This window comes from Callithrix jacchus, chromosome 4 (assembly GCF_049354715.1).
Source record: "Callithrix jacchus isolate 240 chromosome 4, calJac240_pri, whole genome shotgun sequence".
Lineage (NCBI taxonomy): Eukaryota > Metazoa > Chordata > Mammalia > Primates > Cebidae > Callithrix > Callithrix jacchus.
Window position 1 is genome coordinate 141,159,863 of NC_133505.1, and position 72,089 is coordinate 141,231,951.

Consider the following 72,089-nt stretch of genomic DNA (forward strand, 5'->3'; position numbering starts at 1 on the left):
CACGAATCTTGTTTTAGGAAAGTGCTCCACAGAAAGAAAGTTGGGGAAAGTACCAGAGTCATTTCTATATATTTTGGGATCTGGGATAATTTGCTAAAAATAAAAAAAGAAAATTAAAAGAGAGAGAGAGAGAGAGAGAGAGATCTGTTCAGATCCATTTCAATAACCAGTTGTTTCTATGGGATACAGAACTTTTTGTTAGCCAAGAGAAGGAGGGGTCACACTTACACCATATGACTTCCTGGTGGAATGTGAAAACCCAACATTCAGATGATCATTTGAAACATCATCTTTCCCTTGTTCAGATTTTAAAAGATACAAAAAATACACGCATGACCCAGCTATTCCACTTTTTGGTATATATCCAAGAAAATTGAAAACATATGTCCACACAAATACCCATATGAAATATAAATAGCAACATGATTCACGAAAAAGTGGAAACAACCCACACATCTGTCAGTTGATGAATGGATTAACAAATGCGATCCACGATCCGCTCATACAATGGAATATTATGCAGCGTAATAAGGAGTGAAGAAAGATTCATGCTACAAACATGAACGAACCCGGGAACCCTTATTCTAAGTGAAAGAAGTCAGACACAAAAGGCCACATATTGTGTGATTCCTTTTGTATGACGTGTCCAGGTCAGGTCCATAGCAATGGAAAGTAGATTACTGGTTCCCAGTGGCTGGGAGGAGAGGGAGAATGGAGAGTGAGGGCTCGTGGATAATGAAACTTTTAGGATGATGATAAACATTTTAAGAATTAGATGTGTGGAAAGTTGCAGAACTTTATGACTGTACTAAAAACGACTAAATTATACACTTTAAAGGGGTAAATGTTATGGTATATGAATTATAGCTCAACAAAGAAATTATTTAAAAAATACTCCTGGTACCAACTGACTGTTAATGTAAAAGTGACGTTATCACGTAGATGAGTCTGAGATATGGCTCCCAAACTCTGCACACGTTTTTAAAAGGAAAGAAACTGAAAAGGAGTCTATTTCAATATGGTGAAAATTTTAATGAACTGAAAAATGTTTGTTTGTTGTTCCTTCCATATAGACAGGCTCATTTCTCAGCCAATTAAAGCAAATAAACTATACAGACTCACAGGATCTGCCATGGGCAAGTCTATGGATGGAGCCTGGTTGTCTCTGCCCCTCCTGTCTCATTTCCGGGATTTTCCTTTAGTTCTGTTTGAGTGTCCTTCAGGTATTGAGTGCTTTTACGAAGTTGTGCACTCTTCCTTCTCCATGCCTGTGTCTGCCTCCACACTGCCTCCCAGAAGCATGTCTCTGCTCTCAGCTTAACCAAAGCTGGAAATCTGGGGTCCCATGATTCTAGTGCTATCAGTTCAGCCCAAAGAATGACAGGTGAAACTTCAGGCAAGCAGAGAGATATCCTTGTGCTTATCAAGAAAAGCACTGAGGAGGCAGCTGATAGCGGACCCATTCTCAGTCCTTAGCATGGCAACTGCCCTCTCTGGAAGCATCGGTTGGCCATACCATAGGTTTAAATGGCTGGATATTTAATATCTCACAAGGAGCAGTCTCCAGAAGATTGAATTATATTAAAAGTCCAGGGGACTTTGGGTAGTTTAGTGAACATTTCTTTTCTTTTTTGAGATGGACTCTCACTCTGTTACCCAGGCTTGAGTGCAGTGGTGCAATCCCAGCTCACTATAACTTCCACCTCCTGAGTTGCTGGGATTACAGGCACGTGCCACCACACCCAGCTAATTTTTGTATGTTTTGGTAGAGACAGGGTTTCACCATGTTGGCCAGGCTGGTCCTGAACTCCTGACCTCAAGTGATCCACCCACCTGAGCCTCCCAAAGTTCTGGGATTACAGATGTGAGCCACCATGCCCAGCCTAGTGAACATTTCTTATGTTAAACCAAATGCTATTTAATAAGTTTAAGCTTCAAGTGGGCTGAGTTTCACATCATTATGAAGGATAAATTTAAGTTTATCTTTGCTGTTCTCACAATCATCCTTTACTCCCTCTTCCTTTAAGATGTTTTCTGCCTAGGAGGTTACTCAGGCCCTTGCACATGTGGTCTCCTGGCAGCAGATCCATCTCTGATATTTGCATACGGTGCAAGAGCACAGATGAAGGCCCCCACCCTTCCAACTCACAGTTTGCCTCTTTTATGTTCTTAGCTGCTGCTCAGTCTTGCAACTTGACCCCCATGCACACTCATGTGTATGCAAACATTGCAGCTCAAACCCAGGAGCCTGCAAAGAGTTGCCTTTTGGCCTTTTTCAGGTTAGGAATGCAGTTAACAGCTCTAATGTTGTGGCTTGAAGAGTAGCCCACACAGGCTGTGGAAGCAGGTGAGGGTATTTGGGAGAAAAAGTTCAAACTTCAAATACCTAAAGTATGGACAAGAAGGAAGTGCCTTTGTTCCAGGTAGGCATGTCCCCTTGGCTTCATGGGTCTCTCTCCTCTCTTAAAACTAAAGCAGGCACCTCAGGCTGGGGTACCATTTGCCTGGGTCCCAGGGGAGAACTGTCTGGAAGTCTCATTCCACCACTCTGTCAGCCAGACCCAGCCATGGAGCTGTGTCTTAACCCCTAGAGGAAGCAGAGCTGTGCCTTCAGCCAGCTCCTAAATCTACATTGTTTTCTCTGCAACATTGGACACATTTTATTAATATACGTATCTATACTGCATGCAAATAGGTAAGAGGACCCTGACTAATTATCTTGTTAGAGGAAGACAAGAAGTCCATGAGATTTGGGGAAACCAGGACAAAGTTTGGGTCCTAAAGAGGCCTCCTTCGAACACATACACACCCCTTCTTCCACATGTGGGTAGTTACTAAGCTCTCATTGGCTCTCACCAGGACAACCAGCAGGACTCAGGAGTTTAATGCATTTTCCTCACTTCAATGGAGCAGTAAAATTGAGTTTTTATTTATTAGAAACCTAAAATGTTTTTGAATTATTTGGGGGTAATTTAGAAATTGGCGTGAGGGGTAATTGATTTGTATAAACATGCATGTCATAGATTTCTCATTAAGAAGCATTTGCACTGTGATTTGTTTGTGCATGTGCCCTGGACTTTCTGGATGCTAATGAACAAAGTGCCAGAGTGTGCTGTCTACAAAGCAAAATTCATTATTTTCATTTTTGTTCTTAGCTCTTTTCTCAAAGTGAGAACAAGGAAAGCTGCTGGAAAGATAATTTCTAGAAAGAAAGGTGAACTCAGCTCTTTTGGATGATTATGTTTTTCCTCCCAATCTTGTTTAGCAAAAGCTGAAGAACTTGTCTGTTACACTCCCAGTACTTTCTCTAATTGGTCCTGGCTTCATATATATGTGTATCTATACACATATGAAATACTCTTTATGTATATGTGAAAAGAGTATTTAGAATAATTACTTGGATGGCATATAATTAAGTAGGGCTGTGTCCTGGTCTATAATCACTAGAGACTCCCTTCTGAGAAAATACTCCTGACTTAACCACACAATTTATTCTACATTGTTGTGCCTTCAGGGATACACCCTTCTGGACTACATTAGTTTTCTCAGACAGACCAGAAATTATTACCAAGGGAGGAACCTCTTCCATCCCAGCCCTCCCTTTTCATGTCTTCGACATGTGTGCCTCAATTGAAAGACTCCTGTAAGTCCTCATCTGGACTACTACATTCATTTTCAGAGCCCAGGTAAAAACACACACAAAAAAGCCCTCCAAGTCCCTTCAAAAAGCAAGGTGGTGTGTTGGGAGCGGGGGGAGATTTCCTTTCTTTCTCTCTCTCGGCCTGTCATGGGGTCTCTTACTTGCTATTTAATTTCATGCTCTCTCTGATACAGCAGTATTCACAGGGTGAGTGCAGATGATCCTAGGTAGCTGAGGCCTGCCCAACCACTTGGTGCATGGGGTGTGTGCACCCAGCTTCCACCGGCCCTGCACTGATGCCCAGGCCCCTGCCTGCCTAAATGGCTGTAGTCACTGGAAGGGGGTTGGAGAGCAGAGAATGGAGGGGTGGGAGATAATGAGAGTGAGTGGGCAAGCTTCTCATCCCCTGTTCCCTTGTCCTTTCGGACTTCACTTACAAAATGCAAACTCAGAGATAGAATTGTTATGCATTTTTTTCTTTTTTTGAGATGAAGTTTTGCTGTTGTTGCCCAGGCTGGAGTGCAGTGGTGCTGTCTCGGCTCACTGCAACCTTCACCTCCGGGGTTCAAGTGATGCTCCTGCCTCAGCCTCCCAAGTAGCTGGGATTACAGGCACCCACCACCACATCCAGCTAATTTTTGTATTTTTAGTAGAGATGGAGTTTCACCATGTTGGCCAGGTTTGTCTTGAACTCCTGACCTCAGGTGATCCGCCTGCCTCGGCTTCCCAAAGTGCAGGGATTACAGGCATGAACCATTGTGCCAGGCCAAAATTGTTATGCATTTTAAGGGGCAGCTGCAGAGCATTGAGCCCCAAGTGTGAGGGCCACTTTTTGAGTCTGGGCTGCCCTGGTCCTCACTCTTTTCCTCTTTCATGTCTTCTATAGTGCCTAGCTTGGAGGTGGGCCCAGCATGGATTATTAATACACACGTGCTGAAAGCAGCTCTTTAAACGCAAGTTGCTTTGGACTCAAACTTGGTGCTACAATCAGTTGCATTCAGGGGACATTTTCTCTGAGATTATCTCCTGTCACATACCTGCCAGTAACCACCATAGAAAAATGAAGGGTTTGGCCATGATATTCATCTGTAATTCACATCATTGCTCTGACTTCAGGAAGCACCACACCTACATCACCCCTGAAATATGAGCAACTCTCTTGTTATAAAGAATTCCACAGAAGGCTCCATAACTTCTGTGCCAGGCTAATAGTGCTCTCATTTCCTTTTTTTCTGCCTGCAGTGATTACCCAGGGACTATAGATGGGGTCAGGAGCAGGCCCAGTCACCTGCATTGCCTAATGAATGAATGACTGCCTCAGCATCTCCTGAGCAGAGGTGAGAAGGAACTGTTCATAGCCTGACATGGTTAGTCTTTGTGTCCCCATCCAAATCTCATCTTGAACTGTAATCCCCAAGTGTTGAGGGAAGGAAGTAATTGGATTATAGGGACGGTATCCCCCATTCGGTTCCTGTGATAGTGAGTGAATTCTCATGAGATCTGATGATTTTATGAACAGTGGTTTTTCCTGCACTCTCACATGTTCTCTGTTGCCTGCCACAATGTAAGACATGCTTGTTTCCCCTTCTGCCATGATTGTAAGTTTCCTTAGGCCGCTCAAGCCATGCAGAACTGTGGTTCCATTAAACTTCTTTACTTTACAAGTTCCTCAGTCTCTGGCAGTTCTATTTTTTTTTTTTTTATACCTCAGGTTCTGGGGTACATGTGCAGAACGTGCAGGTTTGTTACATAGGTATACACGTGCCATGGTGGTTTGCTGCATCCATCCCCTCATCATCTACTTTAGGTATTTCTCCTAATGTTATCCCTTCCCAATCCCCCCACCCACTGCTATCCCTCCCCGAGCCTCCCCACCCCCTGTTAGGCCCCAGTGTGCGTGATGTTCCCCTCCCTGTGTCTGTGTGTTCTCGTTGTTCAATACCCACTTATGAGTGAGAACATGCAGTGTTTGGTTTTCTGTTCTTGTGTCAGTTTGCTGACAATGCTGGTTTCCAGCTTCATTTTTGTCCCTGCAAAGAACAAGAACTCATCCTTTTTTATGGCTGCATAGTATTCCATGGTATATATGTGCCACATTTTCTTCATCCAGTCTATCATTGATGAGCATTTGGGTTGGTTCCAAGTCTTTGCTATTGTAAACAGTGCTGCAATAAACATACGTGCGCATGTGTCTTTATAATAGAATGATTTATAATTCTTTGGGTATATACCCAGTAGTGGGATTGCTGGGTCAAATGGTATTTCTATTTCTAGATCCTTGAGGAATCGCCACACTGTCTTCCACAATGGTTGAACTAATTTACCGTACCACCAACAGTGTAAAAGTGTTCCTATTTCTCCACATCCTCTCCAGCATCTGTTGTCTCCTGATTTTTTAATGATCACCATTCTAACTGGTGTGAGATGGTATCTCAATTCTGGCAGTTCTTTTTTTTTTTTTTTTCCTGAGACAGAGTTTCACTCTTGTTGCCCAAGCTGGAGTGCAATGATGTGATCTCGGCTTACCACAACCTCTGCCTCCTGGGTTCAAGTGATTCTCCTGCCTCAGCATCCTGAGTAGCTGAGATTACAGGCACCTGCCACCACGCCTGGCTAATTTTGTGTTTTTACTAGAGACAGGGTTTCATCATGTTGGTCAGGCTGGTCTCGAACTCCCAACATCCAGTGATCCACCCACCTCGGCCTCCCAAAGTGCTGGAATTACAGGTGTGAACCATCGCACCTGGCTCTGGCAGTTATTTATAGCAGTGTGAAAACAATAATACACGGCTTAATTCTGGATTTATCTTGGCCTTCATTCCTCAAGCAGTTCAAGCATGGGGACTCACACCTGTAATCCCAGCACTTTGGGATTGATCTCGTGAAGCCAGAAAGTTTAAGAACAACTTAGTGAGACTTTGTCCCTATTTAAAAATAATAATAATAAAATATAAAATTCCCGCTTCATAGTTTAATGACACATGTACAATTATGTGGTTTTTAAAATAACATTACTTTTCTCATGGAAAAGCTATATGTTACAGAAAATGTGAAACATCTAGAACATGAGAAAAAAAAATCACCAGAATTGCCATCTTACTGTCCAGAAATAGTTATTTAGCATTTTAGCATATGTATTTTGGTGTTTTTACATATGTGGCTATGGTGCATATGTTATTGAGATATTGTAAACGTTGCTTTAAAACACACTTCCATTCACTCAGTAATACGCCATGAATATCTTCCTTGTATTATTATTCATCTAAAACATTATTTGAAAACTTTTGGGTGCATGCCACTCACCTGGGAGCATGTGGAAAATCGAAATTCTAAAGTCTCTCACAGAGATTCTCTTTAATAAACTCAGATGGGGACACATAAATCTGATATCTGCCTTTTGAAGAGGCACCCCAGAAGATTCTGATGGAGGTGATTCCCAGAGCTTGCTCTGACAAACACTGCTCTATGACTTTAAAATGCTGCACTGTGTTCCATCACATAGGTGTGCCATAATTAATTAAACCCGCTTCATATTGTTCATTTGACTTTAGTTTCTAAATTTTCACTTGCATGATTAATTCTTCAAACAAATATTTCTGAATATCTTGAGCTATTTCCTTAGGAAAATTCTGCCAAGTGGAATTACTGGGACAAAGGGAATGCAAACCTGAGCAAAGTAGATAGCAGTGTGAATGAAAAAGCAAACCAGTAAGCTGTGAACTACGCCGCTAATAGATAGAACAGCTGCAATTTGTTGAGGGAGTTTCGTATACCCGGCCAGTTCTTAAATTTTCTTGTGCATCAGAATCACCTGGATGGCTTGTTAAATCCAGGTTGCTGCTACCTTCTCTCTGTCCTCATTTAATTCATTAGGTCTGTGATGGGACTGGGAATTTGCAATTCTAACAAGTTCCCAGGTGATGCAGATACTGGTTCTAGGCCGGGCCACACTCTGGGCACCACTAGACACTATTCTAGGTGTCTTATTAAACTTCACAGCAGTCGTTTACAGTCGATGAATGAGAAGCAGAGAGGGTCTGAGGTTGTGATGCTAATGATGGCAGAGCTGGGATTTGATTCAAAATCCGATGATTCAAAAGCTGATGGTTTTCCCACAAGGCAACCTGGTTTCTTACTTCATTTTACTGCCCACGAATAAAATATTTTAGATGTCTTCCTAACAAGCACGGAAGGTTTCAAGGTCGGCCCCACCCCTCCCCCACTCCAGTCTATTAGGGATATGTAGGGGAAGAGAGAGGTTAGGAGGTGTTTGGCTGAGAAATTCCTCAGGGGAAACTGGTTGGATGAGTTACACTCCACCGTTCACATCAGTATGAAGGGTTACCTCCCTCCCTGCTGTGGCTTCAATGACATGTGGACATCAAGAGAATAATTTCTCATCAATTACTGTAACCACATAATAATCCTTTCTTGGAAGAGAGCTCTGTCTTCTCCAAAAACCACCACACAATGGCCTAAATAACCTGTTTGTTTAGGCAACTCAGAAAACAAATTGCATCAGTGCAGAAAATAAAGCACTCTTATCAAACTGGTTGGTTAATGATACCCAGCAGTGCAAACACTCAGTGGACTGTGAGCCAGGTTGGCTTCTAAGAGACCTAGCGTAAGACACCAAGAATCACCAAGTGAATCACACATATTTCATAACTAAAGACACTCGAATACATAGTTGTGCAAATCTTGCCTGTTTGTTATCTTGGGCTCTGGCCCATCCTGCTGTCTTTCTGTGTGTTGACGGTTGTGTGTATAGATTATTTGTGTGTCATTTAGTCTCCATTTATTCATCCTATAAGCTGAGGACTCTGCTAAGAACCCTACAAGGAGAAAACGAATATTGTCTGTTTAAAACGTGTTTGGTATGGCTTCTTGGATAGTGTCACTGGATGTGGGTACCTGAGAGTAATCCATCCTTACTATTCCATTTCCCAACGGAAAATGCACTACCTCTAGCCATGTGAAATATAAATTTAGTCCGGAATGCTTTATCATGTAAGACAAGGAAGGCTATGCATTCCAAGAGATATTTTGTCTAAAGATGATAAGGCGCCTTGCACAGTCTTTATTATTTTCGACAACCCCCAACTGGATAAGGAAAGGTTTTAGGTCAACAAGACTTGGGAAGGCTGTTTGCAGAGGAACTACCATTCATAATCTGAGTTGCTCCAGCTGCCAGAACTAGTGTCTAATTGATTGTTTTGTGGCTGAAGGACTATAGATATACTTATCTGACATAAGAAGAAATATTCAATGACATAAGGCATTTCCTATAATGAAAAGAATTAACATTCCAACTGCATTGTTGTCTGTCAGGAAAGACATTTCTGTATTAGGTGAGAAATTTGATTAAGGGCCTCTCTCTCTCTCTCATATAAATGGTATTTTTTTTTTTTTTTTTGAGACATTGCTCTCTCACTCAGGCTGCACTGCAGTAGCACGATCTCAGCTCACTGCAACCTCCACCTCCTGGGTTCAAAGGATTCTTGTGCCTCAGCCTCCCAAGTAGCTGGGATTACAGGTGCACACCACCACACCCAGTTAATTTTTGTATTTTTAGCAGAGACTGTGTTTTGCCATGTTGGCCAGGCTGCTCTCGAACTCCTGATCTCATGATCTACCAACCTTGACCTTCCTAAGTGCTGGGATTACAGGTGTCAGCCAGTGTGCCTGGCCATAAATGGCCTTAAAGGAGGAGTTAAAGGGGGTGGGTGAGAACAAGAATCATAACTCCAAGGGAGTTTCTGGGTAGGACATGGGAGAGGGCTTTGGGTGTGTCAGGAATATATAATCTGTAAAACCACAGCATCCTCCTTTTTACAACCAATGCTTCCAGTTTTTGCACTGCATTTAGTGTCTTTCTTTGCAGAGATTTTCCCCAAACCCAGCAATTCACAAAGTTACACATTTGTGGAATTGTTGAAATATTAGTATGTAGTTGAATCTTAGCAAACTGAAATCCAATTAGCTAGAATCATTGTAAAAATTCTATTTTTAAAGAAAATATAAGGAAATTACCTAAAACAAACACATATTACTGATTTAGTATAAAAAAGAACATTTTTTCATGATATCGCACAGTTTCAATAGAAATTCAGCTTAATATAATTTTAGACAATGATCATTGATAGCTATAACGATTCATAAGAAATTCTTTCATCAAAAGAAATCTCATTGCTATTCTACTAAGAAAATGAGTACTAATAGATTTCAGAAATATTCCTAGTAATAAAGATGAAAACAAAGGGAGCTTTCTATTTACCACTGATACAGCCAGCAAGTATAATTAGCCAGTGTACTCCAGTTACCTAGGGTATATGAAAAATTCAACCTATTGATCAGTAATCATATCATGAATATCAAGTACTGTTGACAAAATTAACATTATATAGATCAGAAAATATAGCCCTAACATGCCCAGATACGAGTGTTAAATAATCATTAGTGTTTTTAAGATTTGCATTGCACTATATGTATAAGGAGATGTGAGTCAAATTTCTTCAGGAATGTCACAGAAGTATTTCCAGAGTCAAACTTATTGAAATAGAGAGGCAGTGAGGAGTAAAGTTTTTTGTTGTTGTTTTGTTTTTGTTTTTGAGACAGTTTCACTCTTTTTTCCCAGCCTGGAGTGCAATGGCATGATTCCGGCTCACCACAACCTCTGCCTCCTGGGTTCAATGATTCCACTGCTTTAGCATCCCAAGTAGCAGGCATTACAGGCATGTGCCACCACACCCAGCTAATTTTTTTGTATTTTTAGTAGAGACAGGGTGTTCTCCATGTTGGTCAGGCTGGTCTTGAACTCCCGACCTCAGGTGATCTGCCTGCCTCGGCCTCTAAAAGTGCTGAGATTATAGGCATGAGCCACCATGCTCCACCGAGGAGTAAAATGTTTACTATCTGGGCTCCTATGTCTGGGTTCAGAGTCTCTGAGCCCCTCCATGCTCATGGCTCCCCAGATGCATGCCTTGGGTAAATCATTTCTCTCTGTTCTCTGCAAAGTGGGCAGGGCAAACACCAAGGTTGTAGAGGTGAAGATTTAGGGAGATAACGTGAATGAGATGCTTTTCATAGAGCCTGGCACTGAGGAGGGACAAAATTAAGTCTTAGCTATAGTTACTAATTTCCATTTGATTATTCATGCTACGAATGTATAGATCTGTGTGTGTATTTTTTAATTTAAAGGGAAACTATGACCATTGGTAGCACATGTCTGCATAGTAACATGTCGTTTAGCCATAAATACTTAAGGATCAGGCTAATAAAAATATTTGGTATTAACACAAAGTTTTATACAGCTATTTATTTACTTAAGTATTTATGAGGCAGGATCTTGCTCTGTGGCTCTGACTGGAGTAGCTGAAACTATAAGCAAGTACCAATACATCCAGCTGATTTTAAAAAGATTTTTATTTATTTATTTATTTTGCAGAGACAGGGTCTCACTCAGTTGCCTAGGCTGGTCTTGAACTCATGGTCTCAAGCAATCCTTCTGTCTTGGGCTTCCAAAGTCCTGGGATTACAGACATGAGCTACCACACCCAGGCAACTTGATAATTTTAAAATGAAGTAGTATATAAAGACCTAAACTAATCTTTTTTTTCAAAAGACTCAACAATCTTTCAAAAATACAGAGTTGATTGAAAATACTCATTTTAAATAAGAATAAATAGTTCTCTATCTATATAAAGGTAGAAAACTGAAACCATACTAACAGATACTAACTGAGCAGTAAAGGTCTTCCTCGACCTTTTTAAACCTTTCCCTCCTCCCACAAGAATTTGTGTAAATTTCTAGAATTTTTTTAATGCATCTACAAGCATAAAAATTTGTGTGTATTTATTTACAAATGGAATCACTGTACCCACTATTTTTTATCTGAATATTTTTAACTTGAAAGTGTATCATAAAGATATTATCATTCTTTTAAAAGATGCATGGTATTCTATTATACAGATATTTCATAATTCATGAAACTTGACAAAAGTTCCTAAATGATGATGTTAGAGTTCCAGTTTTTAATTCTTATAGAGAAAACTGAAAAATGTACCTTTGTACATATGGGTGTATTTTTATAGATAAATAAGGATAAATTCCCAGCAGTGGAGATCTAGCAGACCCTGTTAATGACACTTAAAAAGCAAAGTTAAAATCCACATTTAATGAGATTACTTAGGGCAGATTGTTAAGTATCTGGATCACCCAGGTCCTCTCCTTTCCTCCTTACTATCTTGCTAGAGATTAACTTGGGGCATACAATTTTGAAGCCAAGAGTTTAGGACATTAGACTCCCACCATTTACTAGTGAGACAAGGTAGTTACATTCTTAAGCCTAGTCCTGCCTGGTGGGGTTATTTTAAGAACCAAATGAGATATTGAAAATCAGCATTGAGCACAGCATTATTTAGCACTGGTGTTTTAGTCCATTCTGCTACAACAAAATACTAAAACTCCGTGGCTTGTAGACAACAGAGATTTATTTCTCACAGTTCTGGAGACTAAGAAGTTCAAGATCAAGGTGATGGCAGATTCAGTGTCTGATGAGGGCTCACTTCCTCTCAGATAGCACCTTCTTATTGGCAGGAGGTGCCAGGGGTTTCTCTAGGCCCTTTTTACAAGGGCACTAGTCCCATTCATGTGGGCTCTGCCCTGGAGGCCTAATCCCCTCCCAAATGCCCTGTTTCCTAATCACCTTTGTGGTAACAATTTCAATGTATAAATTTTGGAGGGACAGAAACCTTCAGTTCATTACAACTGCTAACCCCTCAATAAATGATAGCAATAAATACTTTCTAATTAATCTAGTGATAATGATTATTCTTAAGGAACACTACACCAGGATTTTCCAAATGTCCAATTTTCTCATATCAACCAGGGCAGTGTTAGTCATCCATTTATCATTTACTTGGTGTATATTCTCTCCTATGCTTCAAGACTATCATTAATTTTCTCCTGAATTTATCTAGAGATTTCAAATATCTTCACATTTTCTCCCAGAACTATTTCTCAAACAGGGAAGTCAGTTTTATTACTCTGCTTCCGGCCTTTACCCAGTCTGGAGAAAGGCTGGACACCCATTCCACAAGAAACCTGGCCTAGAGCTGGACATAGAGGGCAAAAAAATCAAATTCTTCTTTCTTTTTCTAATCGAATTGTTCACTGAGTATTTAGTAACAGGCAAAAACCATGATTGCAAGAATATTTGTGAAGGTTACCATGTCTGTTTGGAGCTCTGCTTTCAAACCCTGGCACTGGAAAGCGGAGGCCTGGTGATCCTGGCTCCTCGGCAGGCCCATGACAGGCTCTGCCCATCCGGTACCCCACATCGAAGAGGGAACTGAAAAGTAGGAGCCACATGGAGTCTTTTATTTATAGTTTTTTTTCTTGGCAGATGACAGTGACAACTGGAGCTTCTGGCAGCAGGGGTGGACGTTCCAGTGTTTGTTGTCCAGTGTCAGCCTGGATGTGGGCTGCCTCTGCCCAGTGGCAGTGTGGTGTCAGGGGAAGCGGCCACGGAGATCCTCTGGACCGTGCTGCTGGGTCCACAGCCTCCAAGCCTGGCTCTCTTGCTTTCTTGCAACAGTTCTGAATGCTGCTCCATTCCTTTGCTGCTTAACAAGTTTGAATGAACTCGGCCTTTTATAACTGTGTCCCAAATCCCAATTTCCCCAACCCCCACACTCCTCCCATTTCCTCATTTCAGTACATGGTAACTTTGTCCTAAGCCAGTTGCTTGGATCCATCCATGACTTCACGCTTTCTCTCCATTTGTCTCAACGGCAGCATTAATTATTTTTAGAGACAGGGTCTTGCTCTGTCGCCCAGGCTGTAGTGCAAAGCCAAGGTCACAGCTCATTGCAGCCTCGACCTCCTGGGCTCAGGGAACCCTCCTCCTCAGCCTCCCAAGTAGCTACAGATGCCTGTCACCACACCTCGCTCATTTTTAGTAGAGTTGGGGATCTCATTACGTTGCCCAGGCTAGTCTTGAACTCTTGGCTTCAATTGATTCCCCTGCCTCAGCCTCCCGATGTGTTGGAATTACAGGCATACGCCACTGTGCCCAGCCTTGTCTTTCTACATAGGCCCTCAGCCCCCATAGCCTATTGTAACCGAGGTACTAGAGTGATCTTTCAAAAAGTACATCAGATTATACTGTTTCTTTTCTTAGAAGCTTCCTCACTCTGATTAAAGAATCCTACTGTGGCCTACAAGAGCCTAACTTTTCTTCCTTCTTCACTCACTGCCCTGCACATACACTGGCCCCAGGTCTACAACTTTCTCCCAGGCAGCTCCCACACACTGGCTAGTCTCAGAATACCCCGAGCACATCACCCCGCAGGGCCTTCTTGTTGGATCTCCTGTGCCTGGAGCTTCCTTTCTCCCAGATATAGACTCCCCACCATTTCTGCAGTACCTAACTGCTTTATTTCTTCAAATGCCCTTCCCTAAGTCTCCCCAGGTCACCACACCCAGCTCTCTTATTCTGCTCTGTTTTTTCCCACAGCATTTCTTTATTTAAATGTTTTTTTCCTTTTTTTTCAGTTCCCAATGTGACAGTATCCATAGCATTTCTTATCCTTCAAAATATCTATCAATTTGCTTATTTGCCTATTGTCTGTCTCTCTCCCTGTTAGACTATAAGCTTCATGAAGACAGGGACTGATTGATTCCTGCTATACCCTTAGGGTCTAGAATGTTGCCTAGGTCATAGCAACTACTAAAAAAAATTTGTTGCATAATTAAATGAATGAATAAATGGAAATGGATGCATACGGCATTCTCGATTGTCTGAGAGTTTATAAGGAAGTCATTACCAGTCACTCACAGAAATGTTGTAAAGGCAGCAACCTTAATGGAAATCAGTCAGAAGCCTTGAAGGAAATGACTGATTTTACTGATGTTCTTCATTTGAATGAAAAAGAAAAGCTTACGCTAAGATTTACTAAGATCTGACTGAAGGCTTTCTTAAGCTTAGTTGGAGATGTCGGTGGTACAATTTAAGGGGCACATTATGGAACCGACTGCCTAAACCAACTATTTCTCTGGTTTAGCATAATGTCTAAACTCAGTATTTATTATTTTATCTATTTTACAAGTATCCCAGGTCCTATTCTGAGGAACTGGGATATAGCAATGAATGAGTCAACACCCTGTCCTCATGGAGCTCACATTTCAGTTGGGAACAGACAACAAAGGAAGAAACACGTGTAGTAAGCAGCAGGTGGTGATAAGCCAGGAGAAAAATGACAACAGGTGAGGGAGGTGGAGGTAGAGATGAGGGGCTGTGTGGCTTTTCAGACCACAGTGAGGGAAGCCAGTGTTAAGGAGGCCCGGATGAGGCATGGGAGGAAGCTATGCAGACATGTTCCAGGAGCATGGAGGGGAGTGAAGGTGACCTCTGACTGTCTAGGAGATGTAGCCTAGGCATCCACCATACTCTTGGAGTTTGTGTATTTTTGTTTGTTTTTGAAACAAGACCCCACTCTGTCACCCAGGCTGGAGTGCAGTGGTGTAAACACGGCTCACTGCAACCTCAACTTCCAGGCTCAAGAGATCCTCCTACCTCAGCCCCCCAAGTAGGTGGGACTACAGGCACGCGCCATCATGCCCAGCTAATTTTTGTATTTTTTGTACAGACAGGGGTTCTGCCATGTTGCTGGTCTTGAACTCCTGAGCTTAAGCGATCCACCTGCCTCAGCCAGCCCAATTTTGTGTTTTTAGCCTGAATTCTGTGTACGGCGTTTTACTCTACATTATGGAGCACATTTCACTTGCAAAGTAATGTGCTATAGTCGTATACAGGCTATGTGAACTTGAGGTCCTTTCTACATATATCTCAAAATCAGGAAGATGCATGCTGCCATGCCGATCATTGGTCAGGTGCCAATCACCAATGGTAAGGAGCCAGGAATTGCACCATAGTCAATAGTCAGAGGCTACACAGCTTTTTGTTATTTGTTAAAATAAAAATGAAAATGAAAGCAAGGTGAGTGAGCATGTAGCTAGAATTTTTCTTTCTTTCTACCTCCAGTTTTTCAAGACTTTAGGTTGTAACATTCCAGTTTATTGGAAACAACCTTAGATTCAATTACATTTACTCAAAGCCAAATTTAAGTCAGTTTTCAGGATGTTTGATTTTTCTCCTGCCAACATTTGGCTGATTATGTTGAACTTTATGTTTTCTGCATAGCTGTTTTGTGCCAAAAAAAATGGTGTAGGTATAACTATCAAAGTTTTGTAATTTTTTCATCCACAAGCCCTATGACCACACTGTTTCACTTACACAGCCTGTGAAATGAGGACAATATCTGACGTGTATAATACTTTATGCTCATAGAGGGAAAATGACACATTGCATTTAAAGCCTTATGAATCTTCTCACCTGAGGATAATTTTTACGTCTCCATATGCTTTGGTAGGTAGCCTAAGATTAAGGGAAAATAGTAAATGTTGAATTATTTTGTGGGCAATTTCTAGGAAGTGCTTTTTTTTTTTTGAGACAGAGTCTCACTCTGTCACCCAGGCTGGAGTGCAGTGGTAAAATCTTGGCTCACTGCAATCTCTGCCTCCTGGGTTCAAGTGATTCTCCTGCCTCAGCCTCCTGAGTAGCTGGGACTATAGGCACGCCTGGCTAATTTTTGTATTTTTAGTAGAGATGGGGTTTCACCTCATTGGGCAGGCTGTTCTCGAACTCCTCACCTCAAGAGATCCACCTGCTTTGGCTTAGGAGGTGCGTTCTTCTCTTGATCTTTCTCCTTGTAGACCATTTCACTGGGGCTACCTGGTACCATAAGGTGACATACAGATGAAGACAGTGGCCTGACTGAAGATTTCTCGGGATCAGATGAGTAGGAATCTGCCTGCTTTTCCTGGACTGCTTTCTTCAGGTCATTTTTCATGTGAGAGAAAAGTAGATTTCTTTTATTTTATTTTCCTTTGAGACAGAATTTCTTTTATTTTCTTTTCCTTTGAGGGTGACTCCTCTGTCACCCAGACTGGAGTGCAGTGGCATGATCTCAGCTCACTGCCACCCCCACCTCCTGGGGTTCAAGTTATTCTCCTGCCTCAGCCTCCTGAGTAGCTGGGATTACAGATGTGCATCAACACATGCAGCAATTTTTTTTGTATTTTTAGAAGAGACGGGGTTTCACCACGTTGGCCAGGCTAATCTCGAACTCCTGGCCTCAAGTGATCTGCCCTCCTTGGCCTCCCAATGTGCTGGGATTATAGGATTGAGCCACCACATCCAGCTTGAGAGAGAAGTAGATCTTTTTTTTCTGTGTAAGCTGAAGTCATTTTGGATTTTCTATTATAGGTAGCCAAACCTAACCTTCGCTAATACATACTTGTGATTGGAAAGCGTTTGTGTGCTTTTAAAAGAAACTATATATGTTTTCTTATTTTACTTCTTCAATAATTCTACAAAGTTCAAAGAATGAGAATTATCATTCTCATTTTCCAGTCAAAGAAACTGACCTTGTAAGAAGTCAAGTGACTTGCATATGGTCAACTTAGCAAGTAGAGAAGCTGGAACTAATAGAAGTGTATTATCTCTTTACAACAAATCACACATATGCTTACATGTAGACACACAGACATGGTGCACAGACTTTGGAGTAAGACAGACCTAACTTCACATTTCGTGTCTCATTCTTGTAGCTTTAAGCAAATTACCTACTTTTGCTGATTTTCATTTTCTTATCTGCAAGGTGGTAAACAACATCTCTAGTGTTTGAGAATTCCAAATGAGATAATGTTGGTCGTTCTGATCCAGGAGGTGGTATATAGTAGCTACTTGGTAAATAGAGCTCTATTGTCAGCAGAGGCTTATTCTTCTAAAGATTATTTATACTGTGACACAAAGAGGGTTAAAAAAAGGAAGAAAAAAAGAAAAAACGTTATTCAAATATGGAAATAAAATGGAATGTAAATGAGAGCCTAGAATCAGCTTAAATGAAGTTCTGCTTCCACAAGGAATTTGAAATATTTTGATATCTTTCTGATTTAAAGGACTAGATGAGTCTGGGCGTGGTAGTTTACGCCTTTAATACTAACACTTTATGAGGCCAGGAGAGGCAGGTGGATTGCTTGAGTTCAGGAGTGTGAGACCAGCCTGGGCAACATGGCAAAACCCCACCTCTACCCAAAAACAAAACCAAAAATTAGCCAGGTGTGGGGATGTGTACTGGTAGTCCCAGCTATGTGAGAAGCTGTGGTGTGAAGATCCCTTGAACCCTGGATTCCAAGGCAGCAGTGAGCTGTGATCACTCTATTGCACTCCAACCTGGGTGGCAGAATGATGCCCTGTGTCCAAAACAAAAAAGAAGAAGAGGAAAAAACCCACCAAATTAGTGGGCTTGGGTGACCATGTTTTTGAACCCCTGGAATATCCTAAAGGTAATTTCTTTCTATCTGTATTTGGCATTAAATGTCACAGAAAAATGCGATTTGCTTTCAAGCTCCTCATGAAGCCCAAGAAGACAAAAAAGTAGCCATTCCAAAGAAATTTTATTTTATTCTATTTATTTATTTATTTTTGAGATGGAGTCTCACTCTGTTGCCCAAGCTGGAGTGCCATGGTGTGATCTTGGCTAATTGCAAGCTCTGCCTCCCCAGTTCCAACAGTACTCCTGCCTCAGCCTCTCTGGTAGCGGGATTATAGTTGTATATCACCACATTCAGCTAATTTTTGTATTTTTAGTAGAGATGGGATTTCGCCATGTTGGCCAGACTGGTCTCGAACTCCTGACCTCAGGTGATACACCCACCTCAGCCTCCCAAAGCACTAGGATTACAGGCATGAGCCATTGTGCCCAGCCAATTCCAAAGATATTTTAAATTTCCCTGGAAGAAATAAGAGTGAGAATTCCTAGAGTAGCACATTGAGTTTGTTCCTCAAATACTATTTGAATTTACCCTGCAAATATGTGGTGTCAGGTGGGCGTTGTGTAATGGGATTTAAAGGACATCTGTGACCATCTATAGGGAGCTGAGATTTATAAATTTCTTGAGTAGGCATTTTAGACAGGCTCGATGAGGCATTGAGAGCTGATGTTTCCCCAAGTGGAATGAACACATCAGGTGTTACATGACTCAGATTCTGTTTTAAGTTAGACTCAATCCACATTACAGACTTGGAGGGTCAGAATAATAATGTGAATCAGCATGTGTTGTAAGATGCATGACATTTCTGCATCTGTCAGCAATGACAAATGTTCTTTCTCTTTCTCAGACTCAACTAGATAAGTGGATGTTTGCTTCATTCTTATTTTGAACAACTGACTCTATCAAGAAACCACACCATTTATTTATGCCCAGATTAGGCAGTACAGTATCTGACGGAAAGGACTTTGGTAATTCAATTTCATATCTAACACGCCTCACACTGTGACACAGCAGGAGAGCCCAGAGCGGCAGCTGTTGGAATGAATGCCCTCTTCCTGCTGAAGTCTGACATTTCCAAGGTAGGATTTGATTACAACAAGCAATATGGAATTATGGGCAAGGAGAGGTGCCGAGACCACAAGACATTAGGAGGCTAAGATAGCAAGGTGGTGAGGCAATCTGCCTTTTAGTCCCCTTTGAAGCCATGGGAAGTAGCCAAATGATCTGGCTGAGCAATGCCTCCGTGACTTCAGGGTATAAAAACCACTTTCATGAGCTTCAAGTCAGGGTAAGTGGGGAAAGTAACAATAAAAGTGAATAAAAATCAACCACATTTAGACCCAGTCAACTTAGGATATTTTGTAGTATAAGTGTCAATCTGTATGGTTCCTCTGAGATGCCCACATCTCAGGAAGCCTCAAATTTAACTACCAGAAATGTTCTAAGAAAATAAAATAAGAAATTCTAAGCTTATAAATGCTTTTTGCATGTGCTATTTTAGGTAGTTTTCAGAATGAGTCACTTATCTCCTCCCACAACTCAACTTCAATCATGTTTCAGCACATTCTAATTAGTTTCTCATTATCATTTAAATTAGTATTTATTTCTACATGTATTTCTTCCTCCATTTTAAAAAATGTATCATTAAATTTGTTGGTAACTCTTTTTCTTAGAAAATCTAAGTTTCAAGAGTTTCCCGTACTGTTATTATTATTATTATTACTATTGTTATTATTATTGAGACGGAGCCTTGCTCTGTCACCCATGCTGGAGTGCAGTGGTGAAATCTTGGCTCACTGCAACCTCCACATCCCTAGTTCAAGTGATTCTCATGCCTCAGCCTCCCAAATAGCTGAGATTACAGGCATGCACAAACACACTCAGCTAATTTTTCTATTTTTAGTAGAGACACGGTTTGAAACTCCTGGCCTCAAGTGAACTGCCCCACTCAGCCTTCCAAAGTGCTGGGATTATATGTGTGAGCCACTGTCCCCAGCCATTATTTCCCTATATGATGCAGTAATGCTCAGAAAAGGACAAGCAATAATAACAATACATGTGTATAATAATATATGCATGCATATGTATAATATTTTATAACTACAAAGACTTTCACATATATTATCTTATTTAATCCTCAACACACAATAACATCCCTCCTCTGCTTCTTCCCCTGCACAGTGCTAAAGGTTCCCTATGCAATGTCTCTAGAGATGAAAGAGTCAGGAAAGAAGGGCATTAATAAATATACTTGGATGTATTAGGGGACCATGACAGGTAGCTGAACCAACACTACACTAGGCATGAGCAGTCCCAGAAAGAGTGGCTTCTCTGCTGTTTATTTCTACTATCTGGCATTGGGCAAGTTAGAACCTCTTCAGACCTCTGTTTGCTCATATGCAAAATTAACACACACCTGCTCTGACTCCCTGCCAGAGTTACCATGAGAATCAAATTAGGTAACATGTGAGAAAATGTTTTATAGTTTGCCAAATGCCAAATACATATCTTTATGGACTTTCTTTCTGTATTTCACTTTTGCCAACATTTGCGGCATCAACCTAAACAGAAACCTCAGTTAATTAAAGAATAGAAAAGATAAACATTTTTAGAAACGTAAAGAATGTTCTAAGAGTTTCTTGGCCATTTTACTTTTCTTATAATCAAAACATCAAGCTGTTCACCTGGCAGCTGGGTGCTTGAATTATAATCTAGTATCAGTTGTGCTCAAGAGGAAACCAAGATCCTGTAGGATCTTTTACAAATCAGGGCTTTTATTTTTTATTATTCTCAAAGTGAAGTCTGCAGACCACCTGCATCCAAATCCCATGGCATAATTATAAACATTTCTGATTGCTGCACCCTACTTTTACCTACTGAATCAGAAGCTCCCAAAATACGGGCCCAGGAATAAACCTTCTTTTAGAAAACACTCTAGCTGATACTTATGCTCACTAGTCCAAGAAACCCAGAACTTACTGGCTGAAATTTGCAAGTTGTAAGAGAACATTTGTTCTTCATTTCTTTCCAGCAGTAACAAGATTTCTCTATCAACATTCTATTAAAAACAGATAGAAGCACGTATGTGAAATCAAAGCAGCACTCCACTTGTGTGCAAAATTCGACATCATCTTTTGGAAAGTGCTTTGAAGCAGGGCAGCTCTCTTTAATTGGATGCTGCATTTATAGGAGGACTTTGGAAAATATATTCTCCTCCATTATTCTTCCTGACCTCTACCCAAAAACTAACGATCTCACAAGCAGTTACATTGATAACCAAGGAGTCATTCTCCAAGGAGGAGGAGGCCTCAACTCTCTTCAAGTAATAACATTAAAATTCTCAAAGTGTTAGCAGTCTGCACTGTACCTTGAAATAAAAAGGTAGGGATTTTGCCTTTGGAGTTCAATGAATATAGAATAATATAATGTCATTTCAGAAGCCATAAGCTTATTATCAATCAGCTTCGTAGAAACATAGGACTGAAAGGGATTACTCATTACTAAGTCAACAGACAACTGTGTGCCTGGTGCTGATCTAGGGTTAGGGCCAGAGGAGTAAATAAAGCAAACAAAGCTTTCCTGGCACTTACATTCCGGTTGGAGAGGAAGGGTGTACAGAAAATAAAGAGCGGGCTAATGTTTAATATTTGTAACATATCAAATGGCATGTTAGGAGATGGCAAGAATAATGGAAAATGGTTTACAGCAACAGTTTTCAGACGGGGTTAGATTACAATTCTAAATATGAATAATACAGCAAAAAGCAAAAAAAAAAAAAAGGATTTTATTTTTTTTGGCTGGGACGCATGGGTATTAGTTTGTACTCTTGAAAGCTAATGAAATATCCGCAGACCCTACTATACTGAATTTTAAACTCTGGACACTGCAAAACAAGAACACTGTCCACGTCATCACATATGTTAGTAGTCACCTTTACATTAGAGGCACCTTCTATAGTTAGGACTGATCTCTTTTTTCCCTGAGGTATGAGCCTGTCTTCTAATCATTCCTGATACCGTCTTTCACAATTGTGCCCTAGGGAATGGTGCTCAGAAAAAGAAGCCAGTCAGATTTGTTTTCTGTGCCCTTTTAACACTTCTAACTCAGGCACCCAAACCAGCTTGAACCGGAAAAAGTGTCAAAGCCATCCTCTGGACTCTACCCAGGGCCTATGGATATTCGGTTAGCTTGCAAGAGTACAAACTGATACCCGTGAGTACCTGCCAGAAACATCCTTTTTTTCCCCTTTTTGCTGTGTTATTCATATTTAGAATTGTAATATGACCCTGTCAGAAAAATTGTGTTGCAGGAAATTTTTGGAAAAGAACATGTAGCTTATCTGTGCTTATGAAGTCTTTGTTATTTTGGGAAAAAGAAAAGAAAACAAAAACATCAACAGCTATGTATTTTATTACTTACTATCATTCCAGACTAAAGTGGGGAGTCCTGTTTTTTTCCGAAACATAGCAGCAGCAGAGATGTGGCTATTGCGATCAGAATTACTTGGCTAGGTGAGTTTTGGGTTTGATTTACTTTTTCATATTTGTCTTTCTGCATGTATAACATATTTTCCTAGGGAGAAAGATATGCTGAAGTTAAACTTCACGAGTTAACTACCTAAAATTACAGCTGTTAGCAATTTTTAATAAAACGCTATCCACTGCACTATAAAAACGGATTCTATTTTCATAATGTTTGTGTCATTCCACTGAACAGTGCAGTTAGAAATCCCAGAAGCAAATGCAGTACAAATTGGAGAGCAGCTGTGTAGAGGTGACTTCTAATCATAATGGAACACAAACAAGAATAAATAAATCAAGGACGAAACTTCTCAACTTCTGATGCCTGGCGATGTCAGTTTTAAAGCCAGATGAATATCAAGAGAATTGCAAAAGAAATTACACAGCAGCTAGAAGAGTGACAGTCAAACCCCCACCCTTTCTGGGAACACTCCCATGTACCAGAAACACAAGAACTTTATTTTGAAACCTAGATGACATATTTGAAACTGCCGGTGTTCCTGACTTTAGCTTCTTGGCAGAAATGCCAGCTGAGTGTGCACATAGCACAGGTGGACGAATGGCAAACAAGACACCTCACAGCTGCAGGCAAGGAGCTGCTTCTAAGGGCATACAGTCTGGACAGTGCCGAGGAAGACAGGCATGACACGAAGAGGGAGGACAGGCTGGAATTTGGGGGTTTTGTCATCAGCGTGTGCGTTTTAAAATATATCGGTGCATTTCTGAAAGTTGATTGGTGTTGGATTTTCAGCTGAGGCCTCATTCTTAGGAAATAACGTGATGGCAATAAATGTCAGCCTTAGCTAGTGACCCTTAAAAAGCTAAACCAGGATAAAAATAATAACTTGGCAATGGTTCCCATTTGGTGCACTCCTTTTGTGCTCTGCTTTTGTCCTGAGCCTGCTTTGCCAAACACTCCACCTTCAAGCACTGTTTTTAGGGAGAAGAGGCCATTCTTTCTGAAGAGGGAACAGCTGAGAAGAGGACCAACCCACAGAAGGAGCGGGGACACTCCTAGCTGCTTTAAAGCCATACCGCAGGGCCTATGAGTTTGTAACGAGACAAGGTTTTCTTGTTGCTGCCTTACCTCAGTCCAAAAAAAAGAATCACTGTTTTTATCAGCCATTTAGCCCTTAAGAGTGCCTTTAGTGATGAGACAGTGCTTCTGGAAGTTTCATATAAGTGCTTTTCTTTTCCCACAGGCAGAAGACTTGAGAGGTTGCAGGATCAGAACAGTTTGTGTGCTTTTCCATATTATAGCTTATGTATATGACGATCCTGATCTTCCATTAAACAGGGCGTCTTACCCACCCTGCAGTGCTAAGCATGTGTCAGATTGGAAACTAAGTACCATTTAAAAGAAAATGTCTTTCAGTATTTAAAAAAACAAAACGAAACTAAGAAATAGAAAATTACCTCACACCGAGCCGTAGCCCTTTCTCAGATACCCTTTGCTCCTCAGTTTTAGGAGTTATGCAAGTCTCTAGCCTCACTCCTCATTGCCCTGACTTGTGCCTGAGATGTTTTTAGTCCTTCAGCCAGTTCAAATCAGGAATGAGGTGCATTTGAGCTCAACTTCTACTCTGCCAAGCAGATAATCCCCTAATGACTGGTCAGCATTTTCATCCCAGAGAGTCAAACTGGCCTTTCGGTAGCAGAGGTTACTTTAGGTTTGTGCAAAATAACTTTAAAGACAAGTAAATTCCCACTTTGGGGGCGTCACCATCATCCCTTTCATTGCCTGCATTTCCTAGCGTTTCTTTTTCCGGTGTGGACATTGCAAAACTTTGATTCTTCAAAGTGGTTATTTAGTACCTAAAATATTTAGAGTTGGGGCAAAATTTGCATAATTCTATTAAAAGGCTTATACCTCAGCTTTGAAAAATATTTGAGAAAATGTGATTTGTGGGGGAAGGAAGTCTTATCTTTTGGCCCAGAAGGTGTTTCACGGAACTAAACTTGTTAGTGTTAGGATTGCCTGTTAAGCACCAAAAAGTAAAAAATCAAGGTTAGAAGGGTTTCTTTTATCTCCGCTTCAAGTCTGCAGTGGTTTGAAGCTTAAGATAGAGAAGGACTTTAGGGTTTTTTTTTTTTCACTGTATTGCAAACTTGGAACCTGGAGTCATGGCACAGTGAAGGGAAACACAGGTGCATTTCTGTAGCTTTTTAAAATAAGATGCACTGGCTCTTTTCAACGGAGGACAGTTCATTTTGATGTTGTTACAGACCTTGAGACGATCTGCTGTAGATCAAATGTGAGATTCTGTCATCATGCCTATTTTTGTTATATGATGCTGCTCTCACTCATAGGTTGACAACCAGTCTGACATACATTTTCTTCCTTCCTTTCTTTTTTTTCTTTCTCTCTCTCTCTTTCTTTCTTCCTTCCTTCTTTCTTTCTTTCTTTCTTTCTTTCTTTCTTTCTTTCTTTCTTTCTTTCTTTCTTTCTTTCTTTCCTTTTTTCCTCCCTCCATCCTTTCCTTCCTTCCTTCTTTTTCTCTCCTTTCTTTCTTTCACGGGGTCTCACTCTGTCACCCAAGTTGGAATAAAGTGATGTGATCATGGTTCACTGCAGCCTCAAACTCCTGGGCACAAGCAATCCTCCTGCCTCAGCCTTCTGAGTAGTTGGGACTATAGGTGCATGCCACCACACCTGGCTAATTAAAAAAATTTTTTAGAGACAGGACCTCCCTATGTTACCCAGGTTGGTCTCAAACTCCAGGTCTCAAGGGAGGCTCCCACGTTGGCCCCTTGCAAAGTGCTGGGATTACAAGTGGAAACCACTGAGCCTGGCCTTGGCATACATTTTCTATATTCAATACCTTTTCTATACTCTCAGTACATTTTCTATACTCAATACATTTTCTATACTCAAGTGTGTGAGGAACCAAATGCCTTCAACAACGTAAATGTTACAAAACTGATTGCCATTGAAATGCCTCCTGAAGGAAGCATAGGTCTCCCTTAAACCACCTGCTGCTCCGAGAGCTGAGGACTGTGTGTCCAGATGACGGCATGCTGTCAGGAAGGTGTGTGAAGACCACTATTTCTACCCTGCTAGAGTGCACAGAGCCACCATTCCAGAGCTGCCCAGAGCCTTAAGCCCATCCACCTCTATCAGGACCTTTGTCTCATCCAGAACTTTCTGAAGTCTCATCCAGGACCTGCCCTGATGCATGTCTTCACTTTTATTCCCTATTCACCGGAATTGTTGCCAAGACCAGAATAAGACTTTTAGAGTCCCTGAGCTCCTCCATACATAAATACAAATACCATTTAATTTTTAAACTAACATGAAGTTCATAAGTGTGCTGATAGCAGAATGGCTTTTTTTTCTAGATGATTTATTGATTATAAAAGTCTGGATGAATTGGCTAAAGTGAAGATTTTCTGACATATGCTTATTTATTTATCTGTGCCTCCAGGATAATCTAGCAATGACTGTAGACAGCATCTAGTGACCATTTCACCCCGACAATATTTTCTGCCCACTGGCATAGCAAGATGTGATTTTACTGGGCCCTAGCTGTATTTCATAGTTAATGTAAAGCCTTCTCCACATGGTCATGTAATTCTTCTTATCCAACTGGTTTTATATTGCAGTTTCTTTTACCGACAAATAACCTTCCTTACCATGTTTTTTACCCATCTTGCCACCTGATTCAAATACATTAAGTCAGGCTTTGTTCGGAGAAATAAGATTTAGGAAAACTTTTCAAAAAGTTTTTTAAAACATTTTTAAAAACGAATGTATGTTTATCTAGGAATTGCTCTGGGAAAATATATATGCCTGTCTCTCCATGCATAACTGTATATCTAGTGCAGTGATATACATGTGTATTACAAGTGAAATTCATATGTTGAAGATTATTTGGACAGAAGTGGACTTGATTAACTAGAGTTGCCTTTTTTGGATTTATGCCTCAGGATTGTGTTCTTATTATGTAATACACAGGCAAAGTTATGTTACTGTACCTCGATGCAGGGCAAAAATTTATAATGTTCTGCCAAAATTGCCACCTGAGGACACAGAGAACAAAGAAACAAAAAGTCCTAATCAGATTAGAGCTTAATGAACCAGTCTCAAGCCTGCTGGGAACTCACCAAATACCATGTCATTCCAATGAATAAACAGTGGAACAAAAACTTGGAGAACAAAACATTTTCTTAATTATTTGCATTCTTTTGGCAGCTGTAATTACAGGATATTTTCCATTGTCTGTTACCGCTTGCCCCTGTGCCGTTATGTTTTTAAGATGTGGTTTGTTCTCTTTTGCCATATAATTATGATGATCACTAAAATGAGCAAAATTATCTTCCGAAATATATACAGGATAGTAGATATATGTTTTCACTTAACTAGAACTTGTAGATGAGTGGCAGTTTCAGTTTAGTTTTTGTGGAATTTAGTACAGTCATTCATTTGAAGCATACCAAACACACAAGATATCATAGTATAATACATTATATACTTAGAATTAAAAAAATCAGTAATTTTTGTAGTTAACATAGTGATATATTTGGCCATTCTTCCAAGATATGAATTTTTAAGATAACATTTCTTTCCTGATGACTACAAAGCAATACATGCTTATTTTAGGAGAGTGGGAAAAGCCTGCAATCTAGAGATAGCCACCATTAATTAGGTACATGAGCCCTACCTCTAGCTTTTTCATTTAAAAAATTTCATATTATAATTGTTTTTAAATTTTAAAAACATATGCATACGTTGTAAGCAAGTTTTCTTCTCAGTTACTATTCTTCTGTATCATATATATATTTATTTATTTATCTATTTATTTTGGAGACAGGATCACACTCTGTTGCCCAGGCTGAAATGAAATGGTGAGATCATGGCTTACTACAGCCTCAACCTCCCAGGCTCAAAAGATCCTGCCACCTCAGCCACCTCAGTAGCTAAGACTAAAAGCATGCATCACCATGCCCAGCTAACTTTTTTCATTTTTTGCAAAGTTGGAGTTTCCCTATGTTGCCAGGGCTGGTCTTGAACTCTTAGGCTTAAGAAATCCTCAACTGGGCATGGTGGCTCATGCCTGTAATCCCAGCACTTTGGAAGGCTGAGGCAGGAGGATAACTTAAGATCAGGAGTTCAAGACCAGCCTGGCTAATATGGTGAAACTCTGTCTCTTCTAAAAATAAAAAAATTAGCTAGATATGGTGGCACATGCCTGTAATCCCAGCTATTTGAAAGGCTGAGGCAGAATAATCACTTGAACCCAGGCCACAGAGGTTGCAATGAGCTGAGATCATGCCATTGGACTCCAGACTGAGCAGATCACCTAAGGCCAGGAGTTCGAGACCAGCCTGGCCAACATGGCAAAACCCTGTCTCTACTAAAAATAAAAAAGTGGCAAAACCCTGTCTCTACTAAAAATAAAAAAATTCACTGGGCGTGGTGGTGCATACTTGTAATCCCAGCTACTCAGAAGGCTGAGACAGGAGAATCACTTGAACCCAGGAGGTAGAGGCTGCAATAAGCAGAGATGGTGCCACTGCATTCCAGCCTAGGCAATAGAGTTTGACTCTATCTCAAAAAAAAAAAAAAAAAAAAAAAAGAGAGATCCTTCATTTCAGCTTTCTCAAGTGTTGGGATTATAGGCATGAGCCACTGCTTCCAGCATGCTTCATGTCTTTAAATGGCTGCATAGTATTTTGACATGTATATACTAAAATTCAGAAATGATTTTTAGACTAGATGAAGTTCTAGTGGTATATCTAGCTTAAGATCATAGTTTCTGGTGGCAGGCTGACTCGGGCTGCAGTTTCTTAATTACCCAAAACGCTTACTTTTATCGATTTGAATACCTTCAGATGGCCAAGCCCATTTCCATTTGCTCTGTTCTTAAGTGCAAAGCCTCGCATTACCCATGGTTTTAGCTCTACCCATTCCATACATTTTGTCATCACATCGGCATCTGCCACCTTTGGTATCAAATGAACCAGAGATAAGGAAATGGTAGAGGATTTAAATATGACTGAAAATGTCTTTCCTGGAAGGCCAATCACAGTTTAAGTGGGAGCTACTTTTTCTTTCACTAATGAGCTGTTTCGTCCCTTGTAACTAGCACTGTTTTGGTGTATATGTGCTATTTGGAAAGAAAAGAGAACAAGAAATTAGGAAACTGGGTCGTGATGAGTCGGCTTAGTTATCTCGGCAGCACTTTACCCAGAAATCAGTGTTTTGTTTGGTCCTGGAGAGGGTAGGCCATGCTGTAGTAACAAATCAACCCTGAAATCTCTATGGCTCAGCAAAAAAAGTTTATTTATTGCTTACCCATGGACAGATGGAGGCTCGCAGGGATTTGCCTTCATCCAGCAATTCAGCAATGCAGGCTCCTCCACTTGTTGTAGCTCCATATCAATATGTAGCTTCCCAGGTCGCTGCTAGAGGGGAAGAGAAGGATGGAGAGTCGCACCAGCTCTTAACTGCCTCAACCCAGAGATGACACGTGCCTCTTCTGCTCCCAATCCCTGGGCCAGAACTAGTAAAGTGGGGTGCTGAAAAATGTCGGGAGTGCATGGATATTTGGAGAGTGCTGTCTCTGCCACCTTATTTCATATCAAACTACAGAAACAAAAATTGGCAACTCTTCTTAGTAAACTGGAACAGAGTATCAAAAGGATTATGAGGACCAGAGCATCTGGAATGACCAATGAATCCATTAAGCCAGGAGAATTAGAATAGTCTGAGGAATCATAATGGTCAGAATGGGAAGAAACTGACTAAATGGCTTACTGGATGAAACTAACCAGACTGGAGAGAAGAGGTGGCCCAGGAAGTCATAACCTCATGTTCCTGGCTTGGACTTTCTGTAAGTGTGATTCTCAACCTGGTTACTCAACAGAAAAATACAAGGAACTTCAGAAAAGGTAGTGTTTGGGCCTCACCTTAGGCCTATTGAATCAAAATCTCCTGAAGAATATAATATTCATATCTTATATTTGAGAAGCCCTTCCTCATTATTCTGATGCAGCCACTGGTCTGTAGGCCACGGTTTGAAAAGCATCAGAGGACAAGGAGGTAGAAGGTGTCCTTAGGATGAGATACTGAACCTTAGAAAGATTGTGGAAAGGTTCACACCAGTGGTCCTGTGGTTGGGTGATGGTTAACATCACAAAGAGAAGTAAATCCCAGACCTGCCTCCTGGTAGCCTGAATCGAACTACCTCAACCATCCATCTGGTCAGACACTTAATACCTAGATGTGGAGACCATGTCTCGCAGTCCTGTCAGGCAGGAGTGGTCCAAACACCTTGGTTATCAGCTATCTCTTGCTCAGGAAATTACTAGGTACCAACACTGTTATATATGCAGAGGGTCTGAAAAATGAATGCAGATTAATTTCCAGTTCTATGTAGAGCACATCTGTAAAATATGACCTTTGGTTAGTGACTGGAGTGTTTATCTACAGTATTGGTTTTTGCATGTGGCTTTCCCTAGACATTTCAAGACACAACAGGACCAAAACCTGTTGCATTTTTGGGCCTCACCTGGGGTCTATTGAGTTAAAATCTCCCTGATCATAGCCCACTGCAGCCTGGACCTCCTAGGCTCAAGTAATCCTCCCACCTCAGTCTCCAGAGTAGCTGGGACTCCAGGTGCAGGCCATCACATCTAGCTCAGTTTTGGTTTTGATTGCCATTTCACAACTCTGATATAGTGCATTTGTTACTCAGCTATGTAACTTTATATTTGAATACTCATTAATTGACCTTGACATCACGCCAAGCTTTGCTCTCCACTCTCAATTTGGGATCTAGTATTTACCTGCTACTTCAGTTCTTACCACCCTGGCCTACAGACCAGTGGCTGCATCAAAATAATGAGGAAGGGCTTTTAAAAGACAAGATATGATACTATATTTTTCTAAAAAAAAAAAAAAAAAAAAAAAAAAAAAAAACCTACTGCACTCAGCCTGGGTGACAAGGTGAGACCCTGTCTTTTTTTTTTTTAGACAGAGTCTCACTCACTCTGTCACCCAGGCTGGAGTTCAGTGGCACAATCGCAGCTCACTGCAACCTCTGCCTCCCAGGTTCAAGTGATTCTCTTTCCTCAGCCTCTGGAGTAGCTGGGATTATAGGCGCTCACCACCACACTCAGCTAATTTTTGTATTTTTAGTAGAAATGAGGTTTCACTATGTTGGCCAGGCTTGTCTGAAACTCCCAACCTCATGTGATCTGCCCGCCTCGGCCTCCCAAAGTGCTGGGATTACAGGCATGAGCCAGCGCACCCGGCCAGAGACTCTGTCTTTTAAAATACAAACAACAAACAAAAACTGAGCAAAGACAAATGAATTAGCTGGAGTAATAAACTCCAGGAGGAAACATGAACAACTGACTGAAGTCTAGTGGAAACCCAGCTGGTTTGTAGTTGCTTTTACATCACCCGCACATGCCTTCCTACTCCATAATTTTATAGATGCTGCTTGAAGCACAACTGACTGTAGAAGGTGCCCTCTTAGTCTTAGGTTTTCTCTGAAAGATGATAGCCTTGCTTTATACAACTGCTCTGTTTGTTATAGCCATAGTCATGTTTCATTCAGACAACAGCAGTGGGTTTTCAGAGTGATTCATCTGTTTTCCTTGTACGTAACCACCCTCTTATTTGCTTCAGGTTCTGCATGTGTCTGGCTGGGCGAGCTGGAAGAGTAGGGTTTGGGTGATATCTGCTTCTGAGCCATGTTTCAGGACTGTAGATATTTTTAAGCTGAAGGGGAGAAGTCCAATGGAAGGCATGCAGGGAGCTTTTTATCTACTTGAAGGAATAGACTTGCTCTGATTTACTCCAAAGAGACCAATATTTTGAAATTCCAATAAGGCAGGCTCAAAATGAAACATCCTGAACATCTGAGCTGTCCAACAATGATGCTGGCTTCCTGGGGGCATTACTCAACTATTTGTGTGCTTCACGGAGTTTTTTTTTTTTTTGAGATTGAGTCTTGTTCTGTCACCCAGGCTGGAGGGCAGTGGCATGATCTTGGCTCACTGAAACCTCTCCTTTCCAGATTCAAGAGGTTCTCCTGTCTCAGCCTCCCAAGTAGCTGGGACTACAGGCACTCGCCACCATGCCTGGCCAATTTTTACATTTTCAGTAGAGACAGGGTTTGGCTACGTTGGTCAGGCTGGTCTCGAACTCCCAACCTCAGGTGTTCTGCCTGCCTCGTCTGCCCAAAGTGCTGGATTATAGGCTTGAGCCACTGCGCCCAGCTGAGTTCTGAATGTTGAGGCTCCTCAGATTTCATTTGGGGCCTCTCTTCTCTTTTATACAGTTTTTCTTTAGCACCTCATCAAGTTCTGTTGTTTTAAATGCCATGTATATGTCCGAATGATCCCATTGCTTTCTCTAGTCAAATCTCTCGTCTTATATATTCAACTACCTCAATGACCTTCTGCTTGAATGTTTCACGAGCATCTTGAACTTAACATGGGAAAAATAAAACCCTTGATTTCTTCTTCATCCTGTCCTGCCCAAAGTCTTATTGTCCTCCAACCTGCCCTAGATTAGTCAATGGCACCAGCATCTAACTGTCACTTAACCCCAGACTTCTGCCTCTCTCTGCCTGTCACACACAAACCACCTCAAGTCAATCACCTCCAGACTTGAACAAGAACACAAGTGTCTCATTCATTGAGTTCCTTCAAACCACCGGCACACATTCCATTCTTCCTAAGTATTTGATGAATGAATGAATGATGTAGAATGATCATCTGGAAGAAATAATCATGGCCCTTGTAACTTACTAAGTCTACCATGTGCTAGGTGCTTCTGTTTCTGTTCCTAATGACAACACTTCAAAGTAGGTAGGCAAGTTAGAAAGCTCATGGAACTGAGAGATTGGTATGGCTTTACTTTTAAGTTTTATTAGGTGCTTTGTATGCTTTTTATTTTCTTTTGTTTTGAGGCAGTGTCTCTCTTTGTCACCCAGGCTGGAGTGCAGTGGTGCAATCATAGCTCATTGTAGCCTCAACTTCCTGAGCTCAAGCGATCCTCTTGCTATAGCCTCCTGAGTAGCTGGAACCACAGGCAGGGGGCATTATGCCTGACTAAATTTTAAGCTTTTTGTAGAGATGGGAGTCTTGCCATATTGCCAAGGCTCATCTTGAACTCCTGGCCTCAAGTGATCCTCCTGCCTTGGCCTCCTAAAGTACTGAGATTACAGGCATGAGCACTGTGCCCAGCATGTATGGGTTTTTTTTAATAGCATATATAGGCATAGTGCTGAGGGCTTTATATGTCTATTATCTCATTTAATCCTTACCAACTACATATAGGGTAGCTTTTATGCACCATTTCGTTGATAAGAAAACTGAAGCTAATGTAAATTAAGTAATTTGACCTAGGTAGACCAGCCAGGAAGTGATGGGACTGAATATTTAAGCCCTGGTCTCTATGGTTCCTACAGCTATATATTTCCCTGCTATATGAGAGAGCAATCTCTAACAAGAATACCACTGAAGGGATGCCAATATTTTCTGAATTGCTGTAGTAGATGATCTATTGGTTTCTTCAAATTGGGATTTTTTATTGTTATATTGTGCAAAGAGTCTTTTCCCCTACTTCTTTAGATTCACTTCATTAGGCATCCCTACTATTTTAAAGAAAGTAAAAATAACTTCCCAAATTTCATAAAAAACTTAGAAATGCTCTAAACGCACACACAAATGGCACCCAATGTGACTGTGAAGATCTCTTTCTGGTCAGGCATGGTGGCTCATGCCTGTAATCCCAGCAATCTGGGAGACTGAGGTGGGCGAATCACTTAAGATCAGGAATTTGAGACCAGCCTGGCTAACATGGTGAAACCCAGTCTCTACTAAGAATAAAAAAAAAATAGCCAGGCATCGTTATACACTCTTATAATCCCAGCTACTCAAGAGGCTGAGGCAGGAGAATCGCTTGAACCCAGTAGGCAGAGGTTGTAGTGAGCCGAGATCGTGCCACTGCACTCCAGCAACCTGGGTGACAGAGCGAGGCTCTGTCAAAAAAAGAAAGACCTCCTCCTTTTTTTTTTGTATGCTTTGGCACAAGTCAAAATAGAATTCCTATCTTCTTAATACCTAAACTAAGTTCACCGGCCTGGCAATGCTTCCCAAAGCCATGGCAGCAGATACACAGAGCAAGATGTCACCCCCTGGGGCTGACTCACCACACAGAATACCTAGTGACTTGCGGAGTATTGTTCTCTAAGATACAAATTTACTAAAATCTATTCTAAGTACTGGAATAAAAAAGATATTATTACAATTAGTGTACCTTTAAAAAGAGAAATTTCCTGCCTACCTGTAGATAGCTCCCTGATACCGGAGTTCCAGTCATTATAGTCACACAATCATGTGGAAATTATTGTATGCTAACTTCTGCACTCTGACATCATTTCTAAGAAGGAGGTTAGTAAAGATGCCCACTAGACAAACTTCTGCAATAGGAAAAGAGCACTGGGATAGTCAATGAAATAACAGAATTGAAGCAACGAGAAACAATGTCTGCAAGCAATTCAAGCTGGGAGCGATAAGCCTACCTGTGAAGTCAGGAGATTGAGGTTGAGGAAGAAGCAACAGAAACACTGACTCCTCTCTCTACCTATTGCAAATGGTTTTGAGGCTTATAAGCATAAATGCTACTTTTCCCTCCAGTGGGCCTGTATGTGGCTCTCAGATAATCACTTCAAATTGCTCTTTCAATTCGCAAGCCTCCAGCATTCTGAAATATTTTCAGACATTATTTGTACCTCTATAAGGATAGCAGGTACTTTTCCAGTGCCCACCTGGTGCTGCTGTAGGTCAATTTGGGATTTGAATCCAGGGATTCTGGCTCTATACTGTGCTCTATCCACTACACTAAACTGCCTCTTCATGAGAAGCTTTTTTAAGAAGTTCCCCAGTTAGAGGAACTCATCCATCGGCAACTCACATTGGTGCGAAAGTGGAGCAGCAAATCCATCTCCAACACCAACAAGGGGCCCTAGACTCACCAGCACCACTCCCTGCCTAGCTGAAACCTGGAAATTGAGAAAGAAAGTCACAGGCTTGGCTCATTGCGAGGGTGAAGGGAAGATGGTATGAAGAGTGAGATGTTAGAGCTCTTTTTGAGTTGGGGGAGGGAGGCTGCCCCTATGCTTGGGAGGTGGATGGAATTACAGAATAGAAATCTTGAGATGGGTAGAGTTCAAATGGATGAGAGTTTTAACTTTCCCCTCTTCTAGTTTGGGATGCTCCTAAACTTGTCCCCTGTTTTCAAAATAGAGATATTTGCTTTGAAGTGCTCACTGGTGATTTTGCTTTGTGGACACGGAGAGGACAGGATGGCCAGGAAAGGGAGATTCATCCCACCCCTTTGTTTCCATGGTTCCCACGCACCTATAGGGTGGACTAAGACTCCATATCTTATGTCTCACTCGTAAGAGAAGGGAGGTAAAAGGAAGAGCACAGGCCAGAATGAGATAACGTTCTGCCTGCACCTGCAGGTCAGAGAGCTCTCTGTGAACTTGAATGTGATTGTGAGTCATCGGGGATCTTGTTAAAATGCAAATTGTGGTTCAGCAGATCTGGGGTAGGGCCTGACATTCTGCATTTTTAACAAGGTCCCTGGTGAGGCTGATTCTAGGGTCTATGTATAGACCACACTTTCAGTAGCAAGGAGCTAGAGGACATGCCAGCTGGGAGGCGGAGGAACATTATATACCTGGGATAGGCACATATGTTCATTACTCTTCACTGGATATTCCTGAGAGAAGGGAACGTGGGGTGACTGTCCTTCGAAGTCTGCACAGTTTGAGTCAAGGCAGATAGCACTGTTATCTGGCCCTAGAGGCATCTGTTGGGGGCCGTGGGACAGTTACCTGTACTTTTTGTCAATACTAATGCTGTCCTCCACTTCAGTGAATTGTGGGGAATGTGGTCTGTTAAAGAATACTAGAGGCAAAGCTGAAGGACAATGCTAGAACTACTGATTTTTTTTTTTTGTCTCATTGCCCAAAAGGTCAGTATGCTTCCACAGCTCCAGTTTCCCCAGAGTTACCAGGGGAAAATGGATCAGAGTTTATGAGAGTTTTGACTTTCCCTCTCCTAGCTAGCTTAAGCTCTGGTGAGAGGAATCATTTGGGAATTGCACCTCCTTCAAACATCAGCGAAGGCAGTTATTATTTGGGTTGTCCAAACTGTTTCCATGAGGAATGGAATGGAATTAGGAAACCTAAATTTAGATTAGGTGCAATGAAACAGTCTTCCTGAGACAGAAAAAGTAATTATGGAAAGGCATTTCAAAGAAAAACCTTGCTAATGTTTCTCGGGACTTTCCTCAGGGACAGATTACAGGGAGTGGAACCTGCCTGGATAGCCCATTATTTTGTTTCTCAAGACAGTCCCATGACCTGATAGCTACCACAGGGAGCCAAGACAATGTGTGGAATCAGGCCATGCGTGGGGCCAAGATAAACTGTGCTAATGCCCTGCCTTTTCTGGATGGCTTAGGGCCTGGCCGTTGCCTCTGTGAGCACAAGCCCCCTGTACCCTGTGCCCTCTTCCTGGACAGACGAGTCTCCCACAGTGACCACCCCACAGGACCACAGCTAGCAAGACATAAGCCATGTGTTATTTTATTAAATAACATCATTCTTAGAGAATACCCTGTATCTTGCGTTTATTTTTCCTTCAAAACATTTTTTTGAACATAGCTCAAAAGTCAAAACTGGCCACATGCAGTGGCTCATGCCTGTAATTCCAAGTTAGGGAGGCCGAGGTGGACAGATCACCTGAGGTCAGGAGTTGGAGACCAGCCTGGCCAACATGGCAAAACCGTGTCTCTACTACTAAAAATACAAAAATTAGCTGAGTGTGGTGGCACACACCTGTAATCCAAACTATATGGTAGGCTGAGGCAAGAGAATCACTTGAACCCAGGAAGTGGAGGTTTCAGTAAGCTGAGATTGCACCATTTCACTCCAACCTGGGCAACAGAGTGAGACTCTGCCTCAAAAAAAAAAAAAAGTCAAAACTATCTAAGCCAGGCATGGTGGCTCATGCCTGTAACCCTAACACTTTGAAAGGCTGAGGTGGTGGATGATTTGAGGCCAGAAGTTCAAGACAAGCCCGGCCAACATGGCAAAACCCCATCTCTACTAAAAATATTAAAATCAGCTGTGTGTGGTACCATGTGCCTGTAGTCCCAGCTACTTGGGAGGCTGAGGCAAGAGAATCACTTGAACCTGGGAGGTGGAGGTTGCAGTGAGCTGAGATCATGCCACTGCATGGGCAACAGAGAGAGAGCCTGACAAGGAAGAAAGAAAAGGAAGGAAGGAAGGAAGGAAGGAAGGAAGGAAGGAAGGAAGGAAGGAAGGAAGGAAGGAGGGAGGGAGGGAGGGAGGGAGGGAGGGAGGGAGGGAGGGAGGGAGGGAAGGAGGAGGGAGGAAGGGAGGGAGGAGGGAGAGAGGGAAGGAGGGAGGGAGGAAGGAAGGAAGGAAGCAAGGAGGGAGGGAGGGAGGGAGAGAGGAAGAGAGGAAGAGAGGGAGGGAGGGAGGGAGAGAGGGAAGGAGGGAGGGAGGAAGGAAGGAAGCAAGGAAAAAATCTAATATTAAAACCCCACTAAGAAAACACTTGTCATCTGTTAGACTGGCAAAATCCAGAAGTGTGATACACACTCCCGTGGCAGGGCTGTGTAGGAAGAGGCACCCTTATACATTTGCTGGTGGAGAATAAAATGCTACAACGTTCCAGGAAGAGAGACTGACAATAGCTATCAACATTACAGATGCATTTACCCTTTAATCCCCCAACATCGTGTCTCTGTATCTAGCTGTGAGTTACACCTGTAGGCATTTAAAAAATAGCGCATGAAAAGGATGTTTCTGGCAGCACTGTTTGCAATAAAAGAGACTGGAAACTACTCAACAGTCCAACAACTAGGAGGCTGGTTGAATAGCATCTAATACATTCATGTATTGGAATAATCTGCAGCTGTCAAAAAGAGTGAGAAGGATGTGTACATATGGACATGGAGAAAGCTCTATGATAGTGAAAAGAAAGGCGAGTGTAGAACAGAAAACTCTACCTTTTGTATAAGAAAGAGAAAGATAAGAATATGTATTTATATGTGTGTAACAAAATAGCGTAAAGATAAACAGAAACTCAAATAATAATGTAGAGTGGGTAAGACAGATTTTTTTTGACAGAGTGTCTAAAAACACTTTTTTTTTTTCAGACAAAGGTGAGCCAGCCTGATTGCTTACTGTGAGCACAACAGAATATTGTCATACCTTTAAAGGCCATTTGTGAACTTTAGTTTCATGTCCTTTCCCCGTTCCTAATATCGTTGGTTTTAAAAATCTTGAAATCTGAGCTATTAGACATTGAGGAGATCAGTGTTTGTTTACAAATTGCAATATTTTCATCAGTTTTTCTTTTGTCTTTGGATTTTGTGCTTTTTTTTTTTTTTTTTTTTTGGGCCAAGTTTAAGGTTTTTATTTTTATGCATTTGATTTTATCATTGTTTTCTCTTTAGGTTTTGGAAGTGGAATCATAGGTAGCTGGATCTTCCCCACTGTAGTTCTATAATAAGATTTATCTATATTTTCTTAAATACTTGCTTGATTTTATTTTTTCTATTTAAATTTGTGATCCATTTGGTATTTATCATGGCGTATGATATGATAGAACCAACATTGTCTTTTACTCCATTGTCTTCATGCAATTTACCAAAGATGCCATCTTCACCAGTGCAATTTCCTAACCCTGATTTTGGAATTTCTACTCTGTCCCACCGGTCTCTCCATTCATCGTTCAATATTAAAGTGTTTTAATCAATAAGGTCTTATTAGATTAGATGTAATATCTGGAGATTTTCAAGGTTTATTGGCCATTCTTGCTTGAATTTTGTTATCTTCATTAAGTAAAATGAGCATTGTAATGATGTTGAGTCTTTGTATCAAGAAACATGAGATACATTGTTTCATTTGTTTAAGTGTACTTGTTTTTCCTTCATCAGTGTTTTAAAGTTTTTCTTAGGTATAGGTGTTGCTCATTTGTTAAACTTACTTCTAGGTATTTTATCTTGTTTACTGTGATTTATAAACAGCAAAAATATCTGTTTTTCTGTATATCATTTGCAAATGTGAAGGCTACCTACTTTTTCATATTAATTTAAATCTTGCTACCTTACAAATATTGCAGTTTTTATCACTCAGTTCTCTTATGTGTTTTAAAAGGCAAATCAAATATTATACCATTTGTAAATAGAATTATATATATATATATTATATATATATATATATAAATTTTACTTTTTCCTGCATTTATTTTTTATTTTGTTCTTTTCTTTAAAAAAAAATTGTGTGTGTGTGTGTGTAAGTTCCAGGGTACATATGCAGGATGTGCAGGTTTGTTACATAGGTTAAATGTGTGCCATGGTGGTTTGCTGCACTCATGAAGCCATCACCTAGGCATTAAGCCCAGCATGCATTAGCTCTTTTCCCTAATGTTCTCCTCCAGCCCTGCCCTCCCCCAAAAGGCCCCAGTAAGTCTTGTTCCCTTCCTTGTGTTCATATGTTCTCATTGTTCAGCTCCCACTTATAAATGAGAACATACAGTGTTTGCTTTTCTGTTCCTGCATTAGTTTGCTGGGTATAATGGCTTCCAGCTTCATCCATGTCCCTGCAAAGGACATGATCTCATTCCTTTTTATGGCTGCATAGTATTCCATGGTGTATATGTACCACATTTTTTTTTTTAAATTCAGGCTAGCATTGATGGGAATTTGGGTTGATTCCATATCTTTGCTATTGTGAATAGTGCTGCAGTGAACATACACATGCATGTATCTTTAGAATAAAATCCTTTATATTCCTTTGGGTATATACCCAGTAATGGGATTGCTGGGTTAAATGGCATTTTTGGTTCTAAATCTTCAAGGAATTGCCATACTGCCTTTCTTAATGGTAGAACTAATTTATATTCTCACCAACAGCGTAAAAGTGTTCCGATTTCTCTGCAACATCACCAGCATCTGTGGTTTCTTGACTTTTTAATAATTACCATTCTGACTGGCATAAGATAGTATCTCATTGTGGTTTTGATTTGCATTTCTCTAATTAACAGTGACGTTGAGCTGTTTTTTTATGTATTTCTTAGCCATATGTATGTCTTTTTTTGAGAAGTGTCTGTTTATATCCTTAGCCCACTTTTTAATGGTGTTGTTTGTTTTCTTGTAAGTTTGCTTAAGTTCCTTGTAGATTCTGGATGTTAGACCTTTGTCAGATGGATTAAGAGTTAGTTTTTCCTCTTCCTTTTCAGTTCTTACACTACTGATTTTCTTCTGTTATCTAATGGTGTAAGTTAACAACTTCAATGAAACATTAAATACCAGTGGCATAATGGGTATCCTTGTGTTGTTCTGGGCTTTCTATTTATATGTCTTTTTCATGTTAGCAAAATAGGTACCACGTTTTATTTTATTAAATTTTAAAAATTAAGAATGGACATTCTATTGTATCAAATATCTTTTTAATATTTGCAGAGATGATTTGTGAATTTTCTCTTTAAATCTTCTTAAATTTGACAAATTGTATCAATTGACTTCATGATGTCAAGTATTCTTAGATTTATGGAGTAAACCCCACTTGATTATGGTGTATTAGTTTATTATTATCATTATTTGACATAGAGTCTTACTGTGTTGCCCAGGCTAGAGTGTAGTGGCATGATCATAGCTCACTGTAGCCTTTATCTCAAGCTAGCCTCCTGCCTCAGCTTCCCAAGTAGGTAGGACTACAGTTCCATGCCGTCCTGCCTGGCTTATTTATTTATTTATTTATTTATTTTGTAGAGATAGGGTTTTGCTACATTTCCCAGGCTGATCTCAATCTCTTGGCCTCAAGCGATCCTCCTGCCTTGGCCTCCCAATGTTCTGGGATTATAGGCATGACTCATTACACCTGGCCAGGATATGTATTTTTTAAATTATTTTTATTTTTGAGATGGCATTTCACTCTTGTTGCCCAGCCTGGAGTGCAGTGGCACAGTCTCAGCTTACCACCATCTCTCACCAGAGATAAAGAGGGACATTTTATAATAATACATTTATCAACTCACTAGAAAAGCATAACAGTTATAACACAAAGTGCTGAAAGCCAAAATTAAAGGACAAATGTAGAAAGTGGCAAGCACTTTAGTTTATGTGCCTAATAACAGAACTTAAAAACAAAAGTTGCCATTACTAAATTATAATTGGAGACTTGAACACCATTCTTCCATAGATAAAAGAATAGCTAGACAAATTAAATCAGGAACACATAGATCTTTACAAAATTATCAACCGTCTTGATCTACTTGATATTTATGGAATCCTACACCCAACATTTGAAAGAATACAAAAGGCACATTCTGTTTTTCAAAAGCAATGTGGTATATTTGCCAAGATGGATGATATATTCAGCCATAAAGCAAGTCTCAGTCAAGGATTCTAAAATAATGAAATCATACTGAGTATGCTCTCTGATTATGGTGGGATTAAATTAGAAACAAATAGAAACAAGATATCTAGGAAAACCCCAAATGTTTAAAAATTGATCAATATCCTCCTAAGCAATTAACAAGTTAAAGAAAAAAATTGCAAGAAGTTAAGAAATATTTTGAACTGAGTGATAAAAATGCAACCAAAATTTGGGGGATGCAGCTAAAACAGTGATTGAGGCAAATGTATAGGTAGATCTTTTTCTTTTGTCTTAGATTTCTTTATTCCCTGAAAAGGTATTAATTTATATATGTAAGATGTATAAATTAAAGAAAAACAAAAAGATCTAAAATCAATGATTTACCTTTCAACCTTATGAAATTACAAAAAGAAACACAAAAATTAAGCCCAAATAAGTAGAAGGGAGAAAATAATAAATATAGCAGCAATTAATGAAATGGAAATTGGACAAACAATAGAGAAAAAACCTTATTCTTTTAAAATGTTAATAAAGTTCTTAAAACTCTAGCCAAATACACAAGCCCACAATTACCAATATCAGAAAAGGGGACATCACTTCAGATTCTACAAACATTAAAAAGATCATAAGAGAATGCGATGGATGGCATTTGCCAACAAATTTGACAATATAGATAAAATAGACAAATTTCTTAAGAAAAACAGATTAGCAAATCAGAACCCCCCCAAAATAGAGAACTTAAATATCCTTATATTAATTCTAGAAATCCAGTTCATAAATAAGGACCTTTGCACAGAGATAACTCCAAGCTCAGAGGTCGTCACTGGTGATTTTCAGTAAATGTTTAAGGAATAAATAAAACTAGTGTAAAACAAAGTCTTTCAGAAAACAAAGGAAGAGGGAATAATTAATTCATTATACACAGCTAGCATTATTCTGATACTAAAAAGCATCACGAAAAAAGACATTATGTTGATATGCCAAATCTAAGTGGTAAATTAATGTAACAAAATTTTGTCCAGTAATATGTGTAAAAACAGTAATACATTACAACAAATAGGGTTTAACAACGGAAAATAAATCAACATATTTCACCAAATTAACAGAGCAAAGACCAAAAAAAAAAAAATAATAATTATTATTCTTGTTAAAATTGAGGTTAAAAAAGAAAGCCATTTCATAAAAATTTAACACTTGTTTATAATAGAAATTCTTAGCATGGTAGGAATAAAAGGTGGTATTTTCCTAAATCTGATTTCAGAATATTTATGAATATTTAATGGATAACATTAAGCTCAATATTGAAAGAGAAAATACTTTTTCCTAAGATCAAAGAGGAGGAAAAGATGTCTGCTTTTACTGTGTTACTCAGTATTTCACTAGAGTCTTCATTAATGTAATATATGAAAAGTAACAAAAGACATATAAATTGGAAAAGAAGAAGTAAAATTCTATTTGTTTATATATAAAATGATTTTGTACATAGAAAATTTTAAAGAATCTACAAAGAGTTGCTAGAAGTAATAAGTGAATGCAAGATGGTAAGATACAAGGTCAATAAACAAAATATATATTTCTATAAACTAACAGTGAACAATTAGACAACTCAAAAAAATTCCATTTATAGTAGCATAAAAATACTTGGGGATTGTTATAGTCTGAATGTTTGTGTCCTCCTTTCCCACCACGAATCCCACAAATCTGTATGTTGAAACTGAATTCCCAATGCAACAGCATTAAGAGGTGAGGTCTTGGCTGGGCAAAGTGGCTCATGCCTGTAATCCCAGAACTTTGGGAGGCTGAGTCAGGCACATCACAAAGTCAGGAGATCGAGACCATCCTGGCTAACTCGGTGAAACCCTGTCTCTACTAAAAATGCAAAAAATAGCTGGGCGTGGTGGTACCGGCCTGTAATCCCAGCTACTTGGGAGGCCGAGGCAGGAGAATCGTTAGAACCTGGAAGGTGGAGGTTGCAGTGAGCCAAGACTGCATGATTGCACTCCAGCCTGGGTGACAGAATGAGACTCCATCTCAAAAAAGAAAAAGAAAAAAGAGGGGAGGCTTTGAGGAGGTGAATAGGTCATTGAGGGTGGAGCCCTTATGAATAGGACTAGTGTTCTTATGGAAGAGGCCCAAGAAAGCTTGTTTGCCTTTTCCACCATTTAAGTATGCAGTGAGAAGTCATTGTCTACAAGAACAAGACACTTTCTGGCACCTTGATCTTGAACTTCCCAGCCTCCAGGACTCTGAGAAGTAAATTTCTATTGTTTGCAAGCTACTCCATTTGTGGGATTTAGTTTATAAGAGCCTAAATGGACTAAGACATGAATTTATCAAAACATGACAGGACCTTTACCCTGAAAACTACAAAATCTTTCTGAGAAAAATAAAAGCAGACCTAAAAGAGATAGACACACATTTGTGGATTAGAAGATTCAACATTGTTAAGACAGCAATTCTTCCTAAATTGATTTATAGATTCAATGTAATACCAATAAAGATACTAATAGGCTTATTGGAAAAAATTAATAAGCTGCTTGTGAAATTTACAAGGAGAAGCAAAGTCAGAGAATAATACTTTTTAAAATGAAGAACAAAGTTGGAGGATATAGCTGGGCATGGTGGCTTATACCCATAATCCCCACAATTTGGAAAGCCAAGATGGGTGGATCTCTTGAGGCCAGGCATTTGAGACCAGCCTGGCCAGCATGGTGAAACCCCATCTTTACTAAAAATACAAAAATTAACCAGGTGTGGTGGCACACACCTGTAATCCCAGCTAGTCAGTGGGAGAGGCAGAAGAATTGCTTGAACTTGGAAGGCAGAGGCTGCACTCCAGCCTAGGGGACATAGCGAGATTATCTTTTTTAAAAAAAAATCAAAGTTGGAGGATATACATCTCTGAGTGGAAAAATATGAACTGTTTCTCTGCCGCTCACCCACCATAACAGTCAACAAAGGAGACTTCTGTGACCAACTATGTGATTTCTCCCCACCAACAAGCAAGCAAGCAATTCTGCAGTGTACACCAGCTGGGTGTCCTCTAATTCAATTCAATTCTAATATCACTTACCTGGAGATAGCAACAGATCACACAGATTGAGAATTAGGTCCCTCAAGACTAAGTCCCATTTTCAATGCCAGTCACATGTTCCAGGGGTTTTACCTGTGCTTTTGACCTACCAAGTAGAAATTGAGGTTCCCATGCTCTGCCCCTTGGATTAAATTAATTTTCTAGAGTGACCCAAAGAACTCAGGTAAATATTTATGTTCAGGTAAACATAAATATTTACCTGAGTAACACAGGAACCTCCATGTGTTCAGCTATCCAGAAGTTATAAAACCTTTTAATAAAACCTATAAAGGTTTTATTACATAGCCATGATTGAGTAAACCAAACTATTGGTGATCACCAAGTCACTCGTGATCAATTTAACTTTCAGCCTATTTCTTTTATCCAGAGGTTGGGGGGGTGGGCTGAAAGTCCTAATCCTCTAATAATTTATTGGTCTTTCCTGTGATCAGTCTCCATCTTGAAGCTTCCTAGTGGCTGTCAGCCATCAGTCAACTCATTAGTATACAAAAGGACATCACTTTGGAGATTCTAAAAATTTTAAGGGGAAACAGATCTGAGACCAAATATATGTTTCCAAACATATATTTCCCATTATCACAATAGCTAATTTCAGAAGTTATGATAAAACTACATTATTCAATGCAGTGTGTTCTTGGTATAAAGATCAATCGATATAAAGACAAATAGATCAATAGAACAGAATGGAAAATCTGGAAATTGACTCACACTTATATGATTGATTGGTTTGCAATGAAGGTGCCAAGTAATTCAATGTGGGAAGGATAGTCTTTTATCAGTGCTGAAATAATTAAATATCTCTATGGATTAATAAAAAATTAACCTTGATCCTTACCTCATAATATAAGCCACAATTAACTCAAAATGAATCATAGAACTAAATAAAAAAGCTAAGACAATAAAACTTACAGATAAAAACACAGGAGAAAGTCTTCATGACATTGAGTTAATCAGAGTTTTCTTAAGTAGGACATGAAAAGCACTGATCGTAAGACAGCATTGACAAAATTGACTTTTGCAAAAATAAAAACCTATACTTTTAGAAAGATACAATGAAGAGCATAAAAAGGCAAATTGTAGATAGAGAGAAAATATTTTCAAAGCATATGTCTGTCAAAGGGCTTGTGTCCAGAATCTATAAAAAAACAATCTTACAATTCCATAGTAAGAAGGGAAGCACAATGAAAAATTTGGCAAAAAGATTTGAACAAACTCTTCACATAAGGAGACATACGGATGGCAAATAAGCATATGAAAACCTACTCAACATCTCTAGTCAACAGGGAAATGCAAATTAAAGCCACAGCAAGATCCTACTACATACTCACTAGAATGACTAAGGTGAAAAAGACAACTAGTATCAAGCAATGGTGAGGAATGTGGAGTAACTCATACCGTTTAGTGGAAACACAAAATGTTAGTCTTTTTCAGAAAGCTGACAACCCCAAATATTGGCAATCATTTAGTGGGGCACAATACCTCTCATTTATTGCTAGTGGAAGTATATAATAATGCAGTCACTTTGGAGAATTGTGTGTTAGTTTTTAATAAAATTAAACATGCCAGGCCTTATCACTTCTACTCCCATATATTTACCAAGAGAAACAAAAATATAGGTCTACAAGAAGACTCATACAAGAATATTTATAATCCTAAATTGGGAAAGAGAGCCCAGACGTCCATTAACAGGAGAAGGGATAAACAAACTGTGACATTCACATGAAAGAATATTGCATGCCTGTAACAAAACATCTCATGTACCCCATAAATATATAAATCTCCTGGGTACCCCCAAATTTTTTAAAATAAAAAAGCAAAAAAGATACTTTTCAGCCACAAAAAAAATGAAGAACTACTCATACTTACATATGGATGAATTTCACAGACTAATGCTGTGTGAAGGTGAACACACGTTTTCATTTACCATATATGAAGTTCAAGAAAAGGCAGCGTTAATATATTGTTATGTAAATCAGAACAATTATTATCCATGAAGGAACTGACTGGAAAAGGGTGCAAGAAAACTTTTTTGAGGCCGCTGAAATATTCTATGTCATGACAGGGCTGTTGGTTACATGGGTATATAAATTTGTCAGAACTCATCGAACTGTACACTTAAGATGTGTGTATAGATCTTTAGGAAAAATTATAAAGTGAGATATTGTAGGAAGAAAAGAAGAAAAGACAGGGAATGGTAGAGACATTATTACTAATGTGAATTCAATTTTCCCCTCCAGTTTGGAACTTTTTTTTTTTCTTTTTCTTTCTTCTAGAAACAAGGGAAGTAATCTTTCTGCCTCAGTCTCCAATCCTCAGCCTGCAGGGATTACAATCATAAGCCACCATGTCTAGCACAAGGTAAGGGTGTGGTGGCACAATCTCAGCTACTGGAGGTCTCTTTCTGTGTTCACATGATTCTCCTTCCTCAGCCTCTGGAGTAGCTGGGATTATAGGCATGCACCACCACGCCCAGCAAATTTTTTATTTTTAGTAGAGACACGGTTTCACCATGTTGGCCAGGCTAGTCTAGGACTCCTGACCTCAAGTGATCTTCCCACTTCAGCCTCCCAAAGTGTTAGGATTACGAGCATAAGCCACTGCACCTGGCCTTCTTTTTTCTTACTCCTTATCTTCTGTGCCAGAAGGTTTTTGTTTTCTTAATCAATAACTCTCTATTTGAAATGACTAGTCTAAAGCTCTTTGATTTTGTTTCTTTGAATTGGTTGATTTCATCAGGTTTAGATAATATTAAACTGTAAGGGGCTGAAGTTAATATTTATTAGACTTAATTATTAAACTCTTGTTATATTCTTAATATGTTCTAGAAAAATATTATAGACACCATATGTACAATATTTTATTTACCCTTACAGAAAACCTATGGGGAGTTCATATTACATAAAGTCAGGCCAGGCGCAGTGGCTCATGCCTGTAATCCTAGCACTTTGGCAAGCTGAGGCAGGTGAATCACCTGAGGTCAGGAGTTCAAGACCAGCCTGGGCAACATGGTGAAACTCCTGTCTCTACTAAGAATACAAAAAAATTAGCTAGGCATGGTGTCAGGTGCCTGTAATCCCAGCTACTCAGGAGGTGGGGCCAGGCAAATTGCTTGAACCTAGGAGGCAGAGGTTGCAGTGTGCCAAGATTGTGCCATTGCATGTCAGACTCCATGGAAGGAAGTAAGGAAGGGAGGGAGGGAGAGAGAGAAAGAGAGAAAGAATAAAAAAGAAAGAAAGAGAAGAAAGAAGAAAGGAAAGAAAGAAAGGCAAGAAAGAAAGAAAGAAGGAAAGAAAGAAAGGAAAGTAAGAAAAGAAAGAAAGAAAGAAGAAAGAAAGAAAAAAGAAAGAAAGAAAAGAAAAGAAAGAGAGAAAGAAAAAGCTCAGGTCAAGAGGGGTTAGAACCCAGTTCTGGATTTTTTTCCATTTGACCCAACTCAGTTAACACTACAAAGAAACAACTTTCTCGCTGCCAGTACTGCCCACTCCAAACTTCCCATTCATGCAGCCCCTTCATTTCTTTTGGTTACCATGTTGATTATTAGTTTGTTAATTCTTTAAATCATTTTTCAAGGATTTACTGGACTGAACACCTCTTCTGTGCCTGGAATGTGTTAGGTGCCTGCTGGGAAGGATTTCAAAATTGAGGGTGGAGACAGGAAAATAGACAATGTCATTGGCAGCATATTAAGAGAGGGTCAGTATAAAATGGGTGTAGCCTCCAAGAGATCCTTAAAGCAGACTAGGGTACTAAAAACAGATACTCAAAACAGGCTGGGGCAGGCAAGACTTCTTGAAAGGGATGTGGCCTGTGCCAAGCCAGCCAGGTGAAACAGCAGTGGGGGATGAGCCTGCAAAGGGAGCTGCCCATGCATAGACATGGCGTCACAGAGAATGTGCTCTTTTTTTGAAACTGCATGTCGTTTTATCCAAAAAGTAGATGGATTTCCATTGGCAAAGTAAAGAACAGTGGGGACGAGAGAGTTAAATAGGGGTTTACTCATTAAAGTCCCTGTATGCTGGGTTTGAATTCTATAAAGAGGCAAGGGCAGGGCATCCAGGGAGTTTAAGCTTCTTAGGCAAAGGGAGTTGAACATGCTTGTGTTTTGGGACGATCACCCTAGCAGGATTAGAAAGGAAGAATCAAACTGGTGTTGCTATAATGCTGTCAAAACCTAATGAGTGTCTGACATAAGACAGCGCAGTGAAGAAGGGTGAACCTGCCTTCTAGTCAGGAAGAGATTTCTTTCTTTTTTTTTTTTTTTTTGAGACGGAGTTTCGCTGTTGTTACCCAGACTGGATCTTGGCTCACTGCAACCTCCGCCTTCTGGTTTCAAGCAATTCTCCTGCCTCAGCCTCCCGAGTAGCTGGGACTAGAGGCATCCACCACCATGCCCAGAAATTTTTGTATTTTTAGTAGAGATGGGGTTTCACCTTGTTGACCAGGATGGTCTCGATCCCTTGACCTCGTGATCCACCCGCCTTGGCCTCCCAAAGTTCTGGGATTATAGGCGAGAGCCACCGCGTCCGGCCAGGAAGAGATTTCTTTCTCTTTCTTCCCTTTGTTGGTGTAAAGAGAAGAAAGTAAAGCACAGATGGGTTTCAGGCTTGGACTTGAGAAGCTGGTGGTGGTGCCTACTGAGATGAGAATGCTAGGGGAGCAGGTCTACCTAATGTTCCTTCCTAACTAGGGACAAAACCTAAAGCATGGACTCCAGTTACTCCTACAGCCATATGGTACACCTATTCAAGGTGCAATTGTGGTGTTCTTCAACCTGAATATACTATATTTTTGTCTAATGGTTTGATCACATCATTATTCCCCCATTAATAACCTCTAATATGAATTCGAAGAAATGAGACCACTGGCTAAATGACATTTATTGATTCCCTAAGAAAAATTATCTTCTTTAGCTAAATGAAGTAACTTAGTTAAATGATTGTTTTTTCTAGGAGTTGGAACTCATGCATATACAAAAAGCCTTACCCTTTTTTCCTTTTCTTCCTCCTTTTCTTTTTCTTTCCTTCCTTCCTTCCACCTTCCTTTCTTCCTCTCTCTTTCTTCCTTCTTTCTTGTTAATTTGGAAGAAAATTTTCTCCAAACTTGAACTTACTCCAATGACTGGCTCTAGCACACATATCATGCACTCTGAAATCTGAAGTTAGATGGACACGTGATACTGAGGTTGACATTTCCAAGAAGTTTTCCATCAAATGTCCCCGACTTACCACCTCCTGCTCTTCGCATAATCCATGGTTTAACTTCTGCAGGATGGATTACATTCTAGCCCCAGCTGGTATGCAGATACCATCTCATGGAAAGAAATTTAAAAATAATTGTAAACTCATTAGATGTGGCAGTATCTGGGTGAGGAGGAGGACACTGGATGAGGGGACAGTGGATATAGGAGAAGAGAGAGGGCATCTGTTTCCGCTTCTAAGAGAGGGTACCAAGATTATATCACTGCACTCCAGACTGGGCGGCAGAGTGAGACCTTGTTTAAAATAAAAAAAATAAAAGAAAGAAAGAGAGGGCTTCAGAACAGTGCTAAGTAAAGCTGCTGCTGTACCAGGGCAGGGTAAGCAAACAGAACACACATGTCCACATTTGACTGTGACAATACTTTGGCAGAAGCAATAAAACCATTTTTAAGGAACCTTTTTGGGGACTTTCAATGCTTGCTTTATTACAATCATACTTGTTGTACAAAACTAATAAAAAGAACAATGTCCTGGGAAACTAGTCCTGAGCTCAAATCATGAGTTCTGTATTGATGTGGTATCTGAATCAAAAAGACTTTTAATTCCCCAGGCTTCAGTGTCCTGACCCATCAATGAATGACAATAATTTCTACCAAGCAAGATTTTATGAGAAAATCCTGAGATAGCCTTTGTGAAAAGTTTCCCAATATGAATTTATTATTTTCATTTATTATTTTTGAGAAACATTTTTCAGAGTCAGAGAGTATTTAAGTTTTTTAAAAAGCAAGGCACAAGAAAAATGAATTTATGGTGAAAAATGGTTTTATGTAAAATGCTGATCTCTCTATGAAACGCTAAAACAGTGTGTGTTTTAATCCTCAGTGGAGACCGTACCAACATCTTCCTGCACAGATCATTTTTGGTTTGCCTCTTCTGGAGTAGATATCCCCTGGAACATGAGTTAATGAAATAAAAAACTGAACTATGAAAATCTATTTTAGTTTTTTAAAAAAATCACAAATATTATTATTTGCAGTGGGATAAACCTCATGGCAGATACAATGGTTTTGAACCTCTGCTGTGATGAAACATCAAGCATTTTAACATTTTCACTTTATTTAAATTCAGTTTTATTTTTATAGCATGTATTCAACTGCCAAAAGTAATATCACCTAATTTCAGTTTTGCTTCTACAAATCACAAACAAAGATCATGATGTACATGCAAATTTATATAAGTCAAGTTCATTGGGGATCAAAATCTTTTTTCTTTATTTTTCTTTTTCCGTCACTAGATTGGAGCTGTTGCAGCTATATTCTGGCAGTGGATTTGGATAATGTTCAAGTTTTAGGTTTTGCTAACAAGAGTTATTAAAGCAAACAAACCAAAATCCTCTGAATAAATTCAGTGTATCCCAGACCATTGCCTCTAGGCAGGCAAATCTGGTTCACTGGGGACAACTCAGGAAGTGATGAGTGAACCTGTACACACAATCTGTATAACCAGACTGAATATAACAGTACTCAAATATTAATGGAGCAAACGTTAAAGCATTCCCTTTCAACAGGAATGACTAGATCTCAGAAACATATTACAAATAAATAGCCAGGGCTTAATTTCTTTAGAACCCTTATACCGATTTTTCTTCTGGAAAAATATCGGTATCAGGTTTCCTTATACCTGCTTAATGTTCAACTCACTAGAGAAATTAGTGTCTAACTTCGAGCACACACACAAAGGAAGTACTGTGGCTGTCATCCTTTGTCATTTACTCCACCAGTTGGAGAAGAAGACTGTTAACTACAGGGCACTTTGCTGGATTTGATCAAACTTCCTCAAGACGATACCACAGTATGGTCTTTAAAGAGCCTGAAGGCTGTGAAACCTCTATTTCATATTGCCATCTACCAAGGTGCAAATCTCATTTGAGAACAGTAGGGTTGGCCGGGGCAGTGGCTCACGCCTGTAATCCTAGCACTTTGGGAGGTAGAGGACAGGAGATCAACGGAGCCCAGCAGTTTGAGATCAGCTTAGGCAACACGGTAAGACCCCCTCTCTACAAAAAATAAAAATTAGCCAGGCGAGGTGGTATGAGCCTGTAAACCCAGCTACTCAGGAGCCTGAGGCGGTGGGATCGTTTGAGCTTGGGGAGTGGAGGATGCAGTGAGCTGAGATCGTGCCACTGCACTCCATCCTGGGTGACAGCATGACACCCTGTCTTAAGAAAAAAAAAAGAATAGTAGGATAACTATTCTTATGTTAGGGACAAAGATTGTCAATCTCACTACCTCTATTGTTATTAGTAAACAGTTTCACTGTCATAAAAAGTGACACAGCAACATATGAACAAAACCTAGTGAAAAGAACATGGGAAGAGGAAAAACAACAGTTGGTGTTTGAGTAATGGGATTGCGGGCGAATTTCATTTTCATATTTTTTATTATTTTTGATGTTATTTGTATCTTTAAACTTCTGGTTCATTAACACATGCTCACTCATGGAGAATTTTTAGTTATGTGAGCATGAACTCGCTTTGTGTATTTTTGTACTATGAAAGAGATGTTAACAGAAATTACAGATTTAAAAGACAATGTTTGGAAGGGGAGGTGGTTTGCTTAATATGAGGACAAATTATTTTTTAGCATTACCTTAGACTCATCATAGAAATATACAATCTAAATTCTTTGTTATAGCCACGTTTGTCAGGACCGAAGATGCCAGTGGTGTTTTAATTATAAGATCACAGTATTGTAAGTACTTGAAAATGATATATTTGAATTTCTTTAAGAATCTCCTATAATCTTATTGTACCAATTCTATGCTTTCACCTTCTTCTCCTAGCCCCCCACCCTCACCCCAGCATTGCTGGAGCAATCTTCCTAAAGACTAGCTTCCTCGTGGCACTCTTCTGCTAATACTTCAGTGGCCCCCCAGTGCCACATGAACACTTTTGTGTGTGTGTTTTTTTTAAGATGTAGTTTTGCTCACTAGGCTGGAGTTCAGTGGTGAGATCTTGGCTCACTGCAACCTTCGCCTCCTGGGTTCAAGCAATTCTCCTACTTCAGCATCTCAAGTAGCTGGGATTACAGGTATATGCCACCACACCTGGCTAATTTTATATTTTTAGTAGAGAAAGGGTTTCACCATGTTGGCCAGGCTGGTCTCAAACTCCTGACCTCAAGTGACTGGCCTGCCTGGGCCTCCCAAAGTGCTGGGATTACAGGTGTCAGCCACCGTGCCTGGCCCCCTGTGAACACTTTTGGTTGGCGTTTTCTCAAAGCTTTCTATAATTCCTTCTCACATACTATACAACCTTCTTTCTAAATTCCCAACACAAAACTTGCATTTCTCCTACTGAAAAACCCTTTCCTCTCCTTTCAACTCGTCTAAGTTTTAGCTTGCCTTCCAGTTTAATTTCTGTGCCACCCAAATTAAGAAACCTTCCTGAGAATCACAGCACAATTTGGTAGCTCTTATTTCTGAATTTCCATAAAAACTTATTACACATACTTCTATCATCACACCAGCATAAATAACATTGAATTATTTAAAAATTCTAAAAATATGTATTATTTTTAAACCAGATAAATGTCCAACAGCTACCTTTCATTATACTCATTTCCTATGTTTCCTAGCACCTGTTTATTATATACCCAAGGACTGTTAGATTGTAGTAGCATGGTCTAGCGTAGACAATCCATGAATACTTGTTGAATGAATAAGGGTAGACAGCACTGTACTCATCCAGCAAGCAAGCAAGATGCTGATTCCAACATTGCTCTATTTTAATCACTGTGATAGTGGCGAAGGCAGTTAATATTTTTGGTTCCCCGTTTTCTCATCTATGAAAGCAACCAATAAAAGAGATGATATTTTAATTCAGGCTTGTCCCACTTCCAGTGACTATCTATCTCACTCTGTCACCAAGCCTTCCCTTGAGAATCCTTGTAATGGTGATCTGAGAAATTCCTTTCAGCAACCCCTCATGCAGCATTCACAGGGGGAATCTGCTAAGATAACTTACTTCCTATTACTCTTGCGTTTCAGCCTTTGTCCTATGTCTAGAGACTTCTTGGAAGCTGGAGCACACAAATAGCTATAGCAAAACTTGAGGAATGGGCATGAATAGACTGGCTTCGGGGAACCTGCCAGCTTGGCTGTGTGGCCAAGGTAAGAGGCAAGCCAAGGCAGAGCTAGAGCTCAGAGCTGGAGGGTAAATTGAAGCAACAAATGTAGAAATATTAAGCCAGAAGAGGCGACAACGTTGAATTCTAAAATGCAGGCCAAAGCTCAGACTTCAAGCTGCCTGGCTGCCCCTGGAGTGCCCAGAGGTCAAAGTCCAGCAGGGGCAAAGGTGGGGGTGTGGTCCTGGAATGTGAGTATTGGAAGGATGTGCAAGAGGAGGCACTTTAAGGTCCAGAGATTCCAGGTGCCTGGTGTACCCTTGGAAGAATAAAGGGCTAGGAACTGGGTAAGTAAGGCTCAAGTCCAAGCTGTCTAAGGAATCAGGAAAGAATGGAGCTCAGAGTTAAAGGTCAGGGCAGTGTCTAAAAATCCAGGATAGCAACAAAGCTGGAGGGGGCCTCTGACTCTGGTAAGGGCAGCCTGCAGCATCATGCCACGGGAGGCCTGATTGATCACTGCAAGGTTCTTTGAATTGACTGCACCACGAATTACACCATAGTCAAGCCATAGTGACTCCTGTGACCCACACATACACCTCCAGATGGCCTCCTGGAGCCAGAAAGCCTGAGATACCAAGAAAACCGCAAAAATAGAAGACTAGCCCCTGCAATGCCTGATTAACCGACCTTGCAACATTCCACCACTGCTTCTGCCTCAACTGATAAATCAACCTTGTGACACTGTACACTGTGGCCTGATTAACTGACCTTGCGACATTCTACCACTGTTCCTGCCTCAATGGATAGGTCAACCTTGTGACATTGGACCCTGTGACACCCCCCACCCCTGGCTTGCAAAAAAAAAACTCCCTAAACTATAACTTTCCATTGTCTGCTCCCAGTCTGTAAAACCAGCTCCTATCCCACCACCCTCTGTTGACTCTCTTTTCAGACTCAGCCTGTTCACATCCAAGTGAATAAACAGCCTTGGTGCTCACACAAAGCCTGTTTAGGCGGTCTCTTCACTCAGAGCACACTTAACAATCACGCCTTGCATTTGCAGACAAGGATTAGTAGGGTATGAGTAGGATTCTGCTGGTGCCAGGGAAGGCAATGCCATCTACATCTTTAGAAAGTTTTAACAAAGGCCTGAAGGACACAATCTTCTCCAAAGTCCCGATGTTGCTGTTTGCTGGCAACAATTTGAGTGAAAAGAGAAGTGGCACAGAATGCGCCAGGGATGTGCTGCGTATAGCCCCGAGGACCACAAGGGCTTCCTGGGTCAAGTCTGCCATCTCTGGCTAAGATGGACTCACCATCTAGGACCTTGACCGAGTCCTTGGACCACCAAGAATGCCCCACCAAGAGCCTCCTTCTGATGGCTTGTGCCTGCTTACCATGGAGAACTCCAGAAGGGAGGAGGAGAACGTGGCAGGGATCCTAACTTTCTTGCTGAAGGAAGTTCTTAACAAGTACCCATCTGCCTTCAGGGAAGAAACATAACTCATTTTTGTCTTTCAAATTCAATTCTCAAAACCAAATCCTGTTGTCAGCAATCCGTGTCCCAACGCCTTCCTCAGCAACAGCATTTTCCCTGTAGAATTAGTTTCCAATGTTCTTTCTTAAATAATCCACAGAAGATTAAAAGGAATCCAGATACTCACCACATTTTGTTTCCTTAGTGAGTAATTATCACATTTCTTTGGCTACTTAAATGCATTCTCTGAATCAGGTAAAGGAGATCGTAATCGTTAATCAAGAACAAGTAATTATTGAGTACTTAACAATAGTCTAAGCACTTAATCATACTTAAAATTGACTATTAATGAACCTCATAAACCATTTTGCAACTCTGAAAGTGAATTTCTCTGCAGGCTTAGAGCTTATTAAGCCATTTAGATCTTACCAAACAAATACTATTCATGCTTTAATTCCTGGGAAAAGAGATTTAGAAAATAAGGTTAATGTTCAGTTGTCCTTTCCTGAGTTTAACAATTGCATATTACATCTGGGATGCTCTTAACTCAGGTTAAACATGCTTCAAGTTATTCCCACATTCGTCAAGTTATTTTCACATTAGTGACTTACTTTATATTACTACAGAAAAGGGCTAGGTATGGTGGCTCCCATCTGTACTCCTGGCACTTTGGGAGGCTGAAGCAGGAGGATCACTTGAGCTTGGGAGTTCAAGACCAGCCTGAGAGGGAGACTATGTCTCTACAAAATGTTTAAAAAAAAAAAAAACAGCCAGACATGGTGGCATATGCTCATGGTCCCAGCTACTCAGGAGGCTGAGGTGGGAGGATCATGTGAGCCTGGGAGGCGGAGCCTCTAGTGAGCCCTGGTTGTGCCTCTGCACTCAAGCCTGAGAGACACTTTAGTGAGACCCTGTCTCCAAACAACAAAATAAATAAATAAACAAATAAGAATGCAAATCCAAGACATCAAGAACTAGCTTTGCTTTAATGTAGGCATTTAAGGTAAATGGGTCACATTTTCTTTTTTTAAAAGAATTACTGACCCACATAAAAGCAAGTTAAAAAGCAGACTATTTCATATATAGTGCTTTTTTTAAAAAAAAAAAAAAAAGAGGATTAATATATATTGCCTTCTCACCTGTTTTTAAAATGAAGGATTGAATGATAGAACTTAGACAACAAATCTAGTAGCATAATAAAGCCTTTAACATGCTAGAAAAGGTAAACAAAGAGTAAGACAGGGTGAAGAAGAAAGGGGACAGAGAGAATATGAATATTAGCTACCTCGTTCTCAAGATAAAACTAATATTGCTTTTTAAAAAGATGCAGTTCTTTAAAGCAGAGGCCAGCAAACTTTTTCTATAAAGAGCCAGATAGTAACTATTTTATAATTTGCAAACCACATAAGTCCTCTGTTTCATGGTTTTTTTTCTTTTTTTTTTAAAGCAATACTTTAAAAATATTGAAAATATTCTTAGCTCACATCTATACAAAAACAGGCAGTGAGCTGATTCGACTCACAGGTAGCGTAGCTTGCTAATTCCTGCTTTAGATTTTAAGAATGAGGCAGATGTTGCCAGGATTTGCTCAATAGTCATTTAATACAAGGTTTGCAAATAAAAGTGTTCTTGACATGAAAACTTGCTATTGTTAATGGAAAGACATGTACGGCCCTTTTTCAGAAACTGGAAATTAATGCATAAAATTTTATTTTCCTAACATAAAAGATATTTTTTTCAAAAAGTGGCTTCTCCATCTTGTGGCCCTTTGATTATGAAAGCTCTGAAAGCTTCAAAAAGATTGCGAATACGCAACTTCAGGAACAAAATCACCCGAGGCCGTCAGCTGAAGGCAGGATCTTTCCCACAGCTTCAGGTCTTCCTAATCAGAAGCATTGTTTCTTAAACTGGACTCCAAGGACAACACCTAAAGTCACTGAAGTTCTCCACAAAATTCTTGTTCTGTGTTTTCATTTCTAGAGATAATAAAAATAATTGATCTGATCAAATTCAGGATCATTTAGATGACTGCTGTCAAAATAGACCTGATCACAGGTATTTTCAGTACCCACTGAATTCTAGAGCTTTGGATACTCGTCTAGTCTGTTTCTGCCACTACAACAAAATGCCACAAACTGGGTGGTTATAAAGAACAGAAATTTATTTTTCACCATTCTGGGGGCTGGGAAGTCCAAAATCAAGGCAGATTTGGTGTCCTCAAGTGATGGATGAATCAAGGGGTCTCTCTGGGGTCTCTTCTATAAGGGCACTAACCCCATTCGTGAGAGCAGAGCTAATTACCTCCCTAAGGTTCCACCTAATACTGTAACCTTGAGGCTGAGAAGGGAAACATGAAAATACCATAGTACTAATAATAGTCATATCAGTGAGGAGCAATATCACAGTATCATGTAGGTAGGAAGACTTTGCTGCAATTTGGTTAAAACAAGAAGTTGTGGGTGGACACAGTCATCAGACAGTTCAGTAGCGGTATCCATGTACTCACTCAAAGTAGCCGCACTGCAGTCATGGAAGCCCTGTGCTTGCTTCTGGCAGTGATTTAATTTCTGCAAAGCCAATGATCACATTCAACTATGTTAGTTAACTTGGGTTTTACTGAATTTGGCTTAGGTAGGTAGTTTGTAAATTTATTATAATTTTCTACTTGTATAAGAAGTATAATTATAAAAACGTCAGGTCAGTACTACAGGTCTATGAGAATCTGTGTTCTGTAAAAATTGCCTATTTCTTACTTGGTGAAAAACATTAGTTTTCACCAAACAAAAACAAAACCCAAAGCTATAGATCAGATATTGACTAAAATAAATGTACAAAAATCTCGACTGAAGATATTTTAAGTCAGAGCTAACAGCCTATTTCAGTTATTGACAGAACAAATTCCAGAAGCAAAATAATTGAAACTGTCATGCTGAAATTAATTATAATTAGAAGCATTTGACTGAAACTTGTTACCACCTTTACCAAAATACAGTCTTTCTTCCTTCCTTCCTTCCTTCCTTGCTTTCTCTCTTTCCTTCCTTCCTTCTTCCTTCCTTCCTTCCCTTCCCTTTACTTCTTTCTTTCTTTCTTTTTCTCTTTCTTTCCTTCTATCTTCCTTCCTTCCTTCCTTCCTTTCTTTCTTTCTTCTTTCTTTCTTTCTTTCCTTTTTTTGACAGAGTTTCACTCTTATTGCCCAGGCTGAAGTGCAATGGTGCAATCTTGCTCACTACAACTTCCACCTCCCAGATTCAAATAATTCTCCTGCCTCAGCCTCAAGAGTAGCTGGGATTACAGGCATACGCCACCATGCCCGGCTCATTTTTGTATTTTTAGTAGAGATAGGGTTTCTCCATGTTGGTCAGGCTGGTCTTGAACTCTTGACCTCAGGTGATCCCACCTGGCTCGGCTTCCAAAAGCACTGGGATTACAGGCAGGAGCCACTGTGCCTGACCAGTTTTTCTTATACTACCAAATGTATTGAAAAAAATTGTGAGCACTTTCTTGTACAACTTCTAAAAATTTAGCTTTGCTTTTGTTATCTGAATATTGTACAGGAATATGAGCATGCCAATAAGATCTTTGTTTAGTTTTAAGATTTTTTATAACTAAATCTGGTGGCATTAAATAATAAATGCATCTTCAAAATATAATAGTCTCTCATTTGATTCAAATTAGATGAGTTGTTTTGCATACTTTTTGTCTATTATGCAATCATTGTCTTGGTTTAAATATAACCTAATAGCTGACTCTGCTTTCCTATGCTATTCTGGATTCCTAGCTAAAATGAAATCAGTATGCTAGTAAAATATTTTTCATACGTATTATTTGGAACTTTGCTTCTCAATTCTATAAAGAGAATTCCCTTTGGTATCTGTATTTTTTTCTCTTGTGTGTTAATACGCATATGGTCCTTCTTTGGTTAACTACCCCTTTAAGGTAGGCTAAAGGGATAAAAGCAATAGATTGTATGTTTTGGTCTCAAGCTGCCTTTACACTTTTAAGAATTGTTGAGAGAGAGAGGACTCAAGATGGCACAGTGAGAACAACCCAGGATTGAAGCTCTCAGTGAATGCGCAGAGAGGGTGAGTCAGGGCCGCATTTCCAGACAGATCTTTGTTGCCCACAGAACGGGGAAATTCCCAGGTATAAAAGAGACATGGGACATCAGGCAGAGGGTTTGGCTGGTGCAGCCGGCAGCCAGTGCAGCCGGTGCTGTAGCGTGGCGCTACACAGCGCTCCGCACAAAGCACAGTGGTCCAGGTGCCCTGTTGAACTGGCAATCTGAGACTTGAGAGGGCTGAACTTGAGACTGAACGGGACTTGGACAGTGAGCCAGGCCAGGAGATTCCAGGGAAACAACGTTTGGGGTAGCGCAATGGGACAAACAAAACGGCGATTCCAAATGCTCCCAGTGGAGAGGTTCCCTGAGGGCACAGCTGAACCCAGGACAGTGCAGCTCCATGGGGGAGGGGCGTCCGCCATTACCCAGGCAATCCGCCCCTACTGAGGTACACGCCCATTACTGAGGCAGCCTGCCATTGCCGAGGCAACCCGCTACAACAGAGAGACTCCACTGCAGGGCGTAGCCCGTGGCAGCAGGGCAGAGCTTACAGCAACAGGGTGAACCTCACACCAGCAGGGCAGAGCCTCGGCAGGCAAATAGTGACTAGACTGCCTCCTAGCTGAGCAGGACAGCACAACGGACACTCACAAAGAAAGCCCCAACCACCCCCCCGAGACAGAGCATCTGAGAAAAAAAGGGTTTTTTAATGAGTTCTGTTGCAGCAGAATTAAACGTAGCAGCCTAACAGCCCTGAATGAACAACAGAGCTCATAGCTCAGCACTTGAGCTCCTATTAAGTACAGACTATCTCCTCAAGCAGCTCCCTGACCCCTCTATATCCAAAAGACTGACATTTGACAGGCATCATTCTGGGACAAAGATAGCAGAAAAAGAAACTGGTAGCATCACTCATTGTTCCGCAGCTGCTATAGGTGCACCCCAGACAAGCAGGGCCTGGAGTGGACCTCAGCAGTTGTACAGTGGAGGGGCTAGACTGGTAGAAGGAAAACCAAGTAACAGAAATACTTCATCATCAACAATCTGGGCGTCCACTCAGAGACCCAATCGAAAAGTCAGCAACTACACAGACAACAGGTGGATAAATCCACAAAGATGGGAAGAAACCAGTGCAAAAAGGAGGAAAACACCCAAAACCAGAATACCTTGCCTCCTAGAAAGGACCAAAATTCCTCACCACCAAGGGAACAAAGCTGGACGGAGAATGACTGTGACGAAATGATGGAATTAGACTTTAGAAGGTGGATAATGAGAAACTTTCGTGAGCTAAAAGAACATGTTTTAAATCAATGCAAAAAACTAAGAACCTTGAAAAAAGATTTGAAAAAAGATTCGAAGAAAAGATAACAAGAATGGATAACTTAGAGAGGAATATGAATGAATTGAAGGAGCTGAAAAATGCAATACGAGAACTTCGCAAAGCATGCACAAGTTTCAACAGCCAAATTGACCAAGCAGAAGAAAGAATATCAGAAGTCGAAGAGCAACTCAATGAAATAAAATGAGAAACCAAGATAAGAGAAAAGAGCGCAAAAAGGAATGAGCAAAGTCTCCAAGAAATGTGGGACTATGTGAAAAGACCTAACCTACATTTGATAGGTGTACCAGAATGTGACGAAGAGAATGAATCCAAGCTGGAAAATACTCTTCAGGACATAATCCAGGAAAATTTTCCCCACCTAGCAAGACAGGCCAACACTCAAATGCAGGAAATACAGAGAACACCACAAAGATATTTCACAAGAAGAGCAACCCCAAGGCACATAATCATCAGATTCAACAAGGTTGAAATAAAGGAGAAAATACTAAGGGCAGCCAGAGAGAAAGGTCGGGTCACCCACAAAGGGAAGCCCATCAGACTCACAGCAGATCTCTCGGCAGAAATGCTACAAGCCAGAAGAGAGTGGGGGCCAATATTCAACATCCTTAAAGAAAATAACTTTCAACCCAGAATTTCATATCCAGCAAAACTGAGCTTCATAAGTGAAGGAAAAATAAAATCCTTTGTAAACAAGCAAGTGCTCAGAGATTTTGTCACCACCAGCCCTGCTTTACAAGAGCTCCTGAAAGAGGCACTACACATAGAAAGGAACAACCAGTACCAGCCATTCCAAAATCACACTAAATTCTAAAGAGCATCAACATAATGAAGAATCTACAACAACTAACGGGCAAAACAGCCAGCTAGCATCAAAATGGCAGTATCAAATTCACACATAACAATATTAACCCTAAATGTAAATGGGCTAAATGCACCAATCAAAAGACACAGACTGGCAAATTGGATAAAAATCCAAAACCCATCAGTGTGCTGTATCCAGGAAACCCATCTCACATGCAACGATACACAAAGGCTCAAAATAAAGGGATGGAGGAAGATTTACCAAGCAAATGGAGAGCAAAAAAAAGCAGGAGTTGCAATTCTCATCTCTGATAAAATAGACTTTAAAGCAACAAAGATCAAAAGAGACAAAGAAGGCCATTACATAATGGTAAAAGGATTGATACAACAAGAAGAGCTAACAATCCTAAACATATATGGACCCAATACAGAAGCACCCAGATACATAAGGCAAGTTCTTAATGACTTACAAAGAGACTTAGACTCCCACACAATAATAGTGGGAGACTTTAACACTCCACTGTCAATATTAGATCAACCAGACAGAAAATCAACAAGGATATCCAGGGCTTGAACTCAGACCTGGAGCAAGCAAACCTGATAGACATTTACAGAACTCTCCACCCCACATCCACAGAATATACATTCTTCTCAGCACCACATCACACCTACTCTAAAATTGACCACATAATTGGAAGTAAAGCACTCCTCAGCAAATGCAAAACAACTGAAATCATAACAAACAGCCTCTCAGACCATAGTGCAATCAAGTTAGAACTCAGAATTCAGAAACCAACCCAGAATTGCACAGCTTCATGGCAACTGAACAACTGGCTCTTGAATGTTGACTGGATAAACAATGAAATGAAGGCAGAAATAAAGAAGTTCTTCAAAACTAATGAGAACGAAGACACAACATGCCAGAATCTCTGGGACACATTTAAAGCAGTCTCTAGAGGAAAATATACAGCAATAAGTGCCCATATGAGGAGAATGGAGAGATCCAAAATTGACACCCTATCGTCAAAATTGAAAGAGCTAGAGGAGCAAGATAAAAAAAACTCAAAACCCAGCAGAAGACAAGAAATAACTAAGATCAGAGCTGAACTGAAGGAGATAGAGAAACGAAAAACCCTTCAAAAAATCAATAAATCCAAGAGCTGGTTTTTTGAAAAGATCAACAAAATAGACAGACCACTAGCCAGATTGATTAAAAAGAAAAGAGAGGGCTGGGCACGGTGGCTCAAGCCTGTAATCCCAGCACTTTGGGAGGCCGAGGCGGGTGGATCACGAGGTCAAGAGATGGAGACCATCCTGATCAACATGGTGAAACCCCGTCTCTACTAAAAATACAAAAAATTAGCTGGGCATGGTGGCACGTGCCTGTAATCCCAGCTACTCAGGAGGCTGAGGCAGGAGAATTGCCTGAACCCAGGAGGCGGAGGTTGTAGTGAGCCGAGGTCGTGCCATTGCACTCCAGCCTGGGTAACGAGAGCGAAACTCTGTCTCAAAAAAAAAAAAAAAAAAAAAGGCAGAGAACAACCAAATAGATGCAATAAAAAATGATAAAGGGGAAAGCACCACAGATTCCACAGAAATTCAAACCATCATCAGAGAATATTACAAACAACTCTATGCACATAAACTAGTAAACCTGGAAGAAATGGATAAATTCCTGGACTCCTGTGTCCTCCCAAGCCTAAACCAGGAGGAAGCTGAAACTAGGAATAGACCAATAACAAGGTCAGAAGTCGAGGCAGCAATTAAGAGCCTACCACACAAAAAAAGCCCAGGTCCAGATGGGTTCACAGCCGAATTCTACCAGACACACAAAGAGGAGCTGGTACCATTCCTTCTGAAACTATTCCAAATAATCCAAAAAGAGGGAATCCTTTCCAAATCATTTTATGAGACCAATATCATCCTGATACCAAAACCCGGCAGAGACCCAACAAGAAAAGAAAATTTCAGGCCAATATCCATGATGAACATAGATGCAAAAATCTTCAATAAAATATTGGCAAGCTGATTGCAACAACAAATCAAAAAACTTATCCATCATGAACAAGTAGTATTCATCCCGGGGATGCAAGGCTGGTTCAACATACGCAAGTCTATAAACGTAATTCACCACATAAACAGAACCAAAAACAAAAAAGACATGCTTATCTCAATTGATGCAGAGAAGGCATTTGACAAAATTCAACAGCCCTTTATGCTAAAAACCCTCAATAAACGCGGTATCGATGGAACGTATCTCAAAGTAATAAAAGCTATTTATGACAAACCAACAGCCAATATCATACTGAATGGGCAAAAACTGGAAGCTTTCCCTTTGAAATCCGGCACTATACAAGGATGCCCTCTTTTACCACTCGTATTCAATATAGTACTGGAAGTTCTAGCCACAGCAATCAGGCAAGTAAAAGAAATAAAGGGTATTCAAATAGGAAAGGTGGAAGCCAAATTGTCTCTATTTGCAGACGACATGATAGTATACTTAGAAGACCCCATTGCTTCAGCCCAAAACTCCTGAAACTGATAAGCAACTTCAGCAAAGTCTCAGGATATAAAATCAATGTGCAAAAATCACAAGTATTCCTCTACACCAATAACAGACTTAAAGAAAGCCAAATCAAGTACGAACTGCCATTCACAATTGCTATAATAAGAATAAAATACCTAGGAATACAACTCACAAGGAACGTAAGGGACCTCTTCAAGGAAAACTACAAACCACTGCTCAACAAAATCAGAGAGGACACAAACAGATGGAGAAACATTCCATGTTCATGATTAGGAAGAATTAATATTATGAAAATGGCTATACTGCCCAAAGTAATTTACAGAATCAACACTATCCCCATCAAGCTACCATTGACTTTCTTCACAGAACTGGAAAAAACCACCATGAACTTCATATGGAACCAAAAGAGAGCCCGCATAGCCAAGTCAATTCTAAGCAAAAAGAACACAGCAGGGGGCATCACACTACTGGATTTCAAACTATACTACAAGGCTACAGTAATCAAAACAGCATGGTACTGGTACCAAAACAGAGATATAGACCAATGGAACAAAACAGAGGCATCAGCGGCAACACAACATATCTACAACCATGCAATCTTTGATAAACCTGACAAAAACAAGAAATGGGGAAAGGATTCCCTGTTTAACAAATGGTGTTGGGAAAACTGGCTAGCCATGTGAACAAAGCAGAAACTGGACCCCTTCCTGACACCTTACACTAAAATTAACTCCAGATGGAGTAAAGACTTAAACATAAGACCTGGCACCATAAAAACCCTAGAAGGAAATCTAGGCAAAACCATCCAGGACATAGGAGTAGGCAAGGACTTCATGAACAAAACACCAAAAGCATTGGCAACAAAAGCCAAAATAGACAAATGGGACCTAATGAAACTCCACAGCTTCTGCACGGCAAAAGAAACAGTCACTGGAGTGAAACCAACAGAATGGGAAAAAATTTTTGCAGTTTACCCATCTGACAAAGGGCTGATATCCAGAATTTACAAAGAACTCAAACAGATTTACAGGAAAAAAACAAACAAGCCCATTCAAAATTGGGCAAAGGACATGAACAGACACTTTACGAAAGAAGACATATATGAGGCCAACAATCATATGAAAAAAGGTTCATTGTCACTGGTCATCAGAGAGATGCAAATCAAAACCACATTGAGATACCATCTCACGCCAGTTAGAATGGCGATCATTAAAAAATCTGGAGACAACAGATGCTGAAGAGGATGTGGAGAAATAGGAACACTTTTACACTGTTGGTGGGAGAGTAAATTAGTTCAGCCATTGTGGAAGACAGTGTGGCGATTCCTCAAGGCCTTAGAAATAGAAATTCCATTTGACCCAGCAATCCCATTACTGGGATATATCCAAAGGAGTATAAATTGTTCTACTATAAGGACACATGCACACGAATGTTCATTGCAGCACTGTTTACAATAGCAAAGACCTGGAATCAACCCAAATGCCCATCGATGATAGACTGGATTGGGAAAATGTGGCACATATACACCATGGAATATTATGCAGCAATCAGAAATGATGAGTTTGTGTCATTTGTAGGGACATGGATTAATCTGGAGAACATCATTCTCAGCAAACTGACACAAGAACAGAAAATGAAACACCACATATTCTCACTCGTAGGCGGGTGATGAAAAATGAGAACACATGGACACAGGGAGGGGAGTACTAAACGCTGGGGTCTATTGGGGGGGAAAGGGGAGGGCCATCGGGAGGGGGAGCTGGGGAGGGATAGCCTGGGGAGAAATGCCAAATGTGGGTGAAGGGGAGGAAGGCAGCAAAACACATTGCCATGTGTGTAGCTATGCAACTGTCTTGCATGTTCTGCACATGTACCTCAAAACCTAAAATGCAATAAAAAATTAAAAAAAAAAAAAAAAGAAAGAAAGAAGAAAAGCAATGATAGGCATTTGTCAAAACTTATCACATGGTCCACTTAAGTACTATATTTTTAAAAATAAAATAATTTTTTTCTCTAAAAAAAAAATTGTTGAGAAATTTAAAGAGGTTTTTTTTAATATGGATTAAGTCTATTGCTATTTACCATAGTATAAATTAAAACTGAAAAATTTTAAACTATTTTAATGTATTTAAAATAATAATAAACTCATTACATGTCAACATAAATAACACATTTTCTGAAAAGTAATGATATTTTCCAAAGCAAAAGTAGAAATATGCCTTTATTTTATGTTTCTGCAGATCTTTTATGCCCGGCCTAAAACAAGATAGCTAAATTTTAATTTCTGTTTCTGCACTCAATTTGTTGTATTATGTTGCTTTGGTTTAAGTATTTAAAGAAAATCTTGTTTCATATAAACGCGTAGTTGGAAAAGAAAAGAGTATTTTCACAGCATTTTCAAATAATTAGTTATGAAAGTTCTTCTTTGATACTATACTAAAACTCAGCAAGTGATAGCTTCTTACAGGTTTGTTCCAAAGTGATACCTGAAATTATATCAATACAATTTTCATACTCTGTTACATCAAACTTCATTGGTCTAAAAAATTTATTGCTCTATCTGGTACTTTAGACAGACATTTGACTCATGACTTTTGTAATATGAAGTATTGGCCATCTGGAAAATTTGGTTCCGTGAGATATGCTGATCTTATAAATGTTGACCTATGTCACTATGGCAGCTACAAGTTTTCCAAATTCTAATTTTAGCTTGAAAGCCCAGATTTCATTATTCCCAACAAATACTGCCAAATCTTTTCTTGAAATGACAGACCCACTTTGTTCCTTTTTTAAAAATGTCTGCCAATACCAATGTTTGAAGAACTACAGTTTGTCTGTCAGTTTTTCTTTCAAATAAAATAGTATTTCATGAAAAGAGTGGCTACTTCAGCCCCCTACTCAGTTGTGTAAGTGCTTTTCCTTGAGACAACCACCATACTTCAGGAGGCAGCACAGGTGCTTTCTGTGTACTTGATGTAGTTTGGATGTGTATCCCTGCCCAAATATCATATTGAAAGTAATCCCCGGTGTTAGAGGTGTAGCCTTGTAGAAGATGATTGGACCACGGAGGTTTCTCATGAATGGTTTAGCACCATCCCCTTGGTACCGCCCTCACGAAAGTGAATTTTTGTGAGATCTGTTCATTTAAAAGTATGTAGCACCTCCTCCCTTGCTCTCTTGCTCCTCCTCTGGCCATGCAATGTGCCTGCCCCACCTTTGCCTTCCGCCATGATTGTACATTTCCTGAGGCCTCCCAAGCAGAGCAGATGCTGGCATCACTCTTCCTGTACAACCTGCAGAACCATGAGCCAATTAAACTTTTTAAACCTCTTTTCTTTAAAAATTACCCAGTCTCAGGTATTTTTTTTTTTTAACAGTAGAATGGACTAATACAGTACTCCTCATTATACCACACAGAACATTATTTTAAAGATCTAGATGTAATAAAATTAATATATATTGCTTCATCTAGGACATTCTTCAGTGAAACTAGCAGCCCTTCTTCAGAACTCTTTAGGCAGGAAGCAGTACCCATTTCTGTGCTTGCAATTATCTCGAATCCAGGAGATTCACATCAAGCTCTCCCAAGGATTGTCTCGCCCCACTCCCCCAGAGTGGTTGGAGCTTCTGCAGCTCAGCAAATATCAACCAGGTATGGAGATGCTTGTCTCTCCTTATTGTGGTCCCATCCAAATCTTTATAGGCTCTTGTGGTGGTTAATTTTATGTGTCAACTCGAAGGATGTTTTGAGATGAGATTCACATTTAAATCAGTGAGCACTATATAAGCAGATTCCCTTCATGATGTAGATGGGCCTTATCTAATCAGTTTGGATTTCATCTGCATCATCAACTCTCCTGGGTCTCGACCTGCCAGCACACACTATAGATTTGGACTTGCCAATCCCCTTATTTGTGTGAGCCAAATCCTGAAACAAACACCAAACAAACACAAAAACATATGATATTGGATCTGTTTCTCAGATAACCCTAATGTGGTGGTTATCTTGGTTCCCCTGTACTTGACTTGAAATTCCTTGGTGGGAGACACAGTACCACCTACTAGGCTAACAACTTTACTCTCACATCTTAATCCAAAGGTGGCTGCTGGATTAATTCAACCCTCTTTTCGTATTTCTTACATAGATGTGTGTAGTATATCTCCTTGAATATGTAGGAATCCTTATTCCCTACTCTTCTTATAATTGGACCTTAAGCTAGAAAAGTTCCAAGACTACCTATTAAGTCCCATTTGATGAACTTTTATGTAACCTAACATCTTATATAGAAAAAAAATACAGATACGCTATTTTCGATCGTGGTTTATGTGGCCTTTTTGGTTGCAAGAAAGAGACTTATTCATGCTACCTCAAGAGATGGAGCCAGAGTGTTATGCCCTGTGGAATAATACCTGTGGAAACAAAGAAAATAAGAATTTTTAACTAGGTTTTCTCTTCTGAAGTTTACTATCTAAACCAGAGTCCAGAAAAAGGCTCACAACCAGGAATCACAAGACAATAGCTTCCTATGGAGACTAGAACTCAATTTATGTTCTGAAAAGTGATTCAGGATTCTACACAGTTCTAATGACTGGATGTTCCCTTGCCAACTTCTTGAGTATTCTGTCTGCCTTTGCATCTCTCTGTGTGCCTATATTCTTCTGCTAACGTATACTGATTTTTACTAGGCAACTAGTTCCAAGTCTCAAGAGAGAGGGTTGGGTTGGTCAGCTTAATCACCATGATTCCTAATGGCAGAATTTTGGTATCAGACCCCCTCCTAAGCTGTTGGCCTGACTAGGTTAGCTGCCTTTGGGTTTGGATGTCAGACTGATGTGGAGCAAAACATGTCCACCTGTGCTTAAAGAACTTCCTAGATTGGGAGGCCGAGGTGGGTGGATCACTTTGAGCTCATGAGCTTGTGACCAGCATGTCACTTTCATGGATTCGGTCACAGTTCATTAGTTTCCATCACAAGGGCAATGTGGAATAACCTTGTCTCTACTAAAAGTACAAAAAAGTTAGCTGGGTATGGTGGGGCATTCCTGTGGTCCCAGTTACTTGGGAGGCTGAGGTGGGAGGATAGCTTGAGCCTGGGAGCCAGAGGTGCAGTGAGCTGTGATCGTGTCATAGCACTTCAGCCTGGGTGACAGAGGTCTGGTGTCCTATAGACTGATCATTTAACACAGTATAAACTTCAGGTGACCTTAGGCAAAGGGATGAGGAAATCTTCTACCCCCCTTTTGGAGAAAAGTTTCTTTTTTTAATGATTCCCTTCTTATCATTCTTTGTATTAGTCAGCTTAGGCTGCCATTAACAAAACACCATAGAGTGGGTGGCTTAAACAACAGACATTTATTTCTCCCAGACAATTTTGGAAGCTGGGAAGTCCAAGGTCAAGGTGCCAACTGATTCAGTTCCCCAATGAGGACTCTCTTCCTGGCTTTCAGACAGCCACTTTCTGGCTGTGTCCTCACATGACAGAAAGGAGAGGAAGCAGGCTCTCTGGTGTCTCTTCCCATAAGCACTAATCCATTGTGAGAGCCCTCATGATCTCATCTAAACCTAACCTCCCCAAAGACCCCATCTCCAGACACAGTCACATTGGGGGTTAGAGATTCAGCATATGATTTTTTTCAGGAGAGGTCGACACAATGTAGTTCATAGCATTCTTCCTCCATCCTAATTCGTCACCCCGTGTTGGGTGTCCTGAACAGAGTTTCAGATGCCAGACCCCCACTCTTGCCATTCCAACTTTACAGGATAGTTGTCCTCTGTCTGATTTATTTGCCCAGAATCCTGCTTTCTGTGATGGAAACTAATGAACTGTGACCGAATCCATGAAAGTGTCATCAACAGAAGCTCATGGGAGCATGAGGCTCGCTCTTGTGTACATGGTGGATATTACTGTAGCTGGAGGCAGGTCAATGCAGGAGAATTGACAATGGGAAACCTTGAAATGAGATTGGTGTGCTGGGAAGTGAAAAGGAGAGCTTCAAATAAGCATCTTGGTGCATCTAAGTATAGTAGGCCCATGCTGGGCCCCGAAAAACCTAAGGAAATGTTAATAGAAAACTAAAAAATTATTTGCATCATCACACCTAGAAGCAACTAGAAAACTGGTAACTTTTCATGTTCCATTATAGTCTTTAAGTCAATAATTATTGACTTGTTCTCATACATGATTACATATCCAGAACCAATCCAATGGACATTTCACTTGTAGATTCATTTTCCTCTCTCACCTATTTTAAATGGCATGCAATTAAGCTAAAGAATTGCTTCATTGATGTAGCATTTAATAGAAATAATCAATTAAATGTTAAATGCTAATGGAAAGGAGGCCAAATATTTAGTGACAGAGAATGATTTTTCAGATGCATACATCACTCGTCACACTCTTGCAGTGGATAACCCAAGCTCTGTTGAAAATTAGTATGACGGTTATGTTAATTTAGATGTTTGATCTCCTCCTCCTCCTCCTCCTCCTCCTCCTCTCCTTCTTGTTCTTGTTCTTGTTCTTGTTCTTGTTCTTCTTTTTCTTCAACAGGGTCTTGCTCTGTCACCCAGGCTGGAGTGCAAGGTGCAATCACAGCTCACTGCAGTCTCGATCTTCCCAGCTCAGGTGATCCTCCCACCTCAGCCTCCTGAGTAGTGGGGACTACAGGTGCAAGCCACCACACCTGGCTTAGATCCTTGATCTACACACTTGCCTTCAAGATTTAAAGTTACTGTAAGCAGAATAAGAGTTCTCCCTGTGCACTGTTTGCAGAGTAAGCAAGATCCACGGGAATCCTTTTGTATGTGACAAAGGAAACTGTTACACTGACAACATTCAGCAAATTTTCTTCAAGCTCCCATTGCCTCTGTAATATTCAGAGAAACTCAGAAGAAAAAATATATATATTTCAAGCTGTTAATGGAGCCCTCAGCACTGCCTTGTGCTTTTTGTAACTAAGTTATATATTTACTCACAAAGAACTGTAAACGTTTCATCTATGTTTAATTTTTAAAAGTGGTAGATAAGATCATGGCTGTCTATTATACAAACTGGGCTTGACTGTCACATCCACGAGCCGTGGAAATTTCTATAGGTTATCATGATCTCTCTGGGCCTTGGTGTCTTCAGATGTCCGGTTGGGATAATATACATCTGCTAAGGTTGTTATGGGATTAGAGATTTGCGTATGTCGGGGCCGGCACATGGCCAGCACTCCTGTATTGTTATTTAGAGAAGTGCTGTGCAAGCTGTTTACATTGAAAGGACAGTCACATTCTCTCAGTTTGATGTTGCTTGAAGTCCTCCTTTCCTGCCTGATGGCCAACTTTCCCTTTTCTTATTGTTCTAAGAATACCTCTCCATTTGGGCCATTGTAAATAGTAACAATTGTTTGGTTGTTCCATCAGAAGGGAGAAGCCTTCCTGGTGCCTGGCTGGGAGAGCCCCTGTCTGATCTGTCTAGCAGTTATGGAGCTGGAGACAGGCGCAGTGCTCTTACTTCCTCCTCGAGGAAAAGAACGGCGTCCCCCACCAAAATAGACCCTCGTCGTCTTGCAAATACCACCCAGAATAAATATACAGGAAATGAGGGCAAAATCCCACTGTAGTGGTTATTAAGGCAAAATTCTTCTGAAACATAGTTTTTCAGTGTGTAGGAGGGAGTACAGTAGTGGATATTACAGCACATGAATCATGGTGGTGCTAATTCCAGATTATAAATTGAGTAATATACTATATGCTGAATGGTTTTATTAAGATTAATGGAAAACTCATATTTTATCTAAAGAAATCTGTCTATGTAGCTACATTTGCAAACAAAGATAAATTAGTCAAAAAGCATAAGAACCAAATTGTCCATGGACTTTAGTGGAAAATTAGTTAGTATCTTGGTATTAAATAAATAATAAACTTCAGGTCTTTCACATCCATAATGAAGCTTGGAATGAAAAACATACGATGCTGTCTAAAAAAAAACATGGGATGCTTTTAAAATTAAAGATAGATGCAAATTAGAAATAAAGATGGGGAAGAGGGGACCCCCCAGCAAAGGAAAACATAGCACTAGGAGAGCAGCTACTTGAGCAATGAGATTATGACATTGCATTAAATTACTGTTAAACCAAATTATTTCAATTCAAGCAAAATAGTGGTCTTTATTAGTCATAAACTTTACTATGCTTTTTCCCTTAATTTGCTAATTTTCCTATTGTTCAGACAATGACTAAAGTTAAAGAAAATGCTAATTTGAATCCAAAATCATGGTCAACTCATTAATATTATTATTTGATAAAACTGGAAGAATGTCAGCTTGTATAACTTCTCAGACATGAAAAGATTCATTTACTTAAAAAAATTGTAATCCTGCTTCATACATAAGAAAATCAGCTTATAAGAGGTCAGCACCCTGGCCTACTGGAAAATTAGTAAGTATCTAGAGAAGAAAGGTGCCTAATGAGCCTTATAGT

The 72,089-nt window shown here is 40.1% G+C and overlaps 1 long non-coding RNA gene across 1 annotated transcript; it reads left to right on the forward strand.

Annotated features, from left to right (window-relative positions):
• Window positions 1-19,052: 19,052 nt before the first annotated feature.
• LOC103792628 (uncharacterized) lies at window positions 19,053-55,085 on the forward strand. Its single transcript, XR_004742094.3, has 5 exons — window positions 19,053-19,119; window positions 22,471-22,551; window positions 46,371-46,455; window positions 51,989-52,045; window positions 53,343-55,085. It is a non-coding gene; the product is annotated as an uncharacterized LOC103792628 (long non-coding RNA).
• The last annotated feature ends 17,004 nt before the right edge of the window (window positions 55,086-72,089 follow it).